A 72089-nucleotide genomic window follows, 5' to 3' on the forward strand; every position below is an offset into this window, starting at 1 on the left:
GAATTATTAGGGCTTAAATTGAATTCTGTTTTAGCAATAATTCCGATTTAATCTTTTGAAGTCACCCTCATTTTATTAGGCAAACAAGTGTTTCCATTTCTCAATATTCCAAAGACAAACAACGTTTTGTTGTAAAAATTGTTCTGTTAAAAGTTGTAACAGTTTATAGTTTAGTAGGAACAAATTCAAAGAATCTTGTAGTAAGACAAGAAAAGTGTTCCACCCTTTGTGGTTATAATAAAGTGTATACTCACATTCAGATCTCCTGATTTTAATGTGAGTGAATGGAATGATGTAGTCAATGAACTATGCTCACTATCTTAAGGTCCAAAAGAAACAGAAATCCTCCTGAACTACTTCGAACATGGATGTTAAGCTTTTCTGATTAAGCCAGTCAAACAAAAAAAAAATTCTGTTTAATGTTAAGAATCCTTTGCTTCATTTCTCTGTGTTTCTGCTAGAAGGAGAATGGAGAACTTGCCCTCTTGGATCCTCTCAGACCTGCTCTGATTGTGCATACAAAGCCAGTCGGAAATTGGGAGAGGTAAACAGAGGCCAGGCGTTGCTGCAAGCTGTCAAACAGCTCTGTGTATGATTGAAGACAACCTTGAGCTGGAACATAAACATCCCAGCAGGCTCTCGCCGTGCACTACTGCTTCACAGGCAGCCATGATGGACCAGGGGGGAGCCAGCAGCTGGGTCAAGATGGAGGAGGAGGAGGGGATAGTTTAATGACTTGGCACAAACATTGCAAATGGTACATGCATGTAGCTTCCAAATGGGGAGTATAAAATAGGGAAATAAACTTAAATTGAGATTTTTGGTTAACATAATATGCAGCTTTGCACACACAAGCACACTTTAAAAGATGATTCCTGTTTTGAAATACTTTGGCCGAATTCAAGTAGTTTAAGCAAACATTCTGGTTAATTATGATGACACTGTACTCATCAAAGTAATTATTGACACATGGGAACACAGGTACATTGCAACAACCTTGTCCATCAGGGCAAGAAATATGTGCAGGTTGAAAATCGGTCAAAGTCTCTAAGCTATATCAATATACATAAAAAAAAAAAAAGAGAGCACTACCAAAATGCCACTAATAATCCCTGCACAGGAAACAAAGTTTGAGAATATCTATTTTTGATCGAGTGACACTAAGTAAAAGAAGGTCCTAAAAAGGAATAAATAGGCGTTAAACTTTGGGGCAAAAAAAAAGAAGTGCCATGGTAGCAATGCAAATGAGTGTAGTTCCTTGGATGGCCACTTGAGGCTTGCGAAAAAAAAGTGAGATAATGCCATAGACTTCAATGTTAGGAAAGCAAGAATTTACAGAAAAAATAAACAACATCACAGCCTTGTGAAAGGCATAATTAAGAGCATGGCTACTTTGTATGCCAGGGGAGTTTTACCAGCCTGCTGGACATATAGATAGATTTACTAATTTAGTTAATGATTAGACGTTTTAACCTTCTCTCCTCGGATGGCAAGTCTAATCATGAGCTTGATAACCTAGCAATACAGAGTCGATAACCTGTGCTAGTTCATCCATGCAGACTCTCTGAACCAACTGTTGAATTGATTAGCTAACTGGTTTTGCAACATACTGAAATTAATGATGTTGCCTCTTTATGACTTGCAATGGCAAACGAGACAGTCAGAGACAATATTGATAATATTTCTTATTTGTCATTTTGAATGCTAGAAATGACTGCCAAGTGCTCGCTGTAATTCCATATAATTTATAGCATCCCGAAGAAACAGCCTTTTGTTTATATTTCCCAGAGCAAATATTACAGTTGAGTCATACATTTGACTGTTAAATACAACAGGATGACTTTTGTTGGAACTAACTTACTAGGCAAATACAGGAAAGATCAAAGAAATAAGAAATACCACTTTGTCCATAGGGGGCGCCAAAATGAAAGCACACTAAAGGTTCCACACAGGACCTTTAATAATGATCTTCAGTGTATGTGTTGTCAATTGATTTTTTTTCTTTATTCTCTCACTCTCTTTGCTGTTTTAAAAAATAATATTTTCCCAATGTTCTTCACTGAGAGCTGAAGGTGGCTTAGAATATATCAATGCCTGCCAAATCATGCTGAACCACTCCTCTATTATGTTTGCTGGCAAACACAACAGCCCCATCATTTCCACTGATAACTTCCACAACAGTCAGTGACTCATCATCTAGTTTTTTAATACTTTTTTTTAAAATTAGAAACTAAAGTTAACATTGTAAAATGTCTATCAAATTGATGAGAAATCTTTAAATTTGTCTCAACAATGAGGCAACTATACGAGCCTGCAAAGGAGGAACCTTGCGACCTAAAGATATGAATGTGTTGGCATACTTCTGCTTTGAACTCTAATCCACCTGCAAATCATAAATAACAAGGGTTTTCTGCTTTTTCCCATGGCCGCTATCCAAACAAAAACCTGCAGGGGTGTGAAGGCCCTGCCAAGGGTCAGAGCAGGAGATTGGTTAATGAATTTGTTTCAGGACTGAAGGCCAAGACAAAAAGCGTTGGTGTAAACAAAAGTGAATAGCTACATATGTTGAATACAAATAGTAACAGACCAAAGTTTGAGTACATGACTTTTTTGTCCAATAAAAATGTAAAATTAGTTTCATCATGTAACACTGGTCAGCTTTATGTCTGACACTTTATAGCTAGCTTGTATTTCAGTGACAATAACACAAGTCTGGGATCGCCTGTGTTGACTAAATTAAAAGAAGCTGATTTGGACAACATCCTCCATCCTTGGTATATGGTAATTCCTAAAGAGAACAATTAGTCCATCTGATCCATATTAACACATGATGTTAGATACAAAAAAAGGAAATATGCTCATGTTTGGTCGAGGGTGTTTTTGGCATCTAATGTGCATACGTATTTCATTAGTTCACACAGATGCTTGCAATATAATCTCTGAGAGCATTTTTACTGGCATATCTTTACAGCCTCTACACTACAGTATTCAAAGGATAGCACTGTTTTCCACAATGACCTGCGGCACTCTGATGGAGTCCGACAGCGCATTATGACAACAGCCCTGAACATGCCGGTCACAGATATGGTGAAACAGTTACTGCTTGTGATACAGGCATGTTTCAATGAGAAAGCCCTGGTTTTATTCAGGGTTCATCACAGTCTAACTTTATGACACCTTAGATGTCTTCACACTCAACAAAATCTGGGATATCTGATGCTGGTTGAAATATGTGTTGTGTAACTTTCATTAATGAAAAAAATCCAAGAGTAATTACTGGACGTCATTTTATCTAAAAAATTATTTTTCTCAGTTTTTACGAAATGGGGTCAAACAATCAAATAATAATCTAAGATGTTTCAACATCCACACAAACTATGGATGTTTTAAAAATACTGATGGTGATAGTACCTATTTTGTAAGTTATAAAAGCAAATATATCATCTTTAACCTGCTTTAACCTGCTTATTGAGGTTTATTAAGAGTTGCTACTTCAGAGCCATCATGTACAGAAACTCAACAGGAACAATTGCCCTAAACACCACGACAGCATCTCTGAACATTGATAACTGAACACTTTGGGAGTTACAGTTAACAGCATCAACATGGTGCATAATATTTAATTCGCAAAAGTATAAAAGCTACATTGCAATTACATTGAATGTACCAAATTGTTCAGAATTGACCTCGCACTATTTTTGCACAAATTTGCACCTGTGCAAATACAAATCTAGCCTTTCACAGAGTGCTCCTCTGAGTATGAGTGCTGCTGTGCTAGGTAGGTACCTACTGTAGGTAGGTACTGTGTAGGTACCGTTTAAAATGTGTCACGTGACTGACAAAGGGTCCTTTCTATGGGACTTGCAACTGTGTGTCTCTCTCCTCGCGTTAGTAAAGCAGTTCTCTTTATCTTCATCGTAACTGACACGTTTCAAATCCACGGGGTGCGGATATCTCGGATTTGTTCTGAACGCTCCCCCCACCTGGACTGAAGATGGTACATGCGCAGCTGGCAGCCAGATTAGCCACTGCTGAGCTGCATGGCTCAGGTGTGTGTGTGTGTGTGTGTGTGTGTGTGTGTGTGTGTGTGTGTGTGTGCGTGCGTGCGTGTGTGTGTGTGCGTATGCCTAATAAATTTATACTCTGGTCCATCAAGTAGCTATACCGGCTAATTTCGAAAAGCCTGGTTTATTCTGGCCTGGTTGTGTCTTAAATTGAGAATTGTTTTATTGGAGAAGTTTAAATTGTGCCAAAACGTCTTTTTGTTCGACACGATATGATTCTAGTTTTAACTCATGAGTAACTTACATTCGCGAATAAAGACATTTATTTTATTATTTGGACAAATTTATGTACATTTCTTTATTCTAAGGAGACTAATGACAACATCGTAGCTATAGTCTAGTGAATTGTGGCTCAATGTAAAACAAAAGCCATCTTTTATTTTCAACCTGTATCTAGACATAAGCACTGCTGTGATAGGCTACTGTATCTAGACATAAGCACTGCTGTGATAGGCTACTGTATCTAGACATAAGCACTGCTGTGATAGGCTACTGTATCTAGACATAAGCACTGCTGTGATAGGCTACTGTATCTAGACATAAGCACTGCTGTGATAGGCTACTGTATCTAGACATAAGCACTGCTGTGATAGGCTACTGTATCTAGACATAAGCACTGCTGTGATAGGCTACTGTATCTAGACATAAGCACTGCTGTGATAGGCTACTGTATCTAGACATAAGCACTGCTGTGATAGGCTACTGTATCTAGACATAAGCACTGCTGTGATAGGCTACTGTATCTAGACATAAGCACTGCTGTGATAGGTTACTGTATCTAGACATAAGCACTGCTGTGATAGGCTACTGTATCGTGCATAATAGCATGTCATTTGTTATTCATTAAGGTCAGCAGTGTAGAAAATAGGCCCAGTTATTGTCTCAGAAGGTATTTTCTAACTTGTATGCTGTTGTTAGGTTTTGTCTCGCGATGTTGGCGAGACCAGGAGCATGCTACACAAACCAACCAAAAGATTAGCTGTTAATTGTAGGCTTACTGTTGAACTTTGTCCTAATTTATATAATATTCCTCTCAATATTACAACTTAGCCCATAAACCGCCTTCTAATTAACCCCATTCAATTGAAGTGGGCTAACGTTAAATACATTTCACATTCTTATAATATACAATATCCTTGTAAAAAATAAAAAAAAAGCCTATAATGTCACACTTCTCTGGAGCACTTCCTGTAAAGAGGTTCCATCATCATCATGGTCGTGGTATAGAAAAATATATCAAAGTTTAAACCCTCATGTTTTGACTCTGTCTGTCTGTCTGTCTGTCTGTCTGTCTGTCTGTCTGTCTGTCTGTCTGTCTGTCTGTCTGTCTGTCTGTCTGTCATTTGACTCACTCTGTGTACTTTAACTCAGACTTCGGACTTCTCAGAGAAATCTCTCTTCCCAGCGACAGAGCTTCATCAACCAAAATCACCAAAACGCACCGAGCGGGTTTGGCTGTCTGCGAGCCTCCCCCCTGAAGCTGGAGATGCACACATGAGGTCTCTCTGCCTGGGTGGTCCTCTCTACTTTAGTGAGCTGTTGCTAAGCAGCTAATAATAGTCGTGTTTGCTGAGTAATTTTTGCCCTTCTGGAACCAATCAGAAGCAAGAAACTCCTGCAATCTGACAGCCCCAGAGGCGGGATCTCGAGACTTTTTTATTTTTTTTATTTTTTCACCCCTCCTCCTTTCTGCCTCCAAATGGAGAGAGGTCTTTTTCTCCTTCTACTATTGAATCTCAGAGTTGGCCGTGACGCGCGGCCCATGGGAAGACCACATAGATCTCAGCAGAATGCTACGACCATCGAGCTTTCTCCCCCGACGACTCGTGTATGGGAATCCCTCTGCGCAGCTCGCCTTTTGAGAGAAACACACTTTTTGACGAGACACGGTGAAAGCGAGTGAGAGCGGTGGAGACCTCCGGATCACGCAATGTTGGGATGGAAGGCGCAGACTTTGACTCGCCGTCTCCAACAGGAGTATGAAGTCCTGCTTCGCGGGTGTGAGATCTCCGAGAGTGAAACTTTGTTGCCTTGGGATATAGCTGCGCGCTTTCGGGGAAACACAACAAAGTGGGAAACGGTTACCACCTCGCAGTCCCCGCAACATGGCCTCGGCTGCTAATGCGCCCTCCGAGCAGGAAAACAGAGACCCCGATCGGCCGAGGATAACGCGGAGGAACAGGGGGGACTATACCCGCAACGCGCCGCTGGATTTGGAGTATTTGCAGCGGCCGAGTTACTGCGATGCGGGCTTCGCTTTGGAGCAAATCACAGAGGTGCTTATTTCCCATCTTAGCCTGGAAACAACTCTTTAGTCTTGGTTTCATTGTAGCCGCCGAAATAGTGGCCAAACTTAAGTCCCGTCGCTGCTAGGTAACGGGACGGGCTGGGCAGGGGGGGACACAGGGGTAAGGCAAGGTTGAAGTAAGCCAAAAGGTTCCTCGTTATATATCGCGCATCTGTGCGTTTCTCCTAACGCAACCGGCTTCTGTTTACAGAGTAATGCAAGCTGTTTATGCAAACACTACCGCTTGTTTCTTCCCAACACATTGCATCCCAACCTCTAACGGTCTCAGACGAGGCAAAAACATGCAGCTTTCAAATCCCAAGTCTGCTCTGCAAGCTGAGCGTTTCCTGACGCCGAACTTTACGCACCTCTGCCCCTCGAAGCTGAAGTTAAAACGCTGTGGTGGTTAAAGTTAAAGGTTTGTGTGACAGTATGTGAACTTGGGCAACTCGCGTAAAGGCAGAAGAGGAGAAAAAAAAAAAAAATCCATGTGGCTGCCCTCTTCCGTTCACAAATATTGTGAGTCCCCCCGTGATGGCTACTCCACTCCCCACGCAGGGCCGGAACACACGGGGTGCTGCACGGGGAGAGGGACTGTGTGTGGTGAAATCTGTGGCTTTCAGCCTTTTTTTTTTTTTTTTTTTGTTTCCAACGTGTTTAATATTACAAGTCGATGACAGATTACACCACCTCTAAAATACAGAACATGTTAGCAGAATGTGGACTTTAAAGTCCTTTCACAGGTGTTAGTCTGTGCTTTTTTTTCTCTTTTTCTTTTTTTTCACACTATATTATTATGCACCAAATGCAGGATGTCAAGAGGTCATATCGTGGGCTCTGTGTTGAATAGAACAGAAGTCTTATCAAAAAAGCTGCCTACTGCACAAGTGTGTTCCCCTTATTTACCTCTGTATGCAGCAGAGGTGCAGCTGCAGAGCATTTTTCGAGTGCCATCACAAAAACAAAGTGACACATGATGTCAGTGATTCTGTCGTACTCTCCTCTAAACTCATCGCTGCAGCGGAGAAATGACAGAAATGGACGTGTCTGTGTGTGCCTATAGTGGTTGGAGATATCTTGACTTTTGCACGTTTCCTGCCATAGTGGATCACAGTTCCTCTCAGACGAGGTTCCTTATGTTAAATCAGGGCCATTAAACCTCATGCACATTTGTGACACCCTGTTGTTGGCATGTCTTGTTTCCCTGCATATGATTTAACCCTGTCTTTGTGAAAACCCTACAGTTTCACCTGTCCAGGTAAGTTGAGCGACTTGTGTTTGAACTCACAGTAACACCGGGATTCTTGTCTTCATCTTAGGGGAAGGCGACGGGGAGGAAGGCACCTCTGTGGCTGAGAGCGAAGTTCCAGAGACTTTTATTTAGGCTGGGCTGTTACATACAAAAGAACTGCGGAAAGTTTTTGGTTGTGGGGCTGATGATTTTTGGAGCTTTTGCCGTGGGCTTACGGGCAGCTAATCTGGAGACGGACGTGGAGAAACTCTGGGTGGAAGGTAAGATTTATTATTGGTTGTTTTGTTTCTGTGGGTGTGTGTTTGTGTGAATGTAAGATGCGGTGACTGTTGCTTTTGAGGGGTTTGTTTTTTGATGAGATGGTTTATTAGCGAAAATAAGGGGGGGGGGGGGGGTTTGTAGATGCTACCAAACAAGCCTGTGGGATTGTTTATTGTTTGCTTCCTGGCAAAAGGCCAGGGGAAACTTGTAAATAATTTAACAGATCCAAACATTCTTTCACATTATCTAAGCTGTGTTTTAAGCACTGAGAAGAAGTGCAAGAGGTGGCTGGAACTGCACTCAGAAGTAAGGTTGTAATTAAGTTTATAAGCTGCTTTTGGGGTAGAGGAAATTTTTGTCAAAGCCGCCATTTTGTGAGAGTGTGTGAGTGTGTGTGAGTGTGTGTCTGCCTGCCCCCAGCAGTTGAATGCTCAGAGACTGTGTGTGGTCCCGTTTTGGACAGCTCTCAACTTTCCAGAAAGATTTGTCTCTGGCTGCAGGGAAAAAGCGGAGTGAGGACAAGAACTCGTGTTTGTGGAGTGGATACGCCACTCACTTGTTTCTATCTGTGTGTGTGTGTGTGTGTGTGTGTGTGTGTCAGAAATAACTTATGAAGACTGAACATTTTAAAGAAGGAAAAAAAAATGGAACTGTGTGTATGGGTGGTGCTTTGGGGGGCAAAGGGAAGGGGCTTTTTTTCTTTCCTTTGATCCACATTCCTGCACTTATGGGCTTGAGTTGGCTGTAGGAGTCATGAATGGAGGAGTCGATTTCACCGCTGAGGAACGGAACATTTTTTCTTGTCCGAAAAGAAGATAAAATATGGTTTTCGTGCAAAGTTGTCTAAAAGGTTTTTTTTTTTGTTTTCTTGCCATTATACCCAAATAAACATCTCCTCAGACCCCACATTACAGCACACTGATCCATGCGCACTTCAAACACACACACACACACACACCTCCTCCTGTGGTTGGCTGCTGCGGCCTTGCGTGCCTGCGGCTGCAGGGGTCTGATAGACATCGTGGTCTCATCTGATCTGTGACGCAGGTGCAGTCGTGGTTTCTGCAGAGGGGAGCCTCTTAAGTCCAGGACTCCTGATTGTAGTCAGAGGAACACACTGTTTTCACACCCTTTTTTTTCTCATGTCACACCACGGTCATGTGTACAGGGATGAGGGCCACCCGATGAGCCTGAAGTCTTTCACAGACTTCACTGTAGAGTTGTCACTATACCAGAAATTTTCAGTCCAGTCCACTGGTAGAAAATCAAACAAAATCGATGCCTGCTGTGATATCAGGGCAACAAGAATAGAAGTTCTAAGGCAACCATCGTGAGCTCATTTCATGCTTTTAATTGCCAAAAGTTGCCAACAAGCTTCTGAATTGCACAGATACATGGGCAATATTTGGGTGGCAAAATGTTGAATCACTGCTTCTCTTACTTTCTTTCAGTAAGTGCAGCCTTGGCTGAAAATATGGGCAGCCTCTGTACTTCCGATACTACGGTTAAAATGACGTTAGCATCGTTGAAATAAGGTATCAAACGTTTTGACACGTTTATTCCACAGCGCATCCTCTAAGTTAGTATGAGGGTTGTAACAGAGGGAAGTAGAGTTATGATGGCTCAATGTGTCCTTGACTGATAGGGGCCCCTAACATTATAGGAACAAACTATAAACTTTTTTTTACAGGATTCAGGAAGTGCTGAATATCATTTATGAATAAATAGTTAAAAATGAGATAAGTTGCTCTCTGTTCTGATTAGCTATTGTCTCTAATAAAGGAAAACAAAAAAAAAATTGTAGGGGAGTGAAGTCAAAGCACATGACTTTAGCCTTCACTAGCTTGTAAATCACATCAGTCTCAAGGATGCTCCTTTGGAACAGGTGTATTTGCTCATATGTTAAATAATACAGTAGCTCTTGTTGGAGTGTGTCTGGACGTATTCATACCCGTTGACCCTTTCTGAAAACCACAGGGTTTGAAACCGTACACTCTCTGTTCTTTAAATAAGTGACCGGGTTGAAAAGTTACATTTTCATCCACCTGTTTTAACCCAAGGCTGTCATTAGTGAAAAAAGAGGCCCTGACTTACTTGCACAATACCTAATGAAACGTTATGACATATTTGTGCAAGTTAGAATAAGTGTGCATAAATTTAACCTTGAATCCTTTGAAATGAGAAACAGTAAATCACCCTGTTTGGAAACCTTAAATTGAAAATTGTGGTCTTTGAAGAACACACTTTTATTTTTTTTTGGAAGGTGTGGCCTTTTTGCATCTTTTCAAGCATCAGCATACTGTAAGGTTTTCTTTTTTGGTTTGTCAGTGGAGGCGTACTGAAGCATGGTAACGTGATCAGTGCTGACCATTATTCTGAATGACTCTGTGACTTATATCATGAACCAGTGTTGTACTGTTAGCCATGACACCGCTGGATTTACAAAACTTCACTTGCACATAACTACTTTTTTTTAATAATTATTCTGAGCCTTGAGTTACCTTGACCTTCTTTTACTCCTCTCTCTCTCTCTCTCTCTCTCGCACTGAAGTTAGACCCCAGAGTTTTGTTACTGTGAGAACAGGCTGAAGAACCTGGCTCATACAGACTCACAGAGACCTGTTCATGCACACAGACTCTGACAAAGAGCCCAGGCTGTGGTGGTTTCCTAGGTCCCGGTACATGAGGGGTTCCAGATGTTGATAGGGAGAGATCTGTTTGTTTAGATTAGCCTGCACAGCTGAGGGATAGATTAGTTCTGCCTGGACCACGGAACTGTGTGCTGGGCTGTGCTGGGGGACCGGCCCAATCATACGAGAGGAAAAAGAGGAGAGAGAGAGAGAGAGAAAGAGGAGGAGAGGACAGAGCGGCTGTTTATGTTTCATTTGGAACTGCCCTCCGCAGGCGACCCGTGGACGACCCCGCCTGGAAGCTTGTGTGGCCTGTGGACGCACAAACGCACACACACATCCACACACAATAGTCATACTCGATCTCTCGGCTCCTTTGCATTTCTTTTTTTCTTTTGCATGATCTCCTGTTGTGTTTGTCGCCACCTGTTCTTTTTCCCCCAATACTTTAGAGGTGGAGGATGCTCAGCTGTGTATCATAGCTGGCTCGCGTGTTTCTTCCACACGCCATCACGTGTTGAAGCTTTCACTGGGATTGTCTCCTCGCACAGAGTGCTCACTCAGCACTGTTTATGGACACTCTGACGCAGGAAGTTGTGTTTATTAGACAAAGTGAAAGAAACCAATTGGGAATGAGCACGTGCCTGCCCGAAGACGTTGCATGTAAGATGACTTGTGTTTTACTCCTTGTTGTTTCTCCACATAAAAATGACAGTGGCTCGTATTTAGGCCACATCCACTCTGCTTGTTTATGTCTACTGGGCACACACAGGAAATTATTAGCTCAAACGGGAAGTTGTAGTATTGTGTGCTCCTATCTTCCGCTTACAAACGTGGGCCCGCTGCTCTGTGTGTGCTTTTCTCAAAGTCAGGATTTCAGATCCAACTTTAAGTTTAATTGGCAGACAAATCCAGATGATCGTGCTGTATTTAACTCCAAACCACATTCAGCAGAGATACAGAAGAGCAGAAAAAGGGAAAAAAAACAACTTTAGAGATCCTGCTGGCCGCAAATGGAAAATGAAGCCATCCCGTGGCATTCTGGGTAAAGGCAAACATAGGCCAAATTGTAAAGAAAATAGCAGCGCTGCCTGCGTCTAATTAAAACGGTATCGCCTAAACATTGGCCTTCCTGTACACCAACCCCTCCACTCTCTCTCTCTGTCTGTCTTTCTGTGCTGAGAGAAGGACTGGAGGTTCGCTGTGTTGAAGGTTTTCGAGAAGCTACAGGCAGCAGAAGAACATTTGGAGATGTAGCTTTTAAAGCTCAAGCTCTGACGCTTGAACCTGTTAGCGAGACGAGCTGGAGCTGGTTTGTGGTTAGGATGCCGCTTTAGCAGAGACTAAAGAGAGGATGGGGACTTTAGCAGTCAGAACATGTCTTTTGTTTACATTCTGGACTTGAGTTGACCCAAACAGAGAGATGTGTGAGTTTATAGTCTTTTAGATTTATGGCCTGGACGAAGGGCGAAGGGTTATGGATTGTATAGTCTCAAGGCTGCAGACTGAGAGGAGGCCTCTGGTCCCTGAGCTTTTTCTTGGGGGGACATAAGTGAAGAGGCCAGGGGCCACGGGGGTAGACCCCTGGGACCTTGAGGTCATCTCGTGGAGGCCCCACTATTTAAAACCTCACCTGATACTCAGCCTGTGGCCTGGGTGCAGAGTGAAGGCTCACAGCAGAAGAGGGGGGGGGGGGGAGCTGGAGGACTTACAGCAGGAGTGTCAGCTGTCACCAGGTGTTGTTTGTGTCCTGATCATTTATGTGCATCTGCACACATGTGCGTACGGCTGTCTGAGTGCATCACAGCAGCCAGATGTTCATAGAGTGAAGTTGGGGAAGGAGTGTTAGCGGTACACTTCATGAGTTTGTGTTTAACCTTTTGACTTCTCTCCTCCAGCAGAGGGCAGTGAATTTGACTTTAATCCCTGAACTTGTTGAACATTAATTCTGACACTAAAATATTTGATTTTTGCATCAATGCCAGACATCATTCCTGCTTTAATTATAGAGCGTACTTGTAGGACCGACCCAATAAATCAATTAATAGTCCTGACATATTCATGATTTATTGCCCTCATTTCTGCCTCAGCCATTTCTCATTTCTAATATCAAGATGTCATGAACAGTTAGTACGTTTATGAGCATCCTGATGGAAGGTTTCAGAATCCATCTCTGATAGGTAGGAGAGAAAACATTTGGTCCTTTCTCCCTTGCGTGTCTGTTTAGTGTCTGCTGTGATGAAGAGCCCAGTTTATGGAGTCGGTGGTTGTTTTGTTGTTTTGCTGGTCATGGCAGCGGAGCATGGAGCGGTGTAATGTTAAGTGCATGCGGAAGAAGCCTTGACGTCCTTTCTTGTGGATGAAGATGAGGAGGAGGGGAAGAAAGAAGAGTGCCCCTGGATGTGGCTTCTTCACTGAGACGACTGTGGTTTGCATGATTGAATTATCCAGCTTTTGATGTGTATGGGAGTATTGATACATGCATGGATGCATGTACACACACACACACACTCACAAACACACTCGTGCATCCACATGTGCACAGAGGCCTTCGAGTTTTGGTTCTGTGAATGAGTGCTGCTGACGTGACGTGCTACTTTGATGGGCCTCTTTTTTTTCCATGTTCTTTTTCTTCATTCTTCTGCTTTCATCCGTTTTTCTCTTTTCTTTTCTTTCGCTCCATCCCTCTATCTCGCACCGCTTTTATACAGCAGCCGCAAGCGATATCAAACACAACCCGCCCACGCCCAATATTTCTCCCCCACGCTTGAACACAGTGCACCACTTTGAGTCATTTATCGTTGATTTTTGTCCTCTCGTCTTTAGCGCGAGCGAGTGCGCACGCGCACGCACCCTTTTTTTTAATTTATTCTTTTTACATTTTATTCTTTTTTTGAAAACTGGACTAAATTACATTTGTGTTTGTCAGTTCACTACAAACAGGATTAAACCTCCATGGAAGGAATAACATTCCAGCGTGTTGTGTTAAACTTTATGAGTTGATGAAAAGTGCAGGCGAGCTGGTGAGGGATTTAGTGTGGGGAAACATTGCGCCTCTGGTACTGTACAGACTTCCAGCGCTATTTTCTCAAGCTAGCTCTCCCTCGTTCAAAGCAGTTTTGTCTGTATTAGCCCGACTTTGTGAAATAAAAAATTAGAAATAACTTTTTTTAAAACTCTGCTTCCTGACTTTCATGTGTTGGTGCGTGGTTGTTGTGTGTGTGTGTGTGTGTGTGTGTTTGCTCTCAATCCCATTCACAAGCAACATCCTGAGATGCCTCCAAGCTCTCTGTTTACATTTTGCATTCTTCCAGGCGCTCTTATTCAAAAACCAGAGCCCTGCGAATGACCGACCACAGGAGACTGTGGAGAGAATTACCCTCCCCCCCCTACCTCCTTCTTTCTAGCTCTCTCCCTTTTTTCTTCTATCCCTCTCTTTCCTCCCTGCCAGAAAGGTCTCTCTCTTTACCCGAGCCGCCCCCCCCCTCCCCCCTCCTTCACCACCACTCCCCCGTCCCTGGCTGGAGAGAGAGTGGCCTCAGAATGCCAGATGTATTACAGAGTGAGCCACGGCAATGTAAACACTCAGGCCTGCCATGAGAGCAGGGTGGTCTGGCCTCCCTCCTTCCCCCCCCCCCCCCTCCCTCTTCCCCTTTCCTCTCTTCCCTCCCTCCCTCACAGCGCTCACTGCCAGAGGGGTGGAGAAAGCACAAAACAGCAGAGGGAGAAAGTGTGTGTGTGTGTGTGTGTGTGTGTGTGTGTGTGTGTGTGTTTGGGGGGGTAGGACGAAACGAGGGAAGAAGCTGGAGTATAGTAGCGGTAGTGTGTTTGTGTTTTGGCTGCAGTGCCTACCGTGCACCAGGAGAGAGACGGGGTGTGGATTGATGCTTCTCAGACTGCAGAGCGGAGAATTTTTCATGCAAACATAGCATAAACCTTCTGCAAATTGTGCGTGTCGACGGAATATTTTCGACCTCTTTTTATGCACATATGGGTTTACGTATGTGGCAGTATAGTTCATTGCAATTCCTGCCGCGCAACGTCATAGGAATCTGGCAAGCAGCAGCAATTACACAAGTACCACGCATGCAACGCAAGGCAAAAAAGATACCGAGATATAAAACGTTTCCTCTCTCCCATGATTGAGAGGCCTGGAGCTCCAGATCGACTCAATATGCTGCGGAGCAAAAAAAAAAAAAAAACACACACAACCTCTCGAGCACTGATACCGCCCTGCAAGTCTGAGTGAAACATCAGAACGAAACACAACAGCGGCTGTTATGTAAAGTGTATCAAGTATCACTGCTTTCTGTCATTGTCTGTTTGGTTATCTGTTTGGACATTTACAGTGGACTGTTTTGTTCAGGGCTGCTCACAGTGATTGCAGCACAGGACAATAAATCGAATGTTTCTGTGTATTATGCATGAAGGAGCTCCAGGTGACGAATCTCCCAACTCTGAAGTTCATCTTCATCGCTTCTCCAGGGTCCTTCGCCTCATTGTTTTGGTCGTATGCCAGAAACTTTGATGCACAATCTTCCTTGCTTTGGGCTTTGCCCCTGACGACTGTTATGCGCAAACGAGCTCGAATGAAAACTCAGCGAACGCTCCATGAACTGTACATCACCAAACAGCAGATAGACAAAAGGTAAGGTAGTCATAGCTGGTGATTGTAGTGCAAAAGTGAGCAGTTAAAAAAACAAGCACTCAAAGTGGCATTATATTGGCATCACAGTTTGGCTCGTTTGAAGTGATACACAGCCCTTGTTACCATGAAAGTACAAGTGCTAAGTTAAGCTATAATTTAATTAAAGGGTGGATGTAGGTGACCAGGACTCCCTCTCTCTTTGTCTTCCATTCACACTCGCGCTGCTCCTCTCTGTCTTATATTCCATACTTAGGAATGTGCGATTTTTCAGATACCTGGAATCATGGGCCATCTTTCCAGGAAATGACAGGGAGATGGCTGGTTGAGATTGGCTGCTTGGGCTCATGTCACGGTCTGTTATGGCTGGGCCGCGGGCCAATCACAGGGCAGCAAATGCAACAGGGGGGGAGATCGCTCACCTGGCTTGCATTGGACAGGCACTGACAGGGGATAAAGGATGAGATTTTTTTTTTTGTCTTTGGCAGATCTGAAGTTTTAGAGTTGCCTCAAATTCTGTTATTTTCACATTTAAATGTCTTTTATATTTTCTGATAAAATGAATGAATTACTGCTCGGCTTTTTATCACTTCAGCATCATTTAAACGGCTGTTGCCTCAAATCTTGGCCATCCTTGTTGCTGCATAGACTAATGAAGACATCATTTGCCCAACCACTGCACACATGCATGGACATGCGACACACAGACTCTCTGTCAGCGATTTCTTACCCTACTACTCCTTCCACTGCTCTGTGAATCCATTGGCATTGAATAGTTTTTTTTTTTGGTGGGGTTGGAAGGGGGATGTTAGGAGGGAGAGAGTGGGACCTGAATGAAGGCAGCAACGTGGAAGAATCTGCCCATTGAGGAGTGTGTGAATGTACACCTCGGGCCCAGGGGAAGCAGCATTGGGAGCCAGCCGACTGCTAAATACACCCATTTTAGAGGCTGCAGGGGCCGGACAGGTGATTAGCATAATCAGGGGCGAGGGGAGCCATACATATGGTAATACTGGAGTTGGGGGGCATGGGTGGGGGTTTGGAGAGTGTGTGTGTGGGTGGGTGGGGGGTGTGTGTGTGGAGGGGAGGGGGGGGGGGGGGGGTGTTGGCAGCTGGGGTGTCACATTTGTGTAAGGGGTCAGGGTTTTTTTTGGGGGGGGGGTCTTGCTGCACGAGGAGACACCATCTACATCTGCATGTCAGAGCACTACTACTCAGCTTCATATCTTTTTTTTTTTCACCCCCAAGGTTTTGGTCGTCTTCTCCCTATTTTTTTTTTCTTTAACTCCCCCCCCCCCCCCCCCCATCTGTCTTTCTCGTTTTAACCTTCCTCTGTGTGGCAGCCCCCCCCCTCTTTAAAAGCTGAAAGGAAAGAGAGAGAGAGAGAGAGAGAGCAGCAGAGGGAGAGGGGCTCGCCGTGGGTCAGTTGGTGTCTCAGCTCTCAGTTAGGCCTTTCATCACATATTTGTGGCTGTGTGCACACCTGCATTGCAGTTGCCACATTCACAACTAGCATTACTGCTTTGCATACTGCAGTGTTAGCTTCTACTCCCACTAACACACAATACTCCAGTACTCCACTGTGTAGGTAAACAAGCAGCAAAACTACTCCAACACACAGAATGTATCATGAGTCATACTTTCAGTACTTTTATTTGTCATGTCTCAGAATTACACCTTCATGTAATGAGAAGACAAACAATTCAAGGTTCCCTTTCAAAAGCTGGAAATGACAAAAGACCCCTGACTGGAGTCAGTGATGACATCACACGAGTGAGAATGAGGATATATTGCTGTATCGATATCATGTCCCACCCCTATGCATTTATCAATTTTGCTTTCTGTACCTTTGTACTCTCTTTAATCCCCTGTTTTAAAACATAGACACACACACACACACACAGTTACAGCACATGGTAGGAGGGAGCAGCAGATGAGTAAAGGAAGAGGGCAACACATGTGTTGTTCTTGTGATTCAAAGCACTCTGAAGTTATTGACACGAGCAGCTGTAGACGGAAACAAACGGGACGTAAAAGAAACAAGCAGGTGGGGACTTGACAAATTGGCCAGGTGAGGTCAAATTAAAGGATTTTAACAGAAGGAGGCGAAGATGATTTGTTCTAACACAAATGCACAAATAGCGTAAATCACACGTTTAAATCAAAACGTGCAATTAAAATAAATCGATATCACCTTTAAATCAAATACGTTCCATTGAATGTACGTTTCAACAAAGATTATGGCAGTGCTAGGATTCTTTATAGATGCCACGTTGAGGCGTGTAGCTTAAAGATGCTCATAGATTCCAATAATTCTTCTTCACATATCGGCGATAATGAATTGTTCATCCCTTTTGTGTTCGCTCATTTGAAAACACTTGAAGAAAACCTGGAAGTGATTTTTAGTCGAAGCAGCCGTCTTAAAAGATTTACTGGATATTTTATTTTATAATAAAAGCTTCCTTTGAGCTTCTTCGGTTCAGTGTTTTTAGTATGATGTCCATTTTAATGTTTCGACCACTCACAAGTATGAACAACAACAAAACCGCAAAATAATCTTCAACATTTGAACACAGCCGGTGACATCTCATGCAACAGGTGTCACTTCCCATGTTTACTGTTCACTTGCTCCATGCTTGTTCTAAACAGGTGAGACGTTTCTTGTCTATAACATATGATTGCTGTGTCTTGCACACAAAACAAACATTTGCATCATAGTCATATTTGTCTTCACGTACTGACTTTCTATCATCGACATTCTTTTTGGCTGTTTCTAGCATTTCATTTTTCCCCGATCGCATCCTAACGTCGTTGTTCTGCAGAGATTTGTGAAGTTCTCGTTCGTATCCCTCCTCTGTCAGTGTGCAGAGCTGCTCAGGGTATGGGAGGTCGCTGTGGACTTGGTGGCGGAGAGATGACCTGGTTTTGGGGGGCTTCCTCCTCACCACAGGGGGTCCCTGCTGAGAGGGGGGCTAATCCAGCTAATCCTTTCTCTGCACACACACACACGCACACACACACACACACACACACACACACACACACAAGCACATACACATGTGTTTCGCCATATGCATGTACATACAGAATATACTCACCTATGCATGCATGCAAACTAATACTTGAAGTGATTTTCATCTTATAACATGTTTTTAGTGTTATCCATATGTGCACATTTTTTAAGGTAAAGCAACACTTCCTGTATGTCTTTCTGTTGGCGAGAGGTGAGCATTTTGTAGCCACAGTACTTAAGGACTGTATATGTTTTATTGCCAGCGTCAGAGTTTGTACGAGTTGTGTGCCGCTTGTTTTCCTTAAAAGTGCGGGATGCTTCCGTTGTCAGGCGGCAGAGATGTGCAGGGGGTGGGGCTACGCTGTTTGTGTGTTGCATGGAAAAGAGAGAAAGTTGGCAAAGGGGGGAAAAGGGGGGGGGGGGGTGGGCTGGCTTTGACAGAGGGGCCGGGCTGATTGCCATCATGATCTGGCCAATCACGGAGTAGCGTTGAATAGAGCAAAAGGGAGAAAAAATTAGAGTATAAAGAGAAGGGGGAGTTTAAGGCTGAAAAGAGGGAGGGGAGGGGGGGTGATGTCAGTTCCTTAGAAACCTACTTTCTCTCCCTTTCGTCCCCACAGCCCCCCGTTCCCCTACTTTGAGAATAGCGGGGACCAGGGGTTAATGTTATGCAACACGTTGAATACCCACACTGAGCGCTCCAATACAGTGACACACATAGCACTGCCTCTGCTCTGCTCCCTTTTCTCTGCTCCTTTTCTGTGTGGCTCTAATTCTTTGAATTATTCCCTTAACATAAGCATTAAAGCACTGATCACGATACAAGATTTTTAAACTTAAATTTGACGCTTGTAAAAAAAAAAAAAAAAAGTAATAATGTTGATTCCTGTTTTGAAACCACAGCACCGAATGTATTTGTGCATATTAGACAGTGTCCCCTCTTCTGCTCTCTGTCTGTCCGTCAAAGACCACCATTAGGACCACCAATATCTTTCTCTTTCTCTAGTAAGAACGCTTCTCTAGCTTTGTGGGCAAAAATACGACAAAATCTGTCCTTTTCTTTTAGCTTTAGTGCTTTTTGACGACGCCGATGAATTAATAATGGAGATTGTCTCATTAAAAATCATGTGGTATCAAAACTGGGAACAACCTCGTCTTCTACCTGGATACATGACGCATAGTTCACAATGACTTGTGATGTCTTATTTGTAAAGGCTGTGTGAAGTACAGTATGAGAAGGCTGCTAGAGGGCAGTGTTAACATGATCTTCTTATTGTGTCTCAGGGAAAGAGTTTTATTTCTTCTTATTTAACGTGCAGACTGATGATATTTTGATCCATCAAAGAGTCAGAAATGGTGGGGATTGGCTACCTGATTAGGTTCTTGTCAAGTACCAAGGTACTACTGGGTTTTTGGGATTCATGGTTAAAGAAGGACTCGGAAATAAAAAAAGGAAAATAAATGTCTTTAATTGTAGCATGTCCATTGATGAGACACTCCAGGTGTAATTGGCTAATCAGTGACAAATGGTAAATAACAAGTCTTTATATGGATATATGGGAGCGTCTGTGTGTTTGTTTATTTTTTTTCCTGAAGATGGGCATCAAAGTAAATCTATAAATAACACTCACTAAACTATGACACGGTTTTCCACACATTTTTCCATGACTGTGGCTGGACTTTATTTTACCTCCCAGCCTCCTTGTAAAACTGTTGCTTTCAAAGAAAAAGTGATTACAAGAGAGTGAACAGGGATGGTGATATTTAAATCACAGAATCAGTGAGCGACTTGTGTGACGTTCGAGCACATAGAGAAGCAGCTGCCTGCTCTTTTCTGCTTGCCAGTATCTTCTTTTCCACTCTTTTATTGATTCTGTGAATATGTGAAATTACAGGTATGACTGATTCAGAGGCACAAAATATTATTATTTTTTGCAGCATCTTTTTTTTTTTTTTTTGTCGTGCCTTCTGAGACACCCTCCCCCCCCATCCCATCCTACAGGAAACAATAAGCTTTGAGATACTTGGGTAATTAAACATCTCAGGAAGATTTCAGTGTTGGGCTGTCCTGAAATTTTCTAGAAATGTTCAGGAGTCAATTGAATACCGCTTTAGAAAAAAATACTGTGAGTAAGTGATATGGTAACCATCAGATATGGAAGAAAAAGGAAATGAGTAAGCAACGAGGTGTTACAAGACGCCTTTGAAAGTCTGTGACACTTTGTTTTAGGTCGCAGCAGCTTGAGCCCGGAGCAGGACACCTTCAAGATATCAACACATGCCGGGGTCAACCAGTTTTCTTAGCAGAAGGAATATGGGAATATGTGTCATTGAAGAAACACAGCTGTGTGTACACACACACACACACACACACACACACACACACACACACACACACACAGACTCACTCACTCACACACATCTTCCTGGTCCAGCTGGGGTGTTAATTTCACCCCGAGGCTGTGTGAGTGTTGACCCCAAAACGCTGTAACCTCGTGAAGTGTGGAATTCTCTAAGCCTGAGGCCGTGATGTGCTGTTTCCTGTAGAGAGAGCGAGTACATTCTTTTGACTTGTCCCATTCCTTGCTGCTTGCTGTAAACTGCGGGGTCTTTGGGTGGCAGTCCCACGACTTCGAATGTGTTCACAACAGACCGTGACTTCTTTGAAATCTCCTCCTTTGTTTTGTTTCTCAAACAGACCTTGAGCTCTTTTCTTTGATGTAAAAGAAAGCAAAAACAAAAAAAAAGAGAAGATGTATGCACTTCTTTCTCCAAACTTGTGTTCCCAGTTTCCCCGCTGGTGGTGCGTTTCAGCCAAGCTTCAGGCTAGCTTTCCAGCCGAGCGTTGAGTGTACCAGACGAGTCAACTTGTTAGTGCTCTGTCAGTGTGCGTAGGGTCTAAATCAGTTCCATGCTTGCTGTTTTGAAGGCAGCGCTGGTGTAGCGTAGCCGTGTAACAGTGCAAAGCATGTCGCTCCGGTTAGCCTCGGCCTGCTATTAATGATGAGTATTATAAACATGCATTCAGACAGGATCAGATGGGAATGCTGTTTGGGTCCAGAAAAAAAGAAATCAAGTGTGTTTTCTCTAATGCCCCAAGACATGGCCCCCTCCCTCAGGGTTCTATTGGTCTGACTGGGTGGTCCGGCTCAGCAGAACAGGCATGCTTATGTTCAACTTTAATGCTATTACAATGGGCTGAAAATATTCAATCTATGCCTGCTGTTGCACGAATTGAGCGGAATTGTTAAATTGGATTAGGGCGTGATAAAATGTTACAGATTTTTCACACAGTCGGCTCTCTGGCTGAGTGTTTTTTTTTTTTTTTTTTTTTTCTCCCCATTTTGTTTGCATGTGTGTCTGTGTGTGTTTGTGACTGTGTGTGCATGAGTCTGTGAGTGTTTGTGTGGAAAATTGCCTCAGCTTTCACCAAGCATTCAGTCACTGATGATGAAAGACCTCAAATCCTCTGCTTGTAAATCAGACACAGATTTGCTAAACAGCAAGATACACACACACACACACACACACACACACACACACACACACACACACACACACACACATTTGCATATTTATAATATTTCTCTTGTTCAAAGAATGCATTTGTTCAAGTTGGATTTTATTTAGACTTTACTGATGCTTGCATGCCTGTAATTGCCTACATTTGTGTGTGTGTGTGTGTGTGTGTGTGTGTGTGTGTGTGTGTGTGTGTGTGTGTGCGCGCGTGCGTGTGTATATGTGTGTGTGCCTGCGTGCGTGAGTGTGTGTTTGTGATAGAAACTTTGCCAGATTTGCCTTGGCTGTACTGGGGTGGAGTAGGGCAGCTAAACGATCTGAAAGGCTGCTTTTGTAGCCGGGGCTAGCTCAGAGCTCAGAGCGCACGCACAGGGCTTAGTCCCACCACGATACTGGGAGCAAAGCCTGGAAGAGAGCCTCTCTCTCTCTCTCTCTCTCTCTCTCTCTCTCTCTCTCTCTCTCTCTTCACCAAACAAACGCATACACACATGCACATGCAGATAATATGGTCTGGCACTACTCTTGTTAGCAAATGAAAGAAGAAAAATCGAGCGTTTTCATGTTTTGATTAGCTATTGATTAGCTGGAGGAGTTGTGTTTTTGCTGGATTCTATGGGAGTTGGCGAGTTTTTCATTTGAGAGTTACAAGCTGGCTGAGTAGCGAAGTGCTGCTGTTAAAGATACATGTGTGATCAAATGAAAGCCCTGGTGAGCTGTCTGTGAGTGTGCATTGCAGTCAGGATCAACAGGTGTTTTAACGTGATGTGGTTTTGTGTGTGTGTGTGTGTTCAAGTTAATCCAGGGCTCATTGTTTTCAGTTTGTAATTTTGAAATGGTCTTTTTGAAAAGATTTAGGTTATGGTTAGGTTCTATAGGTTTAACTAAGATGTCACACTGCACCATTATGAAGCTCCACCATTATCACGCCTTTGTACATTAATGTTGATGCCACAGTGGTGTAATATTGGCGGGTCAATCATTGATTTGACCCTGCGTTACGGCGTTGTGGAGGTCGATCATGTAACCTAAACGCGCTCAGACACAGGGCTGCTCTGCTGCTTTAAAGAGATCCAGTCTCGTCCCCGTAACACCTCTGTTACTACCATACCACACACAGGGGGCAGGTCAACTTGACCCCACCATCAAGCCTCTGTGACATTCACACTGAAGGCTACACGTTACAGAGATGTAAATATCTCACACTGAAGTGGCTATATGAAAAAAGGCTTTAGTCTTGGAATCAGAAACAACTTACATATGTGTGTAGGAGGGGCATCAGACCAAAGCTGATTCAGTAAAAACCTCATTTTGGGAATAGCTTATTGGAAAATCTGTTCATACTGGAAATAGTAAACCTTCACTTTGTTCCATTTTAATCATAGTCATTCAATGTAAATGCGTCGAGTAGAAGTGTTTCAGCTTCACGTTACTTTATTTGTACCTGTAGGTAGATTTGTTTGGATTTTTTTGCAGAGAAGCGTTGGATTCACAAACTTAACAGAATTCTCTTCTTTGTTCAGTTGGTGGGCGTGTGAACCAGGAGCTGAGGTACACACGGCAGAAGATGGGCGAGGAGGCCATGTTTAACCCTCAGCTGATGATCCAGACGCCACGGGAGGAAGGAGCAAATGTTTTAACGGTGGAGGCGCTCCTGCAGCACCTGGATTCAGCTCTCAGAGCCAGCAGAGTTCATGTTTACCTTTATAATAGGTAACTTGCTTTTTCGTGTCTTTGCTGTATTCAAGGCATCCCCTTTTTAATAATGTGATGTCAGCAGCACAACCATACCAGGCATTAGCTTTATTCTTTTACGACTCAAAAAGAATATGTAGAAACAAAACTCAAGTGCATAAAAAACTGCACGCAAACTCTTACACACTGTCTACGTTGCAAAAGTACTTTCATTGGCAGTTTTTACCCAAACATTGATAGTAAGTGCTTTGCAAGTCAACAGTGTGTGAGAGTAAACAGACAATCATAGTTTAGGATTTTTGGGTGGCATTTGGGGTGGCCAATCAGATTTCAACGGGGGGGGGGGGGGGGCCATGCCACCCCACTAGACCCGCCCCTGACCGTGACACTGCTTCATGACTCCTCTCAAGAAGTGGACAGCAGCATATGAAAAGAAGAATAAGCAGGACAATGTCAGACAGTGAGGACACGAAGTTAAGGCATTATATGGTTGTCTTGCAATACGCTAGTGATCTTTTGATATTATTGTTATCGCGTATCTTATCATGAGTAGCCCTGCGATCCCCACCCCTAGTATGAGATGTCTTTATTGCCCCCAAGGGGACATTTGTCTGGGGGTAATTGTGCTGAGGAAACATATAGCTCAGAGCAACTTGACACATAAGACCGGCAACCACAAATATAAATCAAGTCAAGCATTAAAACAATACATCACGATCAAAGATTTGATATGATAAAGAGCATTCCTGCTGGTTTGCCTTCAGTTATGTTTTAGCTTGCAGTTCTTCATGTTGCTGAAAGATGTATCATTAGCAATCATCATTCTTTGATCACTCCAGCCTAAGGGGCTCCTGATGTTGCAAAGCAATGAATGACGAAAACTGAACTTACATTCTTTCCTCCTCCTTTTCAGACAATGGAAATTAGAACACTTATGCTACAAATCAGGAGAACTAGTCACAGAAACTCATTTTATGAATCAGGTAAGACATTGTTCACGTGTATTAAAGAGGCTTTATCATTATCTTTCCATCTGTGGTGATTTTCTCTCTCTGTCTGCTTCCTGTCGTCAATGTGTGTCAACCCCGTTTTGATCTGGGCCCTGTTTTTGTCCAATTAGATCATAGAAAAGCTACATCCCTGCCTCATCATCACCCCTTTGGACTGTTTCTGGGAGGGCGCCAAGCTCCATTCAGGAATGCTCTATCTCCCGTAAGTACAATAAACTGAATCTGTATTTTATGATGTGTTTGTTCAATAACAACGCGCCAAAACAAACATGCATATTATCAGACTGACCAAATCTAACTGGGCACAGAAAGGGCTTTCCTCCTCGTGAGGCCAGTTTGCAATCAGATTAAAATGCATGTCAGTGGACGATGAGACACTGAGCTTAGTACTTGAAATGAGAGTAACAGTATTTTTTGAGATTGTTTTCAAGATAGAGAAAGAGAGACTGTGGGGATTTGTTTTTACCCCCTTTGGTAGAGGCTGCAAAACACGCTCAGCCCATCTAAAGAGACACTGCAGAGAATCAAGAGTGTGTGTGCGTGTGTGTGTGTGTGTGTGTGTCCTGAACTCGTCCCCTCTGAAGGCTCTATTGTAGTGGTTGCTGGCATGCGTATCGCTGGCGATAGTTTCTCTCCAGCCCTGGGCCTCACACCATTGTCTGGCCCTTCTGTTGCTAATGGCCTGCTGCTACAGTAATACTCAGCAGACCTTTACCTCTGCATACATGTGTGTATGCACAAAATGTGGGACATTGCCATGCCTGCATATGTTTGGAAGATTTATTTAGCAGATGTGTGAAACTGTGTTTCCTCTTGCATGTGTCATCCGACCTCCTGAATGTGTGCATGTGTGTGTGTTCATCTTAGATGGTAAATAAGATTTTTACTATGTTCTGGTTGGGAGGCTGGGAATAATAACCCAAGCCTGGTTAAGCACATACAATGTAGTCTGAATGACAGAGAGAGAGAGAGAATCAGAGAAAGAGGTTGGAATGTGCGAGGCAAAGAGACAAGGTCTTCAGCAGGAATTCAGCACTGCACCATTGCATGATGGGAATTTGTCTTCATTTATTGTATTCTGTCATCTAGCAAGAAGGGGATTTTTCTCTTCATTATAAACCTGTCTACTTCGGAGGTCAAAACTTGAGGTTATTCACTCAAACATGTGAAAAGTGCAACTCCGCCTGAAAAAATTTCTGTTCTAGCAAATTTCATTCAATCATCTGAAAAGTCACACTTCTTAACACGGACAACACATTCTGTAATTACTACTGTTCTGATGTTTTCACACATGCTCAAAACTCCTGAACACTTTTGAAATGTTTCAGAGGGAGCTGCACGTGTGCCTAACTCAGATCAAAGCCTACTCAGCCCTGTCTCTGTGACATTTATATGGAAAACGAGAGTTTATATGGTCATTATTCTCCCACCTTGAAATGGCATTTTCAAAGAGGCTTCAGAATCCGATGCACAGCCCCTTAAAAATATGGCTAAAGTCTCAACAGAATCCTTCTTACTACTATCTAAGGAATTCAAAATATTTCATACTAACATGATACAATGTGATTTAAATATCGACACAATCTAAAATCTCTTTTTTTGATAATCGATAGTATCCCCTCATGTTTAAACCAATAGCTGCTTTAAGAGAAAGATCACAGTCTAAATTGCACAAATACGTTGGCAACGTTTCAGCAATGAATTGTATCCAAAGTATTTGTGCAATTAAGGTACAAGTTCAGCTTTACTTTAATACTGGGTGCCTAAGACTTCTATTTTTGTTTTTTGTGGTATCCAAACAAGTGTCAATAGGGTTGGATTTTTCTTAGTAACTTAACTAATTTTTAAAGTCTGGTACAGTGACATCTCTTCCACTCTCTCTGCAGAGGTAAAAACCCTCTCCAGTGGACCAACTTTGACCCTAAGGAGTTCCTTGAGGACTTGCGTAAAGCAAACATCCCCGTAGAAGGTTTTGAGGAAATGTTGGAGAAGGCGGGCGTCGGACATGGCTACATGGATAGACCCTGCCTGAACCCTGCTGACCCTGACTGTCCCCTCACCGCGCCCAATAAGAACTCAACAAAGGTAGGCATTTATAGTATTTAGGCTCAAGCTTTTTGACATATAATATCTCTGTACAAGTTTTATTTGTTTTGGTAACATCAAGCCTTTAAGTTTGAGCCTAGCTGCTGACAGTTATTTTCTCGCCTGTTGCTTTTATTGCACCAGCCTTTCGACGTGGCGCGGGCCCTGAGAGGAGGCTGCCACGGTCTGTCCAGGAAGTACATGCACTGGCAGGAGGAACTGATCGTAGGAGGGACCACCAAGAACGGCAGTGGACCCCTGCTCAGGTAACATACCCACACTTACACATACACACCCTCATAAACACTGCTGTGATCACTGCAGGGCTTATTCTGGAAAGAGTGTGTGTTTTTTGTTCTCTTACGCTCTCCGGAACGGTGCGTGCGTGCATGCGTGCGTGTGCGCTTGCTGCTGTAAATCTTGCAGTCATTAGCAGATTCCAGTGAAATCTTAGAGCTCCAGCTGTTCCTGCTCAGCTCTCACTGTTCTGCCTGGACACTACTTACTCATACACACTCACACACACACACATACACACATGTGCATAGGATGATCTATTGCCTGGCTAGTTTGTGCAAATATACAGCGATTTAGGGTACATGGCCTTAATTCCAGCAAAAGCAGCAGGACAAAGCTTAAAGATTATGGTACACCAATGGAGATATAATGTGCACAGTACTAAGCATGCGCAGCAATAGTATTACATGCACTATACTACACGTAATTATACTAGAGAAATAAAAATTGCATATTTCATTAAGCAACACGTAGCTTCTTAGTCAGGTTAAGCTACACAAAACTGTGCAGCATTTTGATATTAGACCCTTTACTTGAATGTAAAAGTGTAGTTTAAATGGTGCATGAATATGCATGTACACACAAAGGAAAAACACACATACACACTCTGTTACCAGTATGTGTGTTAATGCGTCAGAGTACAGTGGGGTGCGTTGTTTGTTTTGTGGTCGTGTTTTTTCCTGGCAAGGTTGGGTCATTAGGGTGTCTGTGCGTGCCTGCCGGCCTGTGTGGTTTTCTGTGTGTGTGCGTGTGTGTGTTATTTAGTCCCTCTGTCCATTGGGCTGTTACTGCTGGCACTCAATTTCTACATCTTGTTTACTAACTGCCACCATTACCGCGATTATCACCATATTACAGGGATCACATTCATAAGGAGAACGACTAGCTCACGTCGACTCCCGCGGTTCGTAAAATTTGACGAGCTGACACCACAACGACTGACTCGACTTCACTTTTTGAAGCTGCAGTCTGTTCCAAAGTAATTTCATAATTAAGTTATTAGCTGTAATTTTTTATGACCATCTTGCTGTATGTACCGGGGCGGTGCATTCCTCATTTCATTAGATACCACAGCCCTCTTAAAAATCTGTCAGAACACGATCAGGAATCTTCTAGATTAGGACCGGAAACATATTTTATGGTGTCTGGCTCCTTCCTTTGTCGCTATAAAACCCAGTCTGTACATTTACTTAAATAAATATGTGTCATGTTGTTTGATTGGGAAAAGAGGAGATGAGATTTCAGTCAACGTAAATTTTGAATGATAATATTTCAAAAACCCTGCAGCCGTTTATAAAGTAAAGTGGACTGTTAACAAAGTCACTGTTGTCACATCAGATAATTTCTTTGAAGCAGTTAAAGCAGTGATGCAATGTTACTGATTTTAGTTAAATAAATAAAGGATGCACATATTTATGCTACCTTTTAAAGTGTCAGGGTAACAGTTAATAATGACTATCATTAAAAACATTTTATTTATAGTTAGCTACATTAGCTATTTTACTTAGCTAATGTTAGCTAAGCTAACTTAACTTAGCTAATTTTAGTTAACAAACAATGAAATAAATCATTACTAAAAGATGACTTAGACATCTATAAAGTTTATGTGGTATATTTTACATGGATAAACGTTTCTCAGTGGTTAATAAAAAAACGAATTTTAAATTCGGAAGGTTTTATCTGTAATCATGGCTAAGCAGTCACATCAGATGCATTTTTTTCAATCATACTCCAGGAGCTGTGGCTCATATACTTTTTATCCTTTCTCCTGCTTGATGTGCACCCTCTCTGTATGGAGACTTCCTGGTTGTAGAGGAACTTTGTGTTTGATACATTTTCAGGCTTGTTCTGTGTTTTCTGCACTTTTGTCTCCTTGTTCTTTGGCATTCCAGAAATATGTTTGTATTTAAAAAAAGCAACCCTCAATTCAAAAGTGTTCAGAGTCTACCCCAAGATAAACTCTTTGTCTCCTGTGTTTATTAACTGAGCTTTAATAAATCAAGGTTTTTTTCCCTCATGTAAACTTCATGTGTTCAGGTAAGACTTGTATCTCATTGACCTTCTTCTTTTTTCTTTCCATTGTTTCTTTCTTCTCACTTCTCCATCCTTTGCGCAGTGCCCAGGCCTTACAGACCATGTTTCAGCTGATGACTCCCAAGCAGATGTTTGAGCACTTTCGGGGCTACGACGATGTTTCCCACATCAACTGGAATGAAGAGAAGGCCGCAGCTATACTGGAAGCCTGGCAGAGAAGATACTCTGAGGTAAGATGTCCAGAAATAGGCAAGAAAGAGAGAGACTGAGAAAGAGGGCAAGGGAGGAAAGAAGGGGGAAAGAATTCTACCCTAAATCCTCAACAACCACATTGTAAATCACTGGCCGGATACAGGTGAACATGGAAAGGCCCCATCCAAAGCCAGGGCCCCTGATAGATCCTCCAACCACTGTTGGTGTGTGGTAAAGTGCTGAAGCTTCCCTCTCGCTGCTAGTACAGAGAAGCAACAGGGTGAGCAGGTCTGGAATACATTAAGGGATTGCTGAATCTCTCTCTCTCTCTCTCTCTCTCTCTCTCTTGCACAAAAGCACACACACTGACACACACAAAAAGTTCACACAATCTCTTTCCCAGCTGTGGCCCCATTGGTGGCTCATGTGTGACATCATCTGGTCTTTGTTTTGGGGGCCCCAACCTCTGTTCGACATGGCGTGACCTTGTGTGTATGTGTGTGTGTGCATACTGCGTGTGTGTGTGTCTAAAGTCCATTCATCTTGGGGCCCAGGGATCACTGATAGAAAAGAGGTTTTAATTCAGATGTCGACTGAAGTGTTTTTATTAATAAAAAAAAACACACCGAATGATGTATTTTGTGTGTGTTATGCACATGCATCAGGTACGATGTGCACGCATGTGGGTATGTGTCTGACATGTGCGCATGTTCACACGTGGATGCGAGAGTGTGTGTGTGATCTAGTGCATGCTTCCTAATGTGTGTCAGCCAGCATCGCTCCCCACTGAGCAGTAACTGCAGTACAATGTTGAAGCCATCTGTCTGCCTTAGATAGTGAAAGAAAGAGAGGATGGCTCGAGGTGCCGTCTGCAGATTCTCACAAAAGCCTCCTGCGTACCTTTTTTCACTGTAAGTTGGGCGGTGCAGTAAACTTCAATCCTGTCGTTTTTACAATAAAGACTGCAAACATCTTTATTTTTGGAAATAGATCTGACGTTGTTTCTCCCAACAAACGCTGCTTTTTTAAAATCAGCATTGGATTTTACATGTTGGATGGAGATCTGGGTATACAATGCTTTCCCATCACTTCTGATTCAGTCAGATAAGCTTCAGCTACAGTAACAATCATATGCACCCAATCTATTTTACAATATGAAGCATTTTAAAGCATTGGTTAAACTTGGAAAATTCAGTTTTTTAATCCTAGAAAGAAGTGCTTGGCAAGAGAAAATGCATTGACCTTTACTGCAGAGTGACCTGCACTGATTTAGTTAATAAATATGCACACATACTCGTGCTGTGTTAGTTATGGTTTACTTTTGTATTACTATGTGGTGCTTTCATTGTGACCTACCGAGGGACTGCAAATGTAAACTAGCTCAATGGTACGATGCATCAAATTGCAACATTTATGTTTAATTTTGAAAATGGCCCCTTTACAATTAAAAGAAGTTCAATAAAAAAAAAAATACATAGTTATTGCTCAGTTAGTGCTGAACTGGTGGATGTTAACACAGGATCACAGGGAGTCATTCCTTCTCCTGGTTTGGTTTAAGTTGCCTTGACTTTTCCCTCTAAACAATCATTCTTAATAATCCTCTTCCTCTCTCTATCTTCTTTGTCTGTGTGTGTTTCTCTGTAGGCCGTGTTGCAGAGTGTGGCAGCAAATTCCTCCCAGAAGGTTTTGTCTTTCACCACCACCACTCTGGAGGACATCCTCAAGTCTTTCTCTGACATCAGCGTCATCCGTGTGGCCAGTGGATACCTGCTGATGGTGAGCGCAGAGTTCAAGAAGGAGATGCATACATTTCATGTTTTAATTGGAAACTATGGTTATAAACAGATTTGGTAAATAAATAGATGTAAGAGATTGAAGGAAAATGCTGAGACAGACTTACACATGCAATAGGTTGATTAATAAATGGATTCCTTGTTTGCTGTGTGTGTCCAGCTGGCCTATGCGTGTCTGACCATGCTGCGGTGGGACTGTGCCAAGTCTCAGGGGGCCGTGGGGCTGGCGGGTGTCCTGCTGGTGACGCTCTCTGTGGCGGCTGGTCTGGGCCTCTGCTCTCTGCTGGGCATCTCCTTCAATGCTGCCACCACACAGGTATCACATATACATACTCCCTTTTATTACTGATCAAGATGTATTGATAAAAAACACAAATGTGGACTTGTGGAGGCAAAGATAAACACATATAAATGAGTTTGAGTTTTTCCACCTGTGATGTATCTTCTCACATAGTTCCAATAAGGAGTTTAAAACTGATGTATTGCTCAGAGAGTTCAAAGCTTTGGTCTATTTCTAATTCGTTCCCCTAGATGGCCCTACATGTTACAGTTTATGTGTGGGGATCATGTTGTTTTTGTCATTTCTTTTAATCCTTTGACATCGATCAGTTATACAAAATCTGAAACATTGTCAATTGTGATGTACAGTACATTTTTGTTTTAACCCTTTCCTACCCCCCGAACAGGCCAAATTATGGGAAGATAATAATTAAACATAGTTCCAATACTTCTATTGGTAGTAGCTATGTCACAGGTACCTTTAGTAATGCTGCATACACTGTCTGATTTTAAAAAGGTTAAGGTGGAAGCTCACACTGCACGACATGAATTGTTTAGGAGGCATGACCAAAGCTCACGATTTCTGTGCTCGCCCTGCACAGTCTGATTGTTGGGCACGACATGAGTGCTCTCAAAGTGCAATTTAAATCAGGACCAATCATTGACAAGTGTCAATAAAGTTTGCTTTGAAAACTACCACGGATGGAAGTTTCAGTCAGCTTCACATGCATTTTATTTGTCTCATACACTGGGCTCAAATCCAAACAGCACCAATAACCCTCTCGCTCTTTCACATGTACAGACACTCAGCGACAACAACAAACAATAGCTTACTTACACAGCTAATTCTTGGCAGCTGGAGGTCTGCAGTTATATCCTACCAACGTCTCTCTCGTTCTTATCTTTGGTGACAGGAGTGGGGAGACACATCAAACAGGCATGCCTGCTTTTACTTTTGCCACGGTGCTTACAGACACTGTCTGAGAACAAGAAAAAAAACCTCTGAAGTTTAGGAAACAGCTTTTGGCTCTGTTCTCACTGTGCAAGTGTTTGCAGTCGTACCACCAAAGTTTCAAACATGCCAGAAAACCATACGACCAGTCTAGAGCAGCAAATTGGGTCATGATCAGCCATCTTTCCTTCCTTCACACTGCACGACTAACAACACTTGATCAAACTGAAATTCAGCCAGACCTTAAAATCAGTCATGCTACTCAAGAATTGAGTAACAGCAAATTTATTTTTCTCAAAAACATCAGCTTATTTCATCAGACAGACTCTCTTTGTATGGGTTCTCAGAAACAACTGATACTGTATGAAATCAGGTTTCAGAAATAATAGAGGGAATGGAAAACATTTTGTCAAACCAAAGAAAATGTACGATGTGTGTGTGTGTGTGTGTTTGTGCACAAACAGGTGTTACCCTTTCTGGCTCTGGGCGTTGGAGTGGATGATGTCTTCCTCCTCGCTCATGCCTTCAGTGAGACCGGACAGAATAAGAGGATCCCCTTCGAGGTGAGAAAAAATATCCACGCTCCCCCTGTTTCTGCCCCTGTGCTGTCTTATCTGCTCCTTAGAGGAATGTGTAAAAGCCTGTCTGTGCCTGTGATGTGGCATCAAACAACTGCTGTGCCACACACACTCAGCGTGGTTATCTCAGCACTGCTCCATGATAAACATGTTCCCTTTGGAAAACATTACGCCAGCCACTGCAGATTTTTGTTGTTGTTGTTGTTGTTCGCCTTGGTTTACAGGTTTCCTTTTTTAAAGATTTAGATTTTGGCTTTTTTTTATTAGAGGGACAGGATAGTGGATAGAGACAGAAATCAGGGAGAGAGTGGGGATCGACACGCGGGAAGGGAACCACAGTCCGGAGTCGAACCCGGACCGCCTGAGTTGAGGATTATGGCCTCCATACATGGGGACAAATTCCTATTTTTCTATCTTTTTACGTTTTTGTTGTCGTGTTTAAAGACTTTTATTTCTTCTCATAAATGCCGTAAAGTGGAAACAGACTTTTTTACAAAACAACTTGAAACCAAAGCAAAGAAACGTTTTTTTTGTGTGTACGTTTGTGCAACCTTGTGTGTGTGTGAATCACTTTTCACCTCCAGACAGGGAAAGCACTGGCATGTATTTGCTTGTTGTTGTTTTCCCTCTGCTGCTCTACCCACGCTCTTATGTGTCCCTCATCCCCCAGCTTCCTTTGTGTGGCTGAGATGAAAACTAAACAGAGCTGAACCTGATCCCTCCTGTCTGAGACATACGCAAAAACACACAAGCATACACACACCAAGAGGAACACGCCTCCAAACACTTCCTGTGTGGTCCTGCACGTCCTCAGAGCTTCACACAAGTGCCGCCGAACCTCCAAGCAGTGTGTGCAGGCTTATCTCTTCTCTGAAGTCATCATTTGACTTTAAATGCCTTTTATTTTAAAGAGTGGTGTGTCATTATGTTCTTGATTTTTTTTTTTTTTTTTTTTTTCCCCTTTACCTCAAACGTTAGCACAGAAAGTAGACGAGCCAAGGTGGATTATCGTTGAGCACTTCAGGGCTTAGAGGAACTGCAATCACTGTCACTCATATCAGTATTATGATAATTGTACATCATCTCAAGTGTTACATGTTCGCCTCTGGCAAGAATCTGATCAAAAGAGGTGAGTTTCATTGCTTTGCCTTTCATCTCTCTTTCTCCCTCTCTCTCTCTCTCTCTCTCTCTCTCTCTCTCTCTCAGGACCGGACAGGCGAGTGTCTAAAGAGGACAGGGGCAAGCGTGGCTCTCACCTCCATCAGTAACGTCACAGCATTTTTCATGGCAGCCCTCATCCCCATCCCAGCACTCAGAGCTTTTTCTCTCCAGGTACGCCTCAGCAGTGCTGGTGTGTGTGTGTTTTTCTGTGTGTGTGTGTGTGTGTGTTTTTCTGTGTGTGTGTGTGCGTGTCTGTTCGAGGGAAAGGGAGAGAGACTTCAGTCGTGTGGGGCCTCTCTTGGCTAATAGTCTTGTTCCAGTCCTCATTGGCTCCAGATTTCTCCAGACAGTTGTTTTATTGATTTCATTCATCAAACTGAAAGTGTGTGTGTGTGTGTGTGTGTGTGTGTGTGTTTTGTTAAATCCATCCAGCCCCCTCCTTTCCTTTTTGAGGCTGTTTAGTGGTGGGCCCGTCGTCTGTCCAGATTGTGGCCGAGGTCTATGTAACTGAAACCCGCTGTGTGTGTGTGTGTGTGTGCGCGTGCACGTGTGTTTGTGTGTGTGTGTAATAGCATATTCTCAGGCCTAGTTGTATGTGTGAGTGTTTAGAGTTGTAGCATCTGTGTGGGAGGTTTAAAAAGCAATAGTGTAGCTGTTTGCGTGTGTTTTTTGGATCTCTTGTGTGTGTGTGTCTGTGTGTGTGTGTGTGTGTGTGCTTTTGTCATAATCGTGTGTGTGTGTGTGTGTGTGTGTGTGTGTGTTTAAAGGTTGGGGGATCCAGAGGGGAGCTCAGACTTTTCTAACATCTGTCAGTAATTACAGACGTCACCAGAAGAGCAAAAACTGGGACAGAATGAGACGTCTGTCAGTGAGACCAAAAGCCTTCAAATAACCCCTCAATTGTTAATCATACAAAAGCTCAGACAATCATAAGGATACACGCTGTTCACAGGAGACAGGAGCAGAATAAAGCTTCTGTATTCAGGCTGAAGACTTGCCTTTTTTGTGTTTTAAAGAAGAGGGACTTGAAGACTAATAAAGTCTAATGCAAGTTTATCACTATTTACAGTGATGTAAGTGGTAGAGGGCTGTGTAAGTCCTGTGTATACTGTTGTGGTCAGAGCCTCTGCTTTCTTAGCCCTCTCTCACTTTGGCTCGCTCTCTCACAGACACACAAACACGCACATAGTGAGATGTCGCCACAGTGAGTACAATATTAGCATGTGTGGATAGATGGCTTTAGTGCAGCGAGTCTGTCAAACATGATCCATTTACCCCATGGGTCTAATCCATGCAGCCTCGTTTTATACGCACACATACGCTTAGACTCACACAAATGAGTTCAAAGCACACACACACACACACGTGCGCATAGCATGCATACTTCATACTTGTGGTTTTGTGACTGTGGGAGGGCAGACTCGCAGAGAGGCAGACATTCATGCTGATGCCCATCTTTTATTGTGGAACACACACACACACACACACACCCATCACAACTGCAATCAGTGGTACTCATGCGTGCAGTGATGTGTGTCAGTAGGAGAGTGTGTGTCTTTATCTGCATTTCCTGTGGATGACCCCTCCTTGGATTCATCTTTCCCTCTCTCTCTTTTCTCTGTCAGTTCCCCCCCCCCCCCCCCCCTTCACATCCTTCCATCAGTACGGACAGAAAAAAAAGGAATTTTGTCCAGATAACACAAGAACACACACATTCACGCAGCGAGGACAGATGTGAGGATAAATCTTCCCACTCTGGGGTCAAGTAGCGGTCGCTCTTTGTGTGTCTGTGTAGTAAAACTGTATCTGTCTGGACGTTAGTGAGCCAATTGAGAATTAATTGTTCTCCTCTGCTTTCAGAGGTTTCTTTCTAATCTGCGTCTCTTCTTCTCTCACTTTATTTCTCTCTTGCTGAGTGAGTGTTGAGCTGAAGAATGAGGGAGGGCAAGGATGTGCGAGCACGTCTGTGTCTGGTTGGTGTTAAGGTGTGGTTTAGGTAGGAGGCTATAGAGGTTTTTTTTTTTTAAATGCTGAGAGATACGTGTGTGTGTGTGTGTGTGTTGTCTGTACAGCCGCAGTGCCTGCTCATCACCTCAGGCCCCGCGGGCCTCCGGCTCCTTGGGTGGTCTGGCACACACACCGGATTGTGTATATAAATGAGCCTGTGTGTGTGTATGTGTGTGTGTGTGTGTAGAGGTCTGGCAACTATGCAAGATCCAGATTGTACTCTGGGAAGGGCCCCAACCTAACCCCAACCCCCACCCTCCGCTCCAGTGCACCACCTTCAAATACTTAACCACAACACTGTACTGGCTTCTATTACTCACACATACACACACACACACACACACACACACACACACACACACACACACCTACACACACGCACGCACACGCGCAAGCAAACACACACAGATCTGTCACTTTTCTCTTTACACTTTGTATTTGTCTTGAAGGAAATTAAGAAAGTGTTGAAAGGAAACATTTTCTTGGCGCCGACTTTTCTAATCGTGTTATTTTAAGATTTGTTTGTTTATGGAGAAGTAAATTCTTTGAGGCCATACGCCATCCATGAAATATTTACAAAAGATTCATGAAAGATAAAGATGTGGAAATATCGTTTAGGATTTTTTCCACTTTTGATCACACTTTGTAAGTCTGCCTTGAATACAACTTTTATGTTCCGTTTGCTTCTGTTGGATTTCAATCTTTTTGCAGTGACCTTGTTGTGAAGCACCTGTCGCTCGAGACTTGATCCAAACACACTTTATGCATTCTCCTTTGCTTTTGTATTAACTGTGCTGCATGTTACTTCAATGGACTTTCTCCAGATATGCATATATATGTTTTCGGTGTCGTCGCAGGCTGCAGTAGTGGTGGTGTTCAACTTCGCTATGGTGCTGCTCATCTTCCCCGCCATCCTCAGCATGGACCTTTACAGACGAGAGGACCGACGCTTCGACATTTTTTGCTGCTTCTACAGGTGTGCAAACGTAATGCAGTTATCACACAAAGATCCTCCTTTTATTTGAGATGAAAGTTACTGTTCAATAACTCTTTTATGTTTCTCTCTGATCTGACAATGAAGAACGTCAGCGTCAGTTTATCTTACGGAAATCTTTACTGTAATTCCCCCCTCCGTCAAAACCTAATTACTGATTACCCTTTTTTTTTTTTTTTTTTTTGGTCTGGCTGCTCAGTTGATTCACAGATTTTTTTGTTTTGTTTTGTTTATCTGTCACGGTCTTTATTAAACCTTGCCAGTGTGTCTGCTGGTCTGGGCATGCTCTTTGGCACGACATTCATACAGATGTGCACACACACTATTAAATTCCCTTGACGGGCCTCAGCTCCATGTCTCATTCCGTTGGCAGAGAGGTTAAATGAATCTAGACTGAAGTTAGACTTGATTTAAAGAAGCTTATCTTTAAGAAATTAGTTATTTGCCATCTTTTTATGTAAAAGCTAATCCAAACAAATCACCCCTGTTTGAGTTGAGAGTAAAATGCTTAAAACCTATCCACAAAAATTTCTGACTGACTCTTCCTCCTGTGTATTACCTCTTTAGCCCATGTGCCAACCGTGTGATCCAAATTGAGCCCCACGCGTACCTGGATGGGGTAGATTCAAGCCGCTACAGCCCTCCTCCATCCTACCGCACCCCTCCGCCCTTATACCGCACACCTCCCCCCAGCTACAGCAGCCCCCCTCCCTCGTACAGCAGCCACAGCTTTGCCCAGCAGACCCAAATCACCATGCAGTCCACAGTGCAGCTCAGGACCGAGTACGACCCCCGCACTCAGGCCTTCTACACCACAGCCGAGCCCAGATCCCAGATCTCTGTTCAGCCCATGAACCCAGCTCCCGTCAGGAGCAACCAGAACAACGACTATTACAGCAGCAACGCGAGCGGAAGCGGCAGCAGCAACAACAACAACGGCAATCTTAACAACAACAACAGTGGGAGGAGAAGCAATGGGGGATCACGAGGCTCGGACACCTTCTCACATCATCATCCCGTACCTGCTCCTGCTGCTCCAAATGCCAGCTCAGCTCCTCAGGTTGATGCGGCCTCATCTACAGGACAGATCCCGGAGAATAACAGCTCCACACGGGACCTTATATCCCGGTTTGGAGATGGCTCAATGGGGTTGCGCTGCCTTGAGCCTCCCTGTTCACGCTGGACACTGGCGTCTTTCGCTGAGAGACACTACGCTCCATTCCTTCTACAGCCCACTACCAAGGTCAGTTTAGTCTCTTTAGCCTCTTCTAAACACGCATTCCTCATGTTCTTTTAAACAAATAAGGACAGCCTTCCCCTAAAATGTTCAAAAGCTGCCCTCTCACACGTCTCTCACAGTGGGAAAAAATGTCCCAGTGGGTTGAAGGTTTCAGGAGGCAGAGCATGGCATTTAAAGGATGCTACAGATGTCACAGACCTTTCAAAGCTTCGCTGTCATTAAGCCTTTGTACTTTCGATTCTAAAAGTCAGCTGGATGTCCCAGCTTGTGAGTTATGCATGGCTTTATGGCGATGGGAAAGCAAGAAACAGCTGGGGCTACACAAACACAAACACAGCGTTGCTCTCCCCCGCTGGCTCTGCTGTCTTGTAGTGATCCCGTCTCACTCCTGTGAGACGTCTCTGTTGCTCCCATAGGTGAGACAGCTTTGTCTTACCATTATGCCTCTGTGATATTCATGTTGAATGTTGAACATTTCAGAGGTACACATATTCACCTTTTGGAAATTTAAGGGGATTTGGCAGAATATCCAAAAAAAAAAAAAAAAAAGTGACCATGTTGGTTGTTCCATACAACACCATCCAGAAATGTTCAGAAATTTGAAGTGCATGTGTTAAAAGTGGGGTTTGTATGTTATTCATAAAGATAGTTTATTACAGAAGGGGAAAGGCTCCTGTGTGAGGTAAGGGATGATTTAGCGCTGACTCACCGTGGTGATAATTTGAAAGGGAGGCTTAGTCACTGAAGTGAATGGTAAGAGGAAATGTGGGGTGGAGGTTGTGGTTATATCCTATCTGAGTCACACACGCAGTCTGACCTCAGTGTTGTGGGTGGTCTGTCTTCCAGAAAGTCTCCCAGAACTGAAATGATCTTGTGGCTTGCACTTGATATTATTAGAAAGTCTTTTCATCACACTGTCAAATGTTTCTTCAATATTCCAGATTGCTTCATGTTCTTCATTAATGCCTTTAACCAATACTGCATGATGACTAACAGGGACATTCTGTTTTATTAAAACCTGCCTTTTATTTTCCCATATTGCCACTTCACTACAACAAAAGTCTAACAAGGAAAGACAGAAAAGTTAGAGCATCAGGCTGTGTTTTTTTCTCTGTTATTTTTCAACAATCTGTTGTTGTAAATGTAAAACATCTTTCTTCCTGCACTTTTAAACATATGAACTTCAATCCAATTGCTCAGTGAGTTGATTGATGAAGTCCTATCTCTGCCCTCCAGGTGGTTGTGATTGTGCTCTTCCTCTGTCTGCTGGGAGTCAGTTTATACGGGACCACCCAGGTGAGGGACGGCCTGGAGCTGACGGATATCGTGCCCAGGGAAACCAGCGAGTACGACTTCATCGGCGCCCAGTTCAAGTTCTTCTCCTTCTACAACATGTACGTGGTGACGCAGCGGGCCGAGTACGCCCAAAAACAGCCTCTGCTGCACCAGCTCCACCACAGGTTCCACACTGTGCGCTACGTGCTGAAGGAGGACAACGGACAGCTGCCCCGCATGTGGCTGGACTACTTCAGGGAATGGCTGCAAGGTAAAATTTGATGAAATGGTGTGAAAGACTAAAAAAAAACATTTTATCAATTTGACAATATTATACAGTTTTAAGATTACTTAAATACTCCCCTCTTACTGTCACAGATGATTTTCATATTAATACTTTAGTATTAGTTTAGGCCTGGAATTCATTGACTTTCTGTCATAGTTTTGAGATCATATTTGTCTGTTGTGTTTTGACATGAATCTGCAGAAATCAAGATGTTTGGCAGAACTTCACAAGTGGGTTGAATTGTAAAATGCGCAGTGACAGTAGTCTTGATTAAAATCACTCGTGTCTACATCAGGTGGAGTTAACGGAGGAGGACAAAGTGGTGGGCCATATTTGGCAGCACTCATTGGCAGCAGAGACAACAGTAAATTAAGTTGTCATTGCAATCTGCAACCCACATACACTCATTGAACTCATACTGGGGTCACATTAGAAATTCTTTTGAAATGTACTTCTTAAGAATCTGAAATATTTGGCATATCAAAAGCCCTAAAACACAGCTTTTTTGTATTAGTAGACCTTAAACAATTTTGTGCAATAGCAGGATTCACATTAGGATGCTTAGCTGTTTATATAATCATCCAACTCCAGCTTATAATAACTGTGATGTGCCACTGATCAATGACACTTCAATAAAAGTGGAGTAGTCTCCATCAAGGAAATCACTCTCATTGGCTTGCCTGGGTTGGAACCATGAAACACATATTGTGTGTGTGCCGTCTGGAAACCACACAGAGAGTGTGTGGGTGAGCGAGAGAGAGAGAAAGCTGTGTCTGATATTGCTCTCTGCAATGGTTGGACAAATTGGAGCCAGACAGGCCAAGAACGAGACCCAAAACAACATCTTCCACAGACGGACGACAGCATGGGCCTTGGGGGAGAGCCGAGAGGGGGTGGGGGGAGGGGGTGATACACATATGGATTAGAGAGTAGTATAGAAAAGGGGAGACACATGTTACTTATATATTCCCTAATGATCGCTTTGAATCAAAAGCAGCAGACTTTTGAAGCTTTTGAAGGCTCGTTTGGTGGTTGAGAATGGAAGAAGTTATCGTATTAAATCAATCATGCTTATTAGAGGGTGAGTGTTAGGTCGCTCAACTGTGTTTTCTTGTGTTGTACTGTGCTGACTTTTGAGCCGTTTACTCGTGAACTGGGCTCTTTTTAAGTGTAATGCAGAGGAGGAATGAAGATAACAGGGCACGAAAGTTGTTCAAACCTAACCGATCTGTCTTGTTGTGGTTTCCTGCAGGTCTCCAGCAGGCTTTTGACAAGGACTGGGAGGCCGGCCGCATCACTTCCAAGAGCTACAGAAACGGCTCAGATGATGGCGTCCTGGCGTACAAGCTTTTGGTGCAGACAGGACGCAGGGACAAGCCTATCAACTTCAACCTGGTGTGTTATAAAGTGACCCCTAAATTTGATGTTCCTGGAGATAAAAGTGATTTAATTTAAAATTAAACAGACTGGATTGTTTAATTGAGACATGTAAAAAAAATCTCTGTGTTATTCTCTTTCTCCCTCTCTGTGTCCTTCTCCATCTCCATTTTGTGATGACTTTACCGAGCCCAGGAATTTAAAGCTCTCACTGGGGCTGCTCATGACCTCTGAAAAACCTATTAACTCTTCATTTAAACCATTTGTCCCATTTGCTAGTTCTGCAGTCTGTAATTTCAAAATCGAGTTTTTCTTTCCTTATAGAAATATGCCAAACATCTTGTAATGAATGGAGAAGCAGGGGGAAATGAGGGGGCATATTCGCGTTGAGTAAATGTTTCATAGGGCATTACATGTTGTTTTTAGTGCCACCACTTTTTGGCACGAGATGGCGAAAACAGAAGATAAGGAGCTGAAGATTAAAAATCTGAAATACTTGGCCATCTTGTCTGCAAACCCTGAACACAATTGAGTTAATTTTCTTCAAGGATAATTACCTTTGACGAGAAGCTGAGCTATGTCTTTTGTTTATTTATAATTATGACTAACATGTGAGCCAATTTCCAAGTAGTTTATTTCTACCTTATAAAAAAAAAACGTTTCCCCTCCTCTTTTAGCTGTTTGTTTTTCACTTTCTCTTATCCGTCGAGACCCATTGCAACATAGCATTCTTCCCATCCTATTCCACAAGCCAGCAGGAAGCAGAGGTAAGCCTGGTGTGCGGCCCTGTGACATCATTTCCTGTGCCTGTGAGGGAAGTGTATTTGCCGTGAGGCGTGGGGGCCGCCAGCTGAGATGCCTTGGCTTCCCGTGACAGCTTGAAGACATACAGTTGTTGCGTATCCCGCTGTTAAATTCAATCCAGATCCTCTGGAATCCGGCTCTCTTTTCTTGCCCCCTCAGTCTCTCCTGCTCCACTACTACTCCTGCTCTCTTTCTCTCTCCTCCCTTCCTTTCCCTCCCTCTGTGCTCCACTGCTGTGTCCTCTTTCAGTGAGACGAGCTCAAACACGTGGTTTCTTTGAGGCAGCGCCGTGTGTGCATTTGTATGTTTTGAGTGTGTGTTCTGCCTTTGTCTGTTGTGCGTGCACCTCCAGCAGTAGCTGTTTTTTTGTAAGTCAAATGAGGACCAGATCTTTTTCCAACCCTGGCAAATTGCAGTGCTAGATGTTTTATTTTGATATGCCCCTCCATGGATCTGTGCAGAGGTGTTCTGCCTTTGATCTGTTGCTGTTAACATTTCTTTCGGTGCTGGGCGACCATTCGTTCCTTATGGCTCTGTATGGGAGTCATATGGTGGCTAGTTGTCTGTGTGAGTGTGTATTTGTTGTGTGTGTATGCATGGTTTGAACATAAGGCAAAATAAAGATAAAGCTTTGGAGAATGAATACAGAAGGAGGCTGATTTGGAGGAAAGGAGGAGGGGGGGAATGTTTGAAAGTGCAAGAGAGTCATGCTAATGCTATCAAGGGCCCTTTTCTTCTCAGGGCAGGGTCTGTCTATGGCGCCAGGCATTCTGGGTACCAATAGGGGTCAGGAGAAGCAAGCGTGAGCAACATTTGTACAGATGTTGTGTTATTTTTATAGCTCTACTCCATTTGCTGGGTGGCATTTCCTTCAGTGTTAACAACCAGGTTAAGTGCACACAGACGCGCTCAGGGACTCCAGCCAATTTTTTTATTGTTACGCTAACTCAAGCAATTTTTTCCTCCCCACCCCCCCCCCCGTCACAGGGGGGGGAAAAAAAAAAAACCTAACCCTTTCTTCATCCACCTAACCCTGTGAGTCCGGCCTCACCCCTAGAAGTCTCCCAGGCAGCCTCCATGAAGGAGGGATTTATGGTTCCTTGAAGGGAAAGTGGCAGGGCAGCACTCAGTAATGGTTTTACCTCTCAGGAGGTAGCAATGCTAGGCTACATTCATTGTTTCATACATACATTGTTTCCACAATGGATGGAGAGACAGTCATCCATTTGTACCTAGTGGCCATAGACTGTAAATATGACCAGCAGCCACAACAAACGACGCTAGCTGGAATATATCTTGAGGGAAAATAATGTCACATACACAAAAAGCAATTGAGAAATGGATTTCAAAAGCGTAGCTACAGGCTAACTTAAAGTTAACTTTTTTTTAACCAGATCTTAACTAATAATTGATGAAAGTGACTAGCCTACAGTGTAATAAAAATAGAGCTAAGGTGCTGTTACCAAAGTAATTTGTATATTTTTCTTACAGGTAAGATTTGTTTGACACTGGTGGTTGGCCTGAATGGCTTTTACAGCAATGGAAGCATCTCTTTGAGAAGCAGCAGTGCTATATGCTCAAGCTAAGTGCTAGCATGCCGTGATGCTTTCATTGGCAAGCAACACATGCTGATTGTACGTACACGGGAATATGTGTAATTTATTTATTCAAGCAATTAAAACAATTGCAGCATAAGAAGAATGTCATTTGTTCTGCAGATATGTGACGCTCAAGTTAAAAAATGGACGAAGTTGATTAAAGTAAAAGAATCACAAAAGTTGTCTTAAATAATACTGAGGTTGACATGAATGCCAGTAGCAACTTCCCTTTAATCTAACAGACAGGCTGTATTCAAATGTGCCAAAGCGGCCGACCGACATCCTGATGAGATCCAGAACTGTTGCCAATACTGCATTTTCCCCAGCTGTCAAAAAAAGTTAAGACGACATAATAAAGTCTTGGCGTAAAAGTAGCAATACAGTCACCAACTTGTCAGATTAGAGCTTGTCTCATACAACAAATATTAATATATGTTAATATATCCCACCATTAATGTTACAAAGACTTGGCACATCCTTCTCAGCAGCTGCTTCCCCGACAGAGAAGAGCTGCAAGCTTTCTTCTGAAATATATTCAGAGTGGTCAGGATGTTGGGCCTGAAGTTGGCCAGCCAATATCTGCTGTATGTAAAGAGAGAAGCTGATTCAACATTTTCCATGTTTTAATGTGGCATTATAATTCTGGGAAGCTGTGATGAGGAATACGGGAATTTTCAGAAAGAAGACCACTGTTTTACTTGTTGATGTTTCGTTGGTTGGAAAGAGAGGGAGGGGCTAATATTTGACTATATTTTGAAAGCTGCTCCGTTCTCCTGCAATCAGGCATGTGTATAAATAAGCACTTCTGTGGTCAGCTCACCTGTAGAATGCTTTAGTTGAACACGTCCCATTTCCACAATACCTTTTAGGTTTCGTATGTATACTTTACAGCCACATTATGATCAACTATGCAAGCTCCATCTTAAACATTTGTTAGCTTGATTGAAATGTTTTCATTTACATGTTTTTCCATTACAAAGTGCTACATTTTGGCATTGCCAGACAATAATGTAAAATACTTATTCTCTGGTTAATATCCTGCTGTGTTCTCACATCAACTCACTCTGAATTTTTTTCTGCAAGTGTGAAAGCCTTATAAACAGATATTCACTGACCACAAACAGACCAAATATGTTTCTGGTAAAAATATTTTTTGTTTAAAAATGTGTTTTTTATATCAGCCTTCATGTATCTTGGCATACCCTCCACCAGTCTTTCACATTGATCTTGGGTTATGCTACTCTTGTCGCTTGGCTTTGTTCAAAGGCTTGTCAAGTGATCACCAAGTAAGTGCCTCAAGGAGAATGAGGTGTACTGGTGTTAAGATTCAACAGACATTGAAAGAGCTTCTATGGCTATATAGTACGGATTTAAGACACATTTGGTTTGGTCTCTTAATTTTTCCAGAACTGTCTGCATTAGGTAATATGGTTCTATCATTAACTCAACTTTTTTCTTTGTTTTTTAGCTTACTCGTCAGAGGCTTGTGGACGCAGACGGCATCATCAACCCTGGGGCTTTCTACATCTACCTAACCGCCTGGGTCAGCAATGATCCTGTGGCCTACGCCGCCTCGCAGGCCAACATCCGCCCACACCCTCCTGAGTGGCTCCATGACCGTACCGACTCCATGCCCGAGACACGCCTCAGCAGTAAGTCAGCATGCACTATGTCCAGAAAATATGCTAAAATTAAAAGGAAGCCTTAAAGTGTAATGGAATGTCTTTTTCTGCAACACAAGGAAGGAAGCCAAATCATTTGTTCCAACAAATGAAGCTAATTTTAAGTTGGTGGAAGGTCTTACCTGATACAGGGCACAGTTCAGCTAATTGAATTTATTTAGTGAAACTTCCATACTGAAATTTTCAGCCAAACGTTTGTGGAGCTCATTGGTCTGGGCTCCATAAGACATCTGCTACATGTGAGCAGTGTTTACCTCTTGTGGTCTGAGTTATTGCTCCTCGTCTGCCTCTTAGCTTTAAGTGAGGTAGTAGACTTTACTGTACCGCAGCGGTGTGTGTGTGTGTGTGTGTGTGTGTGTGTGTGTGTGTGTGTGTGTGTGTGTGTGTGTGTGTGTGTGTGTGTGTGTGTGTGTGTGTGTGTGTGTGTGTGTGTGTGTGTGTGTGTGTGTGTGTGTGTGTGTGTGTGTGTGTGTGTGTGTGTGTGTGTGTGTGTGTGTGTGTGTGTGTGTGTGTGTGTGTGTGTGTGTAATAGTGTTTGTGCGAGCTCAGGTTGCAAGGCTAAGGACCAAAACACAGCTCACTGTGGTTCTTCTAATGGTGCCTGTGGTGAATGCTATAATCCTGGCTACCATGGGGCCCTTGCATGACACACACACACACACACACACACACACACACACACACACACATTATTAAAACCCAGTGACCCCAAACACTACACACACCCTGTTCTCATTTCCCTACCACACACACAGACTGTTACTAACATATAAAGTACAGTCATGTTGTTGTTTGATTCTAGCCTGTGATTTGGTACAAGTCAGGAAGTGCTCCACGGGGGAGGAAAATGATTGGATAACGAGAAGCAACTTGGGTTTGGGTGGGAAGCACAATTGGATAACAAGCAGGAAGTCCTTTATGGAGGAGGGGGATATGATTGGATAAGCAGCGTGAAGTGCTTGGCTGTGCAGGAGCCCCCCGGAGCAGATCCGTGTTGGCCAAAAGCCAACTTGTGTTCTAATAGAAATTTATAGTTGAGATAATAATGGGCAAACCATGTTAGCAAGTGCTTCTGTCTGACCCTGATGACAGCGTGGAATATGGACATGCAAAATAATACTTTTTTTTAAAGAAGGGATGCAGAGACAAAACGTTTGCATCAATTTGTTGGTAATTGAAGGCTAATGAAAACACTGTTTTCAGCAAAAGTGACTTCACAGCAGAGTGACAGGCTGGTATGTGTGTTTATGAATCTATATTATGCTTTATACGGCAGTTGCTAAGTTTAGAGTGTGGTAATGGCCGTGATTCTGACATTGTAATTACCGTGAATCAACGTTAGCTCTGACACTCTGCTGTGTCTGGAACTGATAGGCCCTCATTAGGCAGGCTGGGCCACAGGCTGGCTGGGTTGGAGTCAATGGAGCTCTGTTTCACGCTGCTCCGCCCCCAACCACTAACACACACACAGGCACACACACACATGCACGCGCACGCTCTCGAGCACAGATGTAGCAGGTCTTGGAACAAAGTTGAATTAGGGAGGCAGAGCCTTGATATTGGTGGTTTGGCTGGAGAGGCCAAAATGATTTCTGCAGATAGGCAAAATGATCAGAACCTAATGTTAGTTAATGAGAGCAGACAAATATCATCTGCAGATGTCATCGTTGCCTTTGTCGATGTATCTGATTAACTCCATGTTGTTCCTTTTGCAATCTGCTTCTCTGAATTCAAATGTTTTCGTCTTGCGTGTGTGCGTCTGCTGTCATGACCTCAAAGTGCAAAGCATTCATCAGTTGCTACATCTGCTCTGATAAAAAAAGATAATGTAGACACAACAGCTAAATCTAAACATGTTCTGCTCCCCCACACACACACACACTTCCCACATATTAAGTGATATTTTTGTTTGACTTTCTTTCCAGTCCCGGCAGCTGAGCCCATCGAATACGCACAGTTCCCCTTCTACCTCAACGGGCTCCGGGAGACGCCGCAGTTTGTGGAGGCCATCGAGAGTGTGAGGGCCATCTGCAGCAACTACAGCCGACAAGGATTGCCCTCCTACCCAAACGGCTACCCTTTCCTTTTCTGGGAACAGTATGTTAGTCTGCGCCACTGGCTCTTGCTGTCCATCAGTGTCGTGCTTGCCTGCACCTTTCTAGTCTGTGCCCTCTTCCTGCTCAACCCGTGGACCGCTGGCATCATAGTGAGTATTTGACAAAAACAAACAGACAAAGTAAAACACATGTACGGTCATATTTTCAAGAGAAACAGACCTATATACTGTATGTAGTTTTTATATATGTAATATACTTACAAACATCGTATTTACAAGGAAAAGCAGAAAAAAAAGTTAGTGATAGTGTACATAGTGATTTAAAAAACGTATATTTTCCCCTGCTATCCTCCTCTTATTTCCTGTTGCTTTGTATGTGTGGCTGGAATGGAGAGGGGCTGCTGGGTGTTATTGTAGCCCCAGTCACCAGTGTTTATCTTATGCTGTTTTGTCAGGCCCAGTCTGTTTAGTCTAGTCCAACACTCCCAGACATCAGTGCTGAAATAAATGGGGAGAGGACACAAAGTTGCCCAGGCAACTTGCTCTCCCACTCTAAACCCATAAGAACGGTTTGATTTTATTTCCATCTTCCACACTCCTCCTCTTCCATTACTTTCGAAACATCTGTTTCTAAGGATACACACAAACACGGGAGCACAAAGACGGATACATACTCTAAGCAGATATGTACGGTATATGCTTGCGCACATACAGCATGAATATGTAAACACACAGGTACATAATTCACACAGAAACTCATCCACTAAGTGCTCTGGTTTTTCTCTCTGGTGGGTTGTATTTTACGACAGGCAGTGGCCAGGCCACCAGAGCTCTTAAACAGAGGGGGAGGGGACGCTGCGTTCATCCTCAGGCTTTACTAGCAAGATCAAAAGACAAGTTATGGAGAGGCGTCAAGTTTAACCACTCACTCTGTCCAAGACGAGACCACCGCCAGCCCTAAAACGTCAAACCTTCAACCTTAAGCCCTTTTAAACCCGCTCAGCTATTTGAAATTCATCTCAACCACATCGGTGGACAGAGGACTTTTTAAGCCTTGTGTCTCATGTTTAGAATAAAAAAAAAGGTTTTTAATGCACATGTTGAATGTTATTCAGAGAGTTGTCATGTGTGATCCAGTGTTGCTTGCTATTTTTTATTCCTGGTGGTATTGTGTGAACTGTGGAAAGAAGAACAACTTAAAAGACAAATAATACATTTTGACAGTTTGAAATGCGCCTTTCTGAAATACAAGGATTTAAAAAGTTTGACTTTAATTTTAGTTTAATTCCCTGAAAACTGTCCAAATGAGAGAACGAGTTTTGTCAACACATCACTCCAATTTTAATCACCCCAGATGCACTTGTGCAAGAGCTTAACAGAGACAGACAGCACACACAATTACAACCTCTCTGAGACACACACAAACACACACACACACACACACACACACACACACACACACTCTGTACATTGAATATGAACTCATACACATTCACACAGCCCCCCCCCCCCTGCCCACCTCAGCCTTCTTCAAAGGATTTGGGCCCCATGTAACCTGACACCTGTCAGCTGATAATGGCATTTACCCTTAGCTTCTGTCTCACTGTGCAAACCTCCACACTCATACACCAAGACACACATTTTTCAGCCAGATTGATGGTTGCCACTTAACACACCAGTAAAATAGGGATTCTGACACATATCCCAGGTGTTATTTCTCTGATCCGTCTTGTGCACATTTCGAGTCAACTCTTGAGCACATTAATGTTTTTAGATCTATCACCTGGGAAACAAGTGCATTTGTTAATATGTATCACCCCTTTAAATGCACTGTATTGTATGTAGACACATGAGTGACATGACAAACATTCACAGACCACTTAAAGCCCTAATTACAGAAAAAATACATAGTTGAGATTGGATTGAACACTTAAAATAATAAAAGAAACATGGTCCTTTCTCTTTATTTATGCAAAACTAAAACAGTTTGTATTGAGTGGGAATATAATTTGACACATGGCTTGTGGGAGACGATAACGGATACATCCATGACACAGCTATTCTGAATTTATTTATTTATTAATTACTTTATTCAGCCTGCACCTGCCTTTTTCTGTCTGAACCCTTATTGGGTCCTTTTCATGTATTTGAACTAAAACTCCTTCACTTCCTTCAGGTGTTGGTGCTTTCTCTCATGACTGTGGAGCTGTTTGGCTTCATGGGGCTGATGGGAATAAAGCTGAGTGCCGTGCCTGTGGTCATCCTCATCGCCTCTGTGGGCATTGGAGTGGAGTTCACCGTCCATGTGGCCCTGGTAGGCAAACAAACCCAAGAAATATGCACAAGAATTCATCTCAAAAGAATACTGACTATCGTGATATGGTTAAAGATCTTTGAATAATAAATCTCCTCACTAAGAGACATGAACGATGTTTCTGTGTGTGTTTTGTAGGCGTTCCTGACAGCCATAGGGGATCGTCACAAGCGGGCAGTGCTGGCGCTGGAGCACATGTTTGCTCCGGTGCTCGATGGGGCTTTTTCCACATTATTAGGCGTCCTCATGCTTGCTGGCTCTGAGTTCGACTTTATCGTCAGGTGAGTCCAAAAATCAAATCACACCCTTGTCGTTAAATGCAAACGCTCACAGGCCTGCACTTCTAGCAGCAGTTAAGCTACGGTTTCTATATGGTGTCAGTGGACTGTTGAGACCATGCCTCAACCTGTATGTCACACAGGAATCTACCTGAGACACCAGCCATGCATGAAAGCTCTCTCTCTTCTTCCACCCACATCTCCCTCTCGTATTCCCCCTCTGTAAACCTCATCCCTTCTCCAACAGGGTTCGTACATTTCTTGGAGAAGAATCCTCATATAAACAAGACCCTTTTCCGTCTCCAGCCTCCTTCCACCCGTTATGTATTTTCTTTCATCTTTCTCTTCTCTGCCTCCGTGTCCCTCATGCCGGACATTTTTAAGGGGGAACTAGAGGAAGGATGGAAAGTTGAAGGTCAGGAGAACAAAGAGGAGGAGGAGGGAAGTAGAGGGTACAAAGTGAAAGAGAGTGAGGGGGAGAAAAGTCCTCCTTGAGCTAGTTTAACTGCCCTCGCTAGACATTTATAAGCATTGGAAGGAGGATCTGGGTTGACGGGCAAGAAGGACAGCTGTAAAAAGCCAGGAGAGGTTGAAATTAAAGCAGACTCTGTGGCAGCTCTGCGTCGTCTTCTTTTGAATTTGCACACTCTTATAAACATCAGACTAAAAAAGTAGCGAGTCGTTGCTTTCCAAGAGATGTATAATTCTGTGCATTCTCAAGCTTTAGGTGTTCTGAGAAGTTTCCAGTGAGCTCAGTAAATGACTTAACATAGAGGAGGTAGCTGTATGATTTAGCTGACCTGCTCCTTTAAGAAAAGTGAGCACTCGAGTCTATGTGATCGGTGAGCACACACACACACAGTCCCCCTAACACAGACACACACTCACACACCCCTGACCCTGTAATCATGGGGGTCAACGATGGCGTGCCTTCCAGTGAGAGAACACACAGCAACACACTCGGAGAGAGACACACAAACAGACACACTCGCACACACAAACACAGGGAGGCCTCAAGACCTTCTCTCCTCACCTCCAGTGGTGTGCTCTGGTTTCTGGCTCAGTCTCGGGCCTCCATTTAAAGGTTCTGCTGTTGTCTTAGCAAACAAAGCTGCGGCCCAAGACGGCGCAATAACAACAGGCCTGGCTCGTATTTTTCTGCTTGCGCTGAAAGAAATGTTTCCCTGACTCTCCCCGTCAGCCCTGTGAATGTTTTCACTCCAAACAGTCCGGCGGGATACTCAGCCTGGTATGTGGGCTCCACGCGTCCATGTGTGTGCTTGTACGTGTGTCCCAAAGGTGACGTGGCCTTAACCCCACCTGGTGTGTTTTGACCAAAGTGATGACACAGTTATTTCAGTTTCAGAAAGTGTTTTGATAATCTAATAAAGGTAGACTATTGGTGTGTGGTTGGGCTTTAAAGACTGCGTTAATGATATACTGTATGAAGAACCTGTGTGTGTGTGTGTGTGTGTGTGTGTGTGTGTGTGTGTGTGTGTGTGTGTGTGTGTGTGTGTGTGTGTGTGTGTGTGTGTGTGTGTGTGTGTGTGTGTGTGTGTGTGTGTGTGTGTGTGTGTGTGTGTGTGTGTGTGTGTGTGTGTGTGTGTGTAACACCCATGTGACGTCATGGTGAGCTGATGTGCAAACTCAGCAGGAAATATTCTGAGAAATTCGGCTGAGTTAGTCGAGGTGATAAAGTTTAGCATAATCTACATACATACAGTACATTCACTTGGTCCCTCAAAAAATCCCTTCTCCTATTGGTCAACAATTGGGTTTACAGTAATAGGTTTCGAGGAGACAACTTTAAGATGTCAGAGTAAACAATAATAAATCCTCCTTCAGCAATCTTTCTTACCCATTTTAATGAAAGGTGAAAAACACAAATCCTTCGAAGGATAAGGGGAGATAATACAATCTTAAACCGTATGTGTGATACACACACACACACACACACACACACACACACACACACACACACACACACACATTTAAACCAACAGCACAGCGCAGAGTCAGGTAAAGGGCTTCATCAGTGTGTCCCTGATAACATGAGAGCTTCCACTGCAGAGAACCAAGTGAGCAGGAAAGCCTCTCCTAATGAAGAGAGCTGGATTGGAGGGAGAGAGCGGGGGGGGATTTAGAGTGGAGATTGGGGGGTCTTACCTGATACATTGGAGATTTAATTAGAGCGAGGGGATTGTGGAGTGGCCGGGAATTTCACAGGGGCTTAGCTGGAAAGAAGAGAGAGGAGTGATGCAGAGAAGAGAGGGAGAGCGAGGAGGGTTGGCGCTCTGAGGGTCCCCTTCTCTTCTTCCTAGACTAAATTGTTAAAATTCTATACCCTTCACTTCATTTGTTAGCCTCTCCCTCTCTCCTTTTTAGAGCCGGAGAGGAGAGAGAGGCCCCTGTCCTCTTGTGCCCCCCCCCCAGACCCACCCACCCACCCTTAATGTTCCCCTCACCCGCCTCTCCCCTCACCCCCCCCCCCCCCTTTTTTTACCCTCTCTTACCCCCTCTCACCCCCTCCTTCCTTCACATTCCTCACTGCTTTGTTTTCTCCATGTTTGCTTATACACCACACACCCAAGAGAGAGTACCCTCGCCCGCAATAACTGCCCCCCCCCCCCCTTTTTTTTTCTTTCTTCCCGTGCCTTTGAATTAACCAGCTCCGGCTAATTATGCTTCCCCTTTCTTTTCTCTCTTCGGCTTCTTAAAGACTAACTCTCTTTGGCAGGACTTAGAATCACATAAGGTACATTTCTGTTTTGCTCCTTGAAAACCACAGTGCATGCCTGCCTGTCTGTGGGGGGTTTACACACGTGTGTGTATATACGTGTGTGTGTGTGTGTGTTTGGGGAGTGGCCAGGCATCTTTGTGGAAGTATTATTTTGGGCATGTGTTATGGTTGATCTTGCACATGTCTACCCATGTCTAAACTTCTGTGGTTTGCACAGGTATTTTCTTTGTTTTTACTCTGTTTCTCTTCTTGTCTGTCTGGTGGTCTCAGCGATGTTTTCTTCTTCTATTTTGGTCCTAGTCATGACATTCCCTTTTTTTGTAGTGAAGTGTTGATGAAACAGGGGTAAAGCATGATGTAAATGAATAAATGCAACAGACGTATCCTTACAAGTTGTGTTGATTAGCTCTGACTTTAAATACTGTTCCCTCTAACTACTTCTTTGTGCGCCTCTGCTGTTTGCAGGTATTTCTTTGCAGTGTTGGCCATCCTTACAGTTCTTGGAGTATTGAATGGATTGGTCCTTCTTCCAGTATTGCTGTCATACTTTGGGCCTTATCCTGAGGTAAGATCCCATAAAGCTACGAGGAAATCTAATCTGGCTTTAAATAGAAAAGGCAGCGATGTATCATGCAAGGGTGCGTCATTAGCTGGTGACATAAGGATTAGTTTTTTTCTGAGCACTTGAAGAGGTTCACTGAATCCTTCCTCACGTTTTCTTTTTCTTACCTCTCAGGTGTCACCGGTCGATGGTCGCAGCAGGTTACCCACCCCGTCCCCAGAGGCCCCTCCTCCAGTGGTCCGCTTCTCTGTCCGTCCTCACCACACCACCGGCATAACAACCACCTCTGGTGCAGCTTCAGACTCTTCAGACTCTGAGTACAGTTCTAACACCACAGCGTCTGGCATCAGCCAGGAGCTGCAGAACTACAACCTGCCCTCCTCACACAGAGGACAAACTCGAGCAGAGGAGCAGCAGTACCAACTCCAGGCCAGCAGGGGCAGAGCAGCTAGGACAGAAGAGGAGAGAAGAGCAGGTTCAGGACACAGACGCTCAACTAGACAGACTGAACCTCCAGCTTATTCTTCGGTAGGAAAATATCCTTCATTGTGTTGCACGTATGATACTCTTAGTGTAGTTTCTGATTTTTGGTTTAAAATCCCATTGTTTTATCTACAGACTGTGTCCTCTCAGGGTTGTGATTCTGGGCCCCGGTCCAGGACTACTCAGCGTACCAGCAACAGGGACCCCAAGAGCCAGCTGCACTGGCAAGCCCCGCCCCCAGCCCGCCCGCGCATGGACGCTTTTGAAACTGCTACTGAGGCTGGGGGCCATCATGGCGCTCACAGCCATAGAGAACACTCAGCAGGCCATAGAGCCCGCTCTACCCACAATCCACAGCCTAATCACCACCTCCCACACCACCACCCTAACCCCACCCCGTACTGCCAACCCATCACCACGGTGACAGCGTCAGCCTCCGTCACTGTTGCCGTCCACCCGCCCCCTTTGTCCAACCAGAGCCCCCCCACTTCTTCTTATCCAGGATACACTGCAACAGACAGTTACTGCTCATCAGGGCCGAAGGAGCCAGAGACTGTCTTCCAGGACCCACATGTGCCGCTGGACACCCACACAGGGTTCAGGGGGGTCCAGGTGGAGGCCATGGAGCTTCAAGATTTAGAGTTTGAGGCAGCTGAGAGCAACAGTAGCAGGCGGGCGAGCTGAGGTGAGCTTTTAAGGACTTGATTTGATCTATGTGGAGTATAACTGGACTTTTTTTAAGCCTGTCTAATCAATGATTACTGATAACAGTATTTTATTTTGTTTTCCAGTTGTGTAGAAACTAATTACACCGGCCAAAGACCTGGCCTGGCACAGCCCAGCCCAGCCCAGCATAGCCCACCCTGGCCTAATCCCGGCAGAGAAATAACTCTCCAGTGTTGCCGTCATGGTGCTCATTCTTACTGTAATCCAGTGGATCCTATTGTCTTAGATATTTCTATCTATATTTAAAAGATGTATACATATGTAAATATGAACAAAAGTAGTTATTATGTTTGGAGATGTACAACTCCTCATCTTAACAGACTGGGGCTGCCATTTTATATGGTGTTTGTGTGTGTGTGTGTGTGTGTGTGAGTGTGTGACATGGAGAGATAGATCTCTGATTACTGTTCACTCATCTGTGGATCTGTGCCATTAGGAAGCTTCATCTAGACAAACATACCTGTCAGCATTCACTGTTGCTGCTCAAAATATATTTTTTAAATAATATACATTTATAACTCTATGCAAATGTCTCTTTCAACAAAAGAAGTGATCTGTCTTCATATATGTGTGTGTATGTGTAGCAGGTGAGTGTTGTGCTGTGTGGTCTGAAACAGCCCCTTTATTTTCTGGCTTATACATCAGATACATCCTGAAAACAGACTAACAATAACGCCTCACTTCAACATGAGGGAGGGGGAATGTTAGAATGATCAAACCGGGCTATGGTATGTGCGCGTGTGTGTGCGTGTTCATGTATGATTGTTTATTATTGTAAAAAGGTACGCATGTTAAACTATTAATTTTTTATCACAAACCTGTGGTAGTTATGAAACAATTATTGTTTAACTTGACACGCTATGCGTGCTATTTAAGACGAGCAGAAATGAAGAAATTTTAAAGCTGTTTCTTTTTGTTTTGGTTTATTTTGTTCTTTTAGTTTTGCCTCTGCATTGAAACCTGTTCCTGCTCCCAGCTTTGTATCACTGTCTGTTAGGCTGCTCTCTGGTTGTATTTTACTGTAAGAGGTTATGTATTGTTTACCCTAGCAGGCTCCATACAGGTTCTCTCTTATTAACTGGCATACAGTCAGTAAACCCACCTCAAACAACTTCCTCTGTCATTACAGGGACATTCATGTTACTGCTTCTTAAACAGGGTCAACACGGGCCACTAACTCTGTACCCTAAGTGTTGTGTTTAGTGGATAAGCTATATCTCAGACTTTATACTGTAACCTGATCCAACATGGCACTTGACTGCATTTAAACTTCATTCACAGAAATATCTCTCCTCAAGTAGCTCTTTATTTCTGTTCAAACAATAAGCTAGCCCACGCAGCCTGCTAAGGGCTAAGCCCTATATGGCCTGACAATGTGCTCGGTGTATGTCTTCCATGTATGTGTGTGTAAACATTTCTGTGTTCGCTGTAGTCCATCAGTCCATCATCTTTCTCTTTCTCAGCTCTCTTTAAGTGACAGTAAAGACAACTGGCCCCCTTTTGGTCTCAGCCGCCCCCACTGACCTCAGCTAATAAAAATCCACAACATAATGCCATGACACTAATTGGACAACCCCTCCCTTCATGTGCCAAATGGCACAGACCTGAGCCTCAGGGGTCATAATTTACTCTGCCACCCCCCTCTTTTAAAGCAATGGCCAGTTTGTCTGCATCTGGGCCTCTGTCAGCATACATACAATCCCCAGTTCCAGGTACCTGAACCCCTCACTGCATCTTCACCTCAGTTTCCTCTTCTTTTTAGTCTCCAACTCGCTCTACACGTGTAGCTCTTCCCAGAACTCTTTGCAGTTTTCCTCCCCCGTCCACCTTGTTATTACAGCTGCTTGCATGAAATAGCTTGTTTTGTTTGTTTGTTTCTCCCAATGTCACATTGGCAGTAGTGGAGAGTATCATAGCTGGCAACTATTTTATTCAGTTTAAATGTTCTTTTGTTTGTTTTTTTGTTTCAACGTTCGATTGCGATATTTATATTTTTGTAATATAAAATATGTTGTCATTTTCTTTCATTATTATCGTGATGCCAGTGGATAACAAATGCAGGGATTTTTATGTCTATTGAAACACTATTACAGTTTAATGTGTTGACATTAATGGAGTTTGATCTGTATAAAATGCTTACTAATGTTAAATAGGAAAAAAAAGAGTATATAACATTTTACACTACAGGTCTCATCATAGCTCTTAGAGGATTTTAAAAGGAAAAAAAATCAGTGGTTCCTCCAGACTGCCATTTTGGTCTCGGTTGGCGTGGATGTATGCTGTTTTCAGTTACAAAGATAAATGTATGCCATATAATTTATTTATATGAAAATTTATTTTTGTAGTGTACATAGTAGTTGTCAAGGTATTTGACAGAAGTATATTTTTAAAGAGTTTATATGTAATGATATACCATAACAGAAAAAAAAAAATCTTAAGGTGCACACTTTCACTGCTAACTGTCTTGTGAGACAACATCAACACCTCCCCTTCAGTATTATGTTCGGATCCTTGGAGAGAGACAGCTGTTTCTATGGGTTTGTCAAAGGCTAGCCATGAAAGTAGGAAATTGTACTAGCTCTCTAAATATTAATGTTCAAACACTGATAGAATTCTAACAAATAAAAATATTATAACTTATTTGTCTCGTTGTTCATAACTTTAATAAATGGAAACTGAAAAAGATGTATCCTGTCTCATTGTGCGCTGATATTCTTCATGAAGGTTTTGCACGCAAATTGAATGGTTTGAATTGTTGGGAAAGACAAAAGATAAATAATATGTAGACTCTGTGCTATGCTAACAGGCTGTTTGTGGTAGTTCATGTTAGCATAATCTTTTTTTATGGGAACTCCATTCAGAAAAGTATTCTACATATGTCTTGACTAACACCTTCTGTGAGGCTCTTTCATCAGTTTTAATAAAGTCAATTGGTTTCCCTTTCAGCTTTGTTCAAGTTATAGCCATGTCCTTTTCCATGCAAGTAAAAAAAAAAAGCCTGGTATTCCCTATTAAGCCAAGATGCAGGTAAACATGACCTCCCTTCTCCCGTATCCCCTCCGTCCCTCCCTCCATGGTGTCCTGCAGTATAAAACTCTGACATCTGGTCTGGAGCCATGCAGCCCCCCCAACCTCCACTCCCTGTTCAGTATGATTTTGATTGACAGCTTTATAGACTGCAAGGAAATTGGTTGTAGTTACAATACAGCTGGCCTGTTCAGAGTAATGAAAAAGGGCATGTGGCCTTGAGCTTGCTGCCCTGATGGTGAGAGCGGGAGAGAGTTTTGTCAACAACATGGGTGGCAGCTATTCATTCTCAGACTTGATAGTTGTAAGTGAAATTTTTAGGCACTTGAAAACCTGTGCAACTATAGCACTTTGATAAAAAATATAACTATGCCCTCTAAATTGTCAACAGATTCTTTGATGCGTATGTTTTTTTAGCAAAAACTTATTTTTGCCACAAAAAGGAATCTGTTTCCAAAGAGGCAAATTCAATGTAAACCTAAAAGAGTCTGAAGAACTTACTGACCCTGGATCTGTGGTTTAAACCAGGCAGTTGGCATGTCATTATCTTTTAAAGCCAATAAAGGCACACTACTCTGCAGTGTGTTGTCCAAACAAGGCAAAGAGGAAGGCTGACATCTTACAAATGACAGGGTGTGTTTGGAAAGCTGGGTGGCAGGATGTTTTCTTTCATCTTTTGAACTCTTCTAACTGGACTTGACATTTTTAGTCTGTCCCTTGATGAGTACAAGCAACAGGCTTGCAGCGAAAGATGCAGGTGTTGCGGAAGGCAGATTGTAAAGTGACACATGGATAACATGGAAAACATGTTAGAAAACTGCTAAAAGGTCCAATAGCTGGGACCATACCATGGCTGTTTGTGGCCAATATGGTTCATGAAGCACTCATGTCTTTTAGGTCTCCATAACCAGCCCTCCCTCCATAAATGGGGGACCCCAGGTCAAAGCACCAACACACCCCCTCCTTTTGCCCTGCCTTACCCTTTAGCCCCCTTCACCTCTAGCCTATAGACCCATGCACACACACTTGGATTTGCCCTCAGAGGTAGAACTTCACATATTGAGAAGCCCTTCATTGTCGCTAACGAGACCCAGGTTGTTAATATATTGAGTGTTTCCTGTACCTGTCTCCAGAAAAAGAAAGGGAGGACAAGGGAGAGAAAAATGGAGGGAGAACCGAAAAGGAAGAGGGAGACGGCAATTAAGAGGGCCCTTCTCTTCTACACTAATTGACAGCCCTGCCATGGCTCTCTGCCCAGACTGGGTGACAATGGAGCGGAAACACACCATACACAGCAATGCTTTTTTTCATTCTTCCTAATTTCATTCATCTGTGTTTTTATTGTCCGTGGTTTCTAATTTCACATGTGCGAACACTGCGAAGGGACTCTTAGAAAAAATAAACTATTAATTCCTGTGTTCAAGTCCTTTTTCACTTTTATCTGTCCCTCCCTCTCCCTCTTACTATCGCTCACTTCTTCCCCGAAAGGCTTGTCCCTCATCACCTGCCGGCAGAGTTAAATCCTTTGGGTGTACACTCTCAGCTACATGAATGATTGCTCTGTTGACGTGACTGCTTGGGACACACACAAACATACACATGCACTCCTGCCAGACCGAGGGACAGATTTACATTCTTTAAAAAAGCGAGTTTAAGAATAAATCTGGAGAAGGGATCACATGGTGTGTTGATGTGATTATAGATCCAGACTGATATGGTTTTAACCTTGAGTTCAAACTGACACCTTAAAAACCTATCAAAGGCAAGACATGTATTTGTTTCTGTGTCTGTCAAACAACGTGAACAAGGGTGGTTGCCAGATTGACAAAATGTCAAAGATACTGTAAGCCAGACTTGAGTCACAATGAATGAATGACAGTGCTTCACATTAAAGCGTGGTGCAACAAAAAAAAGATAATCAGGCCGATTTGGAGCCCAATTTACACTACAGAGACTCTTTTCAGTATTAAAAAGCACATTTCTTTTGTCTTCTTTTATATTCTATTGTCTTGTGTCACGAGGTGTGTGCTTTTTTGCTGGTGGGTGTTGGTGCTAGGCTTCAGTTCCCACCTAGGGACCAGTTTGACTCGGCTGGTTGTTTTGTCTCCCAAAGAGGGAGTCCACTCATCCTACAAACCGATCCAGAAGAATCTGAAATCTAAATCCCCAGAGTCCAGTCCTACATATTACGCTGTATTAAAGCGTTGTTCCGCACACTGCATTAGAGTATGTGTTTATATTCTTAAAAAAGCCTTTCTGAGAATGACGTGAGAAATATGCTGGGTATTTGTTTGACACGTTGGAGAGAAGTTTGGTTGCCGGAGCCAAATTCTGAGCATAAATCTGCTAGTTGACAAGGGACTCCAAAAACTGTCTTCTCTTCATAACCCCTATCTCTCTCTCTAAATTGCTTACAGTTGTTGTGTCTGGATGGATTAAAGAATGAATTCAGGCTTTAAATATCAAATGGAGTGATAGGAAGATGGATTGTAAAAGATATCAATTGAACAAGCTGTTCAGAGAAGGTTTTAAAATGTGTTACTGCTACGTTGTCCATGTCATAAGAAAATACAAGAACTTGCTTACAGAATATTTTTTTGTAAAATAATTTCATACTTTAAAGTTAATGTGAGGAACTTCTCTGTTTGTGTTGATTTTGACATCATTTCTCTTGGCTGATTTTGTCCTGTACATGTGTTTAATAAAGCATCTCATTCTGCTTTCTTTGCAGCTAAACCTAAAGTAGTTTGAATTGAAGACTGTTTGTTTTTGCAGCATATTGTCATACCTAGCCTGCAGCAGCTGTTTCAGGCTATACATTTCATGGAAATAGTTGTCGATCATAGTCTTGTTATCTTTTAATGGTCAAATAGAGGCATCCTTATAGCTTTCAATCTGTTTAATTACGAGTTAAAAACTCATAGCGCTTTAGAGCTTTGACAACATTTCTGCTGCCTTAATGCTTCCTCTCAGTTTTCTTTTGCCATGGCTTCACTACAAGGATGGCTATGTTAGTCTTTTGGTTGGTTGGTTCACCCTTTGATCCAAAGCCTCCATTGTACTTTGTGTTTAGTACAAATTAGTAAATGATACATTGCATAACTTGATTCAGCTAGAGCTTTATTCCAAAGCAACTTGGACGAAAGACAAAAATTACAAGAACTTTGGAACCTCATCAAATATGTGTAAGAGCTCCAAGTGCTTTATTTAGAAATAATATCAGAATGGCTACGATATGTGTCTTTGTAATGTGCTCAAAGGTACACTCAAACCCAAAAAGGTGAGTTTTTAGACAACAGCCAAACAGTTTTGAAAATGGAAACTTTTGAACTTTTGAGCCAGGACATGAAACATGACTTCATTGAGAAGCAGCAAGGGTCCACTTCAGGGCATATCAAGCAGATCATCAGTAGCAGATTAGCGATCAGGATGAGGTGGAAGATTTGATTATTTTATGGACTCAAAGTTGATCTAAGAATTAATCACGGTGTCTAAGTACCAGTGTCTTGGATTGATTTCATGCAACGACTGGAAGGCAGTGAAGAAGAGTTTTGTATTTCAGAAAAAACTTGATCAGGTTGGAGACCAGCGTGATGGCTGTATCCTGGATGAGCTACAGTGGTGCAGCAGAGGTTTCCTCTTGATATTATCGTGAAAGAATCTTCTGGTTTGACCTGTTGCAGTGATGCTTGCAGGACGGATACTCTGTTAAGTTCAAGCTCAAGTTCACCACATCATTCTAAGGTTTGAAAAATAAGGAGGTAAAGGATTGGTTTGACCAAGCCTGGAAGAACACAGCTCTGATTTTTCAAGGTTGAACAGTATTCAGACATCCACTGACAGACATCAGCCAAAATAATTGAAATGTTGATAGTAACATAAATTCTGTATTCTTGTCTGTATTTCTACACGAAACAAAAAAGGAGATCTGGGGACCCGGACCATAAACCCTGAGGAACCACAGTAGTGTGGCTACACAGGTTCAGACTGTACACAAGTACAGTTCTTGAGGTATAGCATACTGATGGTAGCACATTGTTATCATCATTCTTGCCAAATATTTGAATGTTAGCATGCTGACCTTAGTATTAACTTAATTGTTGCTGCAGAAGTCATTAATCTAAGCCCAGGGGAGAGGTATTCACGAAGAATGGATCGTGGCCACTAATAGCTCCAAAGTCCAATTCTGTGGCACAGTTCCCTCCAACTTCATTCAGGCATGTGCTGTTTTACGTTGTTTGTGAATTAGACTGCTTTTGCAATAAGATGGGGGGGGGGGGGGGGGGGGGGGGGGGGGGCGCAATATTTCCCCAAATTGTTGCATAATGACTCATCTAAAGAAGTGAAAACAGCACCAGTGCACTGAGCCACTATTTGTGCAGTGCATTAAGATGAGTATTTCAGTGTGCTGGTTAAATAAGATGGTGTCTTTTGTTTCACTGAGTGTAAGCTGTTTAATTCTTTGGTGAATTAGGCCCTTAAACTTGTATTGTTCACATGTTAAATACCAATTTTCAACTCATTTTGGATTATTTTGGATATTCAACATTAGTTGTGTCTTTCAAGGCTTTGGTTCTTACTTACTACAGCTCTCCAGGAATCCTGAAAGAGGAAGAGGGAGTAGAGAAGAAAGGGGGAGAAAAGCTGCTTTGAGGTCCAAGATAGAGATGGAATCATTTCCAGTTCTTAGAAACAGATGACATGATTCACAATGCATTCAACAGCATTCAAAGGCTTCTGCTACAAGTGGTCCCAGAGCAGAGCCAACATCTCTCATCTCTCATGGTTTGAAGCAGAGATCTCAACATATTTTCCAAGTTTATTATTACTATTGGCTGTTGTTGCTGCGTTCAGACAACAATCTAACCGTTATGCTGATGTGCTTTAATTTGTAGTGTTTTCTCCAAATTTCACAACTTCATATTTCTTCTATTTGATGCAGATTCAGACCACCCAAATCAAGCTTGAAATATTTGCCCTGAAAAAAATGTTTTTTCATAGTAAGAAAAGTAATAAATGAACTTGATTGAAAGAGAAAGAGGGTAAGAGAAAATAAAGTAAGAGGTGTAATCAAGTCACAGGGAAGGGGGAGAAAAAATTAAGAGTAAAGACAGATGGAAAATGGAGGGAGGAGGAAAGTGAAGGGGGTTGCAGGATGGTTGATGGTGGATGGGAGTAGCCGTATGAGAGTAATTATAATGACTGATGTTGTTTACTCCCATTTCCCCTCGCATCATTTATTCTGTGGAGGTGGAAAACCCACCCACTCTTTCTTTGCGTTACAGACGAGTGCTACGGAGTGATGCCAAGCCATGTCATAATACTAATAGTGGGAGCATTTATCCTGCATCCCCTCTGCTTTTCATCCCCTTTTACTTATATTCTACCTCTATTATACTTCTCTTTTTTAAGTCTTTTTCATCACTTTCCATTTCACTTTGTTCTTATCTGTCTCAACCCCTACTCACTCTTCCTGTTCTTTTGTTTTCATTACTGCTGTGTGTGACTGCTGTGTTTAGGCCAAGAACATGTAAGATGTTAGCGTGATGTACAGCCGTTTACACTAAGGTTGACAAACTAAGGTTGGATGCTGTCATCCTTTCTTCCTTTTGTTTAATGTAGACCTGGTGGTGTGCATGCATGCACACACACACACACGCACGCACACACACACACACACACACACACACTAAAGTGAACACAAGCACCACCCACCTCTGTGTTTAAACTACGCTGTTTTTCTTCGCCAGAAAACATGCAACAATGTATGGAAACAGATGTGTCATCTAAAAATGCAAAAGGGGGGGGGGGGGGGGGGGAGACAGAACGAAAACCACAGCTAAATATTTTCATCTGTGTCTGGGAGTGTTGAGCGAATACACGATTCTGCAAATCCAAACAAAACTGGAGCATATGATTTCACATGTCTAACACTTTGTCCTTAAGAGGAGGGTTTAAAACTGTAAGTCGTAAAGGAAGTAAAAGTGGTACAAATGACTTAAAGTACAGTAAAGTTCAGGAGGGTCTTTACTTGTTGGCGATGGTAAACACTTTGGAATTTGCTAATGATCTGCCCATTCACAAAGAGGAGAGGAGAGATTTTTTTTTCCCATCTGTGCTTATTGATTCTGGCACCATGACAAATGCCTAATGAGAAACAGGGCTGGAGGAGAGCTCTGAGGACCCCAGAGGGAGGCTCAGTCTGAATCAACACGCAGACACATGCTCAGAAAATACACACACAGATATGAGAGCACACATTCAGGCCTTATGTGACTACACAGAGATGAGCTTGTATAGTAATCACAGACATGGATGATCGAATAGGTGTCAACGATAATTCCGAACACTGACCTCCTTTGTCTGACAGGTGTTCTTTGAAACTTTTTTCAGATGTTAATTCCATTTCAGGATACATCACTTTTTCGTTGTATCAACTTCATAATGGGAACCTATTTGGGTTCGTCCATTTAGGCATAAAGACTCAACTCATGTATACATTAAGAATTACAACATCTGAATCTCATGTTTAAAAAATGCTGTCCAATCTGCACATAAGACAACCGGAAAGACAAATATGCCCCGTAGAATTCCTGCATTCCTGCTCTTTTTACAAGGGGCACAGCAGGTCAGACTCAAAGCGCTTCCTGTCAGCATAGGAAAGCGCCATCGAGTAAGATATTGAACCCCAAATTAGCCCTGATGATCAAGGTAACACCTTGAATAGAACTGACATCAGAGAGTGTCTGTGTGAATGGGTTTACAAGAGGCAAGTTGGGAAGCGGTGTTTCGATGCACAAATTCAGGGTGTGGCCAGATTTGCGCCTGGGCTGGTCCAACTGGGGCACTGACAAATGCAGGGGTGGCATTAATGGTGTATTCCATTTGATCTTAGAAATTGGAAATACCAAGTTGCAGTTTGATATGCCATCAGAAACGTCCACTGAAGTCCAAACTCCAAGTCCAAAACTTGGAGGAACTTTAGCAGCTCGAGCAGAAATCCAACATGGCTGCAACCAGCTTGAACAGTAAAGTTTAAGCTGTACACCATAGTGTTTATTAGCAACTTGGACAGGTTCCGTGTCCACAGATAGGATAATGCAGTTTCTATCTGTGGACATGTAGACATGTTACTTTTGTGTGCAAACTTTCACTTCGTATGTTGCTATCTCCTGAAATGATCAACTCAATTTGGTTTATTTTTTATATAGCACTTTACACACAACACAGTTGATCCAAAGTTCTGAACAGTGCAGATAAAAACAACTGATCAATTGATTTCATTATTTTAGTAGAGTAAAAAAAAAAAATCACTTAAAATAATATCCTCAAAAATAGGTCCTAAGGTATTACACACACAAGCAAACATCTGAAACAATTCAAAAAAGTAAAAAAACACAGAGTTCTTGTCTTTCATTTCTCAATGCAAGTCACATATTTACTCGGACTTTTGGGTGGTATCGGTTTCGCTCCTGATGAACCAATGCAAACTCGTGGGTCTGCAAACCCTCAAGCATGCACAGGCACGCACACGCACACGCACACGCACACGCACACAGAAACACGTTTTAAACTTTAACAGAGACCTGATTGGAGTGGAAGTTGTCGGCGTAGGATTTGAGAGCAGGAAGTGTGTAATTATCATGGACAGAGGGGCAGATAGATGGAAGTGTGTGTGTTTAAGACTCCCCCTCAATTTCCCTGCAATCTACTGGACTAATAGAAAGCAGGTGTGTGTATGTTACTGTGCAGAGCATGCAATTGTATGAATACACCTGAAGGTTTGCGTGTGATACAGTGTGTCATTGCAAAAATTGATCGAGTTCAAGTTTCTCTGTACTGTATGTTGAACTTGGATGATAAGTGACTGAGTGACAGGGACCATGACTATGTTGGGGCCCAAGAAAGATAGAAATGATTCTCACAAAGTGTCCCCTTCTCTGCAATTAGAGAGAAGTTCAACAATGACAATGACTGAAAAAGTGAAAGTTTGTTGAACGATAATGATACCAAACTTTGTTTTTGACTAGTCCCTGCATCTTCCCGGAGGAAGATCTTTTAAAAACTTTTTATTCAATCACTAATAAACTGTACTACTTCACTACCAGTGGGCTTTTTTTAAATCTGGCAATGCCAGTTAGAAGCAAGACCTTAGATGTAACAACTGCAGTTTTATTGGCAATGCTTTTTTGACTCACTCATTGTAAATATAAATCTGAACATGATTACTTCCTAATGGTTGGTTACCAAATTATTGAAGACAGCAGTCTTGTGTCTTGAATTTAACCTTCTGTAATCAGAAGGAGTACCAGATAAACCTGTGTAAAATACACATTTTATATTTGTAACAGATGGAAAAGTTTACTGTTTTAATAATTGTGTCTCTGTGGTTCACAGTAAATGTGTTTGTGTGTGTGAGAGTGAATGTGTACAAGCTATTGCATGCAGTACTGTTTCACATTGGTCACAGGACCACTTTCCCTTTCCCAGCCAATCCCCAGCTTCCTCTCAGCGCAATAAAGAAGCATGCTTTAAAAATGCCTGGAATCACCATAAAAAAGTGTGTCCCTGCAACCACATGTGTTTGTACATGAGAGAGAGAGATAAAAGCATAAATAGTAGATTCATGTTTGTATATGTTTCAGAGACTCAGTGAGCATTGTATGTCAAGAGAAGTAAAAGGGGGTTATGTAAGGTAAGATCTGTTTCTCTAGGCAGGATTTCACACTCATCTTCTGTGACTGCTCACACCAGACATTATAAAGCAGTTGAGACACAATTTCCTTTTAAGGCGCCTCTGTATTGCATTTTTATTTTCAACTTTTTTGCATCATTCTAGATGAACGTGATGACCCAGTGCAGCTCTGGGGAAGGCTGTAACGCCATGTATATATATATATATATATATATATATATACTCACTCATTGTAAATATATATATATATCCTCAAGAAACAACAATCTTTTTTATTGGTTGTTCTCAACACGGGACAAAGCCTAAAAAAGACAAAAGTCAGTTTTATTGTTGAAAATTACAGAGTGTGTTGTGAGGTTCACTCCAGAGCTGTGGAGCACAATAAGCTTTGTAGTTTTTACAAGTACAGTTTTAAGAGAACAAAGTAGAATCAGGGTGAGAATCAAATGTTTTAACTTCTGAAAAACTGTGATCAGAAAACATATCCTCTGAGTCTAACAGGAATAGTCAATAGTGAAGAGCAGATGTTAACAGCCAAGTCCTCCAAAATGATCTCGATATTTTCAGGAACGCATGTGAAAACAACGAGTGGTGAGCTTGGAAAGAGGGATAGAAGGAGATTCTGAAAGAGAGAGATTGAACAAACAAACAAACAGATCAACAACAACAACAACAGATAGTACAAACTTATAGCAATAACGATGGTAAAAGTGAAAATACCATCTTTTATACTTTACAAGTTACATTTATAAAGATTGCCTACATATTTTGCAATATTATATCTTAGACGACATTACGATTGTTGCCCTGTACTACTGAGTTAAAATGCATGTCTTCATCATGTCTTCACATTTAATGTTTTTGCTTTAAATGGCACAAATAGCCATCTATCTTTAACTCACATTTTAAGTAAGTCAAGCTGCAGGGGATGGTAGTTTTACTGGCACTTTGAAAGGGAATGCTTTTGAAAACAGCAGTCTTACATTGTGTTGTTGGGAAATTGCAGCAAACACTGTAATGATAAAATGATAAACGATGGACTCTCACTTGTACACATGTTATCGATTACACATTATGTTTTAAGATGTCTACCCAATTATAAATTAGCCAATTGATAGCCGACGCAAAGAAGACCAGAGCATACCATCAAGATTACGACAGCATTCATGATCTTTCATCAAGTTCCTTCATTGAAAACAAAAAGATATGTTGATGACCATGCCAAAATAAATTAAAAAAAAAGATTGGCTTAAAGGCTGAGTTGGAAATGACACAATAAAGGTTAATCATCAAGACAAATAGGAGTATGTCAGATGTTTTTGTTGGTAAAAGAGATAAAAAATAATCTATAACAGTTCCTCTCTAATTAAAGCTTCACTGGGGCTTCATGAATCATTTTGCAAACCAGACAACTTTTGATAAACGACAGAAATAATATGAGGATGAACTCACTTATCATGTATCGTTTTTACAAGGTTCATAAAATAGATCACAGTGTGCAAAGACTTATCAGACTGTATGTATCAGAGAAAAGGTTTCCACAGTCAAGTAATGAACACATTTCTGCTTCACATAATGGGTGGCCCAAATATATATTTTTCACACTTCTGTGCTCAACCATTAAAAACAAATGCATTCACATTTGAAAAAAAAGAACGAAACTCCAGCCTGGAAGTTAAAACTTTGTGAAAGTGTGTGCATGAACATGCTCATCAAGAACGTCAGAAGAAACTTGAATTTTGTGCAATGGGCAACCTGCAGTGTTTAAAATGAATAATGAATAATTAGGTAGAAAAAATGCAGTTGTTCGAGTGTCCACTTGAGGCTAGCAGCAAAAGCCAATTACAACCCATTAGGCCTCATATTAAAATGCTCACTTTTTACAGCATTATTACAGAAGAAAAAAAACCTTGATCAATACGATTTTTTCCCAATTGTACATGGGTTGATTTTTTTTAAACTCTTCCGATTTAAACATAATAAGCCTAGGATTAATTTACGTTTGAACTGTCTCTATATGCATGCAGTGAATGTACTATTGAAAAACGTGACAAAGAGCATGAAAGCTAACTTAACAGTGCTTATGATGGAGCACATTCATTCCTACTGTGGTAGCCAGCTGTAGAGACCACACACAGTCCAGGGCATCAACCAGAGGAACATCAGTATGGGGAACACTCAGATAAGTATCAGGTCATGTAAGGCCACAGTGGAAGAAACATGGTGATAATGGCTGTGGCCTGGACCAGAACAGGTAATAGGATTGGTCTGGATCAGAACTGGCAAATGTTGTCAGCAGCTGTGTTGCTCCTGTTGTCTGTTAGCCTGGGATAAACTCCAGAGACTGATACCCAAGCTCTCCACCAGGCTCCATCGCTTTCTGGCCAAACCATGAGATCCAAAAACACAAATACTTCAAAACTGAGCCATCACAGGCTTTGACTTTCTTTCCAAAATTTATATATGATTGTGTTTTTCTTCATTATTTAGGGAAATGGTTGGATTTATAATTTTCCAACTAAAAGCTTGCAACAACTCTTATGATTATTTAGGCCTTAAAGTGACATTATGTGTGCTTCATGTTGACCTAAATAAATACCAGGAGGGAAAAGAGGCACCTGTGAATTCAAGATGCAAAGAATAAAAATGGTGTATCTGTTGAGATTAAAAATGAATGCTTATTACCATCTGAGCCTTTTTCAATTTTTGTAAATTTGTAAATAAATACCTTTGTTCCTAATAGCGAATATACTTGATTATGCTTTTAAGTTTAGTAAAATGTTGTGTTAATTTCTAAAGTCCATGGTTATGATTATTTTAAAGTAATGAACATTTCTGGTCATTGCACTAATTACATGCTGGTAGATTTGTCCAGCTGGCAATTATAAATTGTTGGCTGTTATCAGACCTGCACTGTAAGCTTTTACCCATATGCACTTTTAAATACACACGCACACACACACATGGATGAGTTGCTACCCTACTGCGTGACAAACCGTCTCTTGGCTCTGTAATAATCACAGAGTAGCAGTACAGTAAAAACACACGTGGTTTACACTAAATTTCTCCTAGCTTCCATATGTGCGCCCATGCAAGACACCCGCACATCCTTAAGGACAAACACAGACACACACACAGACACATGCAAAGACACATTCATACACACAAAAAACATCAGTGTGTGGGTTTCCACTTTGGGCACCAAACATCTCTCAATTTTTTGGCCATGTTTTTTCTTTCCTTCTCTCTGTTTTTTTTTAAAGTTTTGCCAGGAACCTTGTTCCAAACCCATATGCAGATGTTTATATAAGACAGAGACTCACTGATGCACACACACACAAACACACACATGCACAGACAGCACCATGCAGGGAGACCTAGCTCTGGTACATCGAGAGTGGAGATGATGGTGAGCCTTGGCAAGTATCTTGTGATTTAAACTGATTCCTTCACTGGATATTTATCACATTACCTTGCTTTCATCAAATGCTGGATTCACTTTTTATGTTTTTTTTGTTGTTGGGGGGGATAGTATATAATGTGAAAGCAGACACTTAGGCCTAGGTCTAAAATAACTAACATTGACTTCTTACACTTGTAGTAGATATGATGTCATATACTTTCAAGGGAATCTAGACTAGAAGAAAAATTCTGTTGCACCTTATTTCCATGTTCTAGGAAGCAGGCCACAAGCATCAAATATGGGGAAACAGGCCAAACTCAAACACACGCCTAAGCCATGTGCACACACCTGTGTACACACCCACATACTCATACACACATACAGACCCGGACTTTCCTACCACAGAAATTCTGATGTCTGATGTTGAGCCACTGGACCACTTAAACAAATTCCCCATTCTACATGTACAAGACTGCTTCACTGCAACATTTAAACTGTGCACACATAACATGTCTCCTACATGTATATTGATCAACATTTAAATGGTAAAAGCACACATTAACAGACACCACCACATGCACATGCACAAGAAGGACATCATTAAGACATCAAATCAAACTGTGTATGTGTGCACATGTTAAGTGCATGTAACCTATTTGTCATGCAGGCATGCATGCCCACAAGCACACACTCATGTCCATGCACACACTCACGCATATGACATTACGTATGTTTAAACAACCATTTCCTGGTGCAGTATGTGCTGGGCTGCTCTGGGTCTGGCTGGAGCCTCTGGGTGATTTGTCAGTTCAATCCATGCAGGCCGAGAACTCCTCAAAGTTTGCTTTGGGTTCCAGAGGGACAGACTCTGAACCCCTGAATTCCTGGCCAAGGTATGCACTTTGCTTTACCCTCTGGACTCTCACCCCTGAAAATGCATGACATACATACATACACACACACACACACACACACACACACACACACACACACACACACACACAGATGAGAACATAAGCATATGCAGAGAAAGGTGTACATTTGCAAAAGTGGTCACACCAGCAAGTTTAGCACACACTTTTACACATACAGCATGGTCTTTGTTCCAGGCATTTCCTTATATTCCTCTTAACCCCTGAACTGTTAATGAGTTGGTGACAGCTTTCTCTTTAAAACCAAGGCAGGTTAGATAAGTCCAACTGAACACATGAAAAACATTTTCATTAGATGGAATGCATGGTCTGATTATGCTCAGTGGATAAAGCTTGGTCACAGATTGTCTTTAATGGAACATGTTATCCACAACTAACAAAATTAACAGTCTTTTCATAATTTCAATTAAACTCAATTCAACCGTCATTTACAATCACATCGAGTCATTACAGAATCAATTAAAAGACAGATAAACTAATTCATTAAACTTAAGACAATTAAAGAAAATAAGTAAGTAATAGAAAAAACTCTAACATCTACTAAACTAATTTGGCAAGCACAAAAATGCAAAAAAATAAAAACACACTAACGTGATAAACCCTTAAAGGGGATTTCATCCTTTTTCCAACTTAAAGCAGTATTGAACTAACCTAAACACTATATATGGACAGAGACACTGTTGAAATCTGTTTTGACTTATTATCTATTTGTGTGGCTGCTTGTGGCTTCTCAGAAGGAGAAATCATCCTCTGACTACTATTACAGCCATATGTAATCTGTCTGCAAACCTGTCAAAATGTTTGTTTATGTGAAGCCTTTTTACTAGCAAAGCTCATAGAGTAGACCAATATTCATAACTGTAAGTATTATTTCTATCTTTAAGTCACTGCACTTTGTACATAGCTTATATTAGTCTTACTTGATACTTATTGCTTATTTTGATGTCTGCATTCTACTTTATTATTTCTGTTTTCAAATTCCGTATTGTGTTTAAGAGCAACGGTTTCAATGACTCAATTTCCCAGCAGGCCTTGAGAAGAGAGCGGGCGACGACAACCAGCCAATCGTCTTTTTCCATAGACGGAAGTTAGGAGGGGAGAGGGAATTTCAGATGGTTTACATCACGGAAGGAAAGGTTTGTCTTCTTGTCTGAAGATGTTGAATCAATGACTTCTACTCTGCGAAGATTTGAGATCGATGTCGACACCATTCGTGAACATGTAAGTCGACATTTAAAGCTGCTATAGCCAATATTCACACGGCAGTAGATTAATAAACATGCTAACAAGTTAATAGCTGGAATAGTGTAAGCTCGGTAAAGCGGTTTAATTACTATTATTATTATTATTGTTTCAGGGAGTTGTGACATCGTCTGACTCACAGACGCAGCATTTTAAGGCTCTTGTGTATTCAAAAGTGAACTGACTGAACGCAGTATCCGTGTGCAGGCTACCTGTAGCTGAGTGAAGGAAACACTGGCACCCTGTGGTCTGTTGGAGGTATTACAACTTTAAAGTAAGATTATTACACGTTTAAAGTAATCTTTCTGCGTTTATTCTTCTGGTCAGGGATGGACAACTTTGGTCACAGCAAGGGCCACATTCATTCATTTTATTCTCACTGCCAGGGGGCCCAAAGTGTAGGATGAAAATAAAGATTTACATTCAATTATGTGTCAAATGTCAGTCAACATTTATGGACATATTTCTGGTTTTTATGACTTCATGGCAGATGTTGTCATGTTTTCTTCATGTTTCCCATCAATTGATATGTAAATAAAATAATATTGGCCTGGGGACTATGTTGAGGAGTGATGTGGGGCCACATGTGGCCCCTGGGCCACCAGTTTCCCACCCCTGCTTTAG

The 72089-nt window shown here is 42.4% G+C and overlaps 2 protein-coding genes across 8 annotated transcripts in view; both read left to right on the forward strand.

The window, feature by feature from the left end:
• Positions 1–5663: 5663 nt before the first annotated feature.
• On the forward strand, positions 5664–55074 carry ptch1 (patched 1). Of its 2 annotated transcripts, XM_079364971.1 has the most exons (24): positions 5664–6340; positions 7671–7863; positions 23192–23381; positions 24277–24346; positions 24484–24575; positions 26260–26458; positions 26603–26724; positions 28872–29019; positions 30626–30757; positions 30935–31090; positions 32470–32568; positions 33790–33915; positions 36609–36727; positions 37313–37988; positions 39222–39531; positions 40799–40941; positions 44794–44977; positions 46933–47213; positions 49240–49377; positions 49516–49658; positions 52861–52960; positions 53132–53485; positions 53576–54125; positions 54232–55074. In XM_079364971.1, the coding sequence occupies exons 1-23, from the start codon at positions 6170–6172 to the stop codon at positions 54122–54124; spliced, it is 4695 nt and encodes a 1564-aa protein (XP_079221097.1). In that variant the 5' UTR covers positions 5664–6169; the 3' UTR covers position 54125; positions 54232–55074. The 2 variants fall into 2 exon arrangements, with proteins under 2 accessions (XP_079221097.1, XP_079221098.1); XM_079364972.1 differs by lacking the exons at positions 53132–53485; positions 53576–54125; positions 54232–55074 and adding an exon at positions 52375–52410 and having other exon boundaries at positions 52861–52949.
• A 16183-nt stretch (positions 55075–71257) lies between these two features.
• The window catches only part of fancc (FA complementation group C), a 38078-nt gene continuing 37246 nt past the window's right edge, over positions 71258–72089 (forward strand). For 4 of the 6 annotated variants that reach the window (XM_079368574.1, XM_079368569.1, XM_079368572.1 and 1 more), the window contains exon 1: positions 71258–71444. The gene's annotated coding sequence lies outside the window, so the exon portion shown is untranslated. Of the gene's footprint in view, positions 71445–71580; positions 71740–72089 lie in introns of all 6 variants that reach the window. The other 2 variants (XM_079368571.1, XM_079368570.1) reach the window with 2 other exon arrangements.

This window comes from Symphodus melops, assembly GCF_947650265.1.
Source record: "Symphodus melops genome assembly, chromosome: 1".
Lineage (NCBI taxonomy): Eukaryota > Metazoa > Chordata > Actinopteri > Labriformes > Labridae > Symphodus > Symphodus melops.

Coding starts and splice junctions, on each gene's coding strand:
- ptch1 (XM_079364971.1), top strand. CDS start 6,170: ATGGCCTCGGCTGCTAATGCGCCCTCCGAGCAGGAAAACAGAGACCCC. Junction 26,725..28,871: donor GGCAGTGGACCCCTGCTCAG/GTAACATACCCA, acceptor TCCTTTGCGCAG/TGCCCAGGCCTTACAGACCA. Junction 32,569..33,789: donor ATAAGAGGATCCCCTTCGAG/GTGAGAAAAAAT, acceptor TCTCTCTCTCAG/GACCGGACAGGCGAGTGTCT.